Source organism: Ictidomys tridecemlineatus, chromosome 6, assembly GCF_052094955.1.
Source record: "Ictidomys tridecemlineatus isolate mIctTri1 chromosome 6, mIctTri1.hap1, whole genome shotgun sequence".
In the NCBI taxonomy this organism is placed as follows: Eukaryota; Metazoa; Chordata; class Mammalia; order Rodentia; family Sciuridae; genus Ictidomys; species Ictidomys tridecemlineatus.
Window position 1 is genome coordinate 78,620,502 of NC_135482.1, and position 72,089 is coordinate 78,692,590.

The following is a 72,089-nucleotide window of genomic DNA, read 5'->3' on the forward strand; positions in this document are numbered from 1 at the left end:
TACAAAACCTTTAAAGAGGAACTAACACCAATACTTTTCAAGCTATTTCAGGAAATAGAAAAAGAGGGAGAACTTCCAAATTCATTCTACGAGGCCAACATCACCCTGATTCCGAAACCAGAAAAAGACACTTCAAAGAAAGAAAACTACAGACCAATATCTCTAATGAACCTAGATGCAAAAATCCTCAATAAAATTCTGGCGAATCGGATTCAAATACATATCAAAAAAATTATACATCATGATCAAGTAGGATTCATCCCTGGGATGCAAGGCTGGTTCAATATACGGAAATCAATAAATGTTATTCACCACATCAATAGACTTAAAAATAAGAACCATATGATCATCTCGATAGATGCAGAAAAAGCATTCGACAAAGTACAGCATCCCTTTATGTTCAAAACTCTAGAAAAATTAGGGATAACTGGAACATACCTCAACATTGTAAAAGCAATCTACGATAAGCCACAGGCCAGCATCATTCTGAATGGAGAAAAATTGAAGGCATTCCCTCTAAGATCTGGTACAAGACAGGGATGCCCTCTCTCACCACTTCTGTTCAACATAGTCCTCGAAACACTGGCCAGAGCAATTAGACAGACGAAAGAAATTAAAGGCATAAAAATAGGAAAAGAAGAACTTAAATTATCACTATTTGCAGATGATATGATCCTATACCTAGCAGACCCAAAAGGGTCTACAAAGAAGCTATTAGAGCTAATAAATGAATTCAGCAAAGTGGCAGGATATAAGATCAACACGCATAAATCAAAGGCATTCCTGTATATCAGTGACAAATCCTCTGAAACGGAAATGAGGACAACTACTCCATTCACAATATCCCACCCAAAAATAAAATACTTGGGAATCAACCTAACAAAAGAGGTGAAAGATTTATATAATGAAAATTATAGAACCCTAAAGAAAGATATAGAAGAAGACCTTAGAAGATGGAAAAATATACCCTGCTCATGGATAGGTAGAACTAACATCATCAAAATGGCGATATTACCAAAAGTTCTCTATAAGTTCAATGCAATGCCAATCAAAATCCCAATGGAATTTCTTGTAGAAATAGATAAAAGAATCATGAAATTCATATGGAATAATAAAAGACCCAGAATAGCAAAAACAATGCTAAGCAGGAAGTGTGAATCAGGCGGTATAGTGATACCAGACTTCAAACTATACTACAGAGCAATAGTAACAAAAACAGCATGGTACTGGTACCAAAACAGGCAGGTGGACCAATGGTACAGAATAGAGGACACAGAAACCAATCCACAAAACTACAACTATCTTATATTTGATAAAGGGGCTAAAAGCATGCAATGGAGGAAGGATAGCATCTTCAACAAATGGTGCTGGGAAAACTGGAAATCCATTTGCATAAAAATGAATCTGAACCCCTATCTCTCGCCATGCACAAAAGTTAACTCAAAATGGATTAAGGAGCTTGATATTAAATCAGAGACACGGCATCTGATAGAAGAAAAAGTTGGTTATGATCTACATACTGTGGGATCGGGCCCCAAATTCCTCAATAGGACATCCATAGCGCAAGAGTTAACAACTAGAATCAACAAATGGGACTTACTCAAACTAAAAAGTTTTTTCTCAGCAAAAGAAACAATAAGAGAGATAAACAGGGAGCCCACATCCTGGGAACAAATCTTTAATCCACACACTTCAGATAGAGCCCTAATAACCAGAATATACAAAGAACTCAAAAAATTAGACAATAAGATAACAAATAACCCAATCAATAAATGGGCCAAGGACCTGAACAGACAGTTCTCAGAGGAAGACATACAATCAATCAATAAGTACATGAAAAAATGCTCACCATCGCTAGCAGTTAGAGAAATGCAAATCAAAACTACCCTAAGATACCACCTCACTCCAGTAAGATTGGCAGCCATTAGGAAGTCAAACAACAATAAGTGCTGGAGAGGATGCGGGGAAAAGGGCACTCTTGTTCATTGCTGGTGAGACTGCAAATTGGTGCAGCCAATTTGGAAAGCAGTATGGAGATTTCTTGGAAAGCTGGGAATGGAACCACCATTTGACCCAGCTATTCCCCTTCTCGGTCTATTCCCTAAAGACCTAATAAGAGCATGTTACAGAGACACTGCTACAACGATGTTCATAGCAGCACAATTCACTATAGCAAGATTATGGAATCAGCCTAGATGCCCTTCAATAGATGAATGGATAAAAAAAAATGTGGCATTTATACACAATGGAGTATTACTCTGCATTAAGGAACGACAAAATCATAGAATTTGGAGGGAAATGGATGGCATTAGAGCAGATTATGCTAAGTGAAGCTAGTCAATCGTTAAAAAACAAATACCAAATGACCCCTTTGATATAAGGGGAGTAAACAAGGACAGGGTAAGGAGGAAGAGCTTGAGAAGAAGATTTACATTAAACAGGGATGAGAAAAGGGGAGGGGAGGGGAGGGGAGGGGAGGGGGGATAGTAGAGAATAGGACAGACAGCAGAATACATCAGACACTAGAAAGGCAATATGTCAATCAATGGAAGGGTAACTGATGTGAAACAGCAATCTGTATACGGGGTAAAGTTGGGAGTTCATAACCCACTTGAATCAAACTGTGAAAGATGATGTATTAAGAACTGTGTAATGTTTTGAACGACCAACAATAAAATAAATAAATAAATAAATATAAAGCATAGTTCATTTTAAATTTTATATGGCAAATTGATTCTTATAGAATGCTTTTATTGCTTTCTGCCAAATTCTTATCCATAGTCAACCTATGAATGTAGTTCTGATATGAATGTTGATTGATATTTTTACATTGAACAACATTAATGAGTAAGACAAAAGTGAAACAACAAAGATATATATTGGAACTTTACTCCTTTGCTAATGACATTAATGACTTATTGGTTGAAAGGAATAATAATGGTATTTAATACTTGTGTAATATTTCCTAATTTTTGTGCTGTACACATATAATGTTTATAGAGTTAACACCATTAAATTTAATGTACATTACTAAAAATTTTCCTGTTATATTTTGTATAGAAAATTTATAAAATTGTACAACTGTTCAGTTTACAAAAATAATAAAAACAAATCCTTGTTTGTAGTAGCTGCCAATTTAGTATAAATTCTTCTCAAAGAGCAATTTCATGCATGACCCTGGGCTTGATCCCAGCACTGCAAAACAGAAACAAAATAGCAGTTTTGAACTACCAACAGGTTGTGGAGTCATAAAGAGAGGTGCTGTGGCTCACTGTTTATAGAGTATTTTTACCATCCAGACATAGAAGACATAAATAACTTCAAAAACATATGTAATAGTGAAATAATTAGGAAGTAATAAAGTTTTTGTTTTCTTCCCTTGTTTTAAATAATGTTTATTTAACTGTGTATTTAAATAATTTAATTTTTAACAATACTTATATTTATCAACTGGCTTTTAAAATTCTTAGAAATTTTACATTTGGCTCTGTAACCAACTCTGCTGCCTCTGGTTCTATTTGTACCTGATTCCAGATGTATCATTTCCATCATGGTCAGAATGCAATTTTAGGCCTGTCCAGCCATATCACTTTGTGGGTCTGGCTGAATTCAGATCATAATGGGTCATTTTAGTAATTTGGTCACTTGGAGTCACATGAGTCCAACATATTCTTTCTACCAGGGCTCAGTAACCCACCAGGAGTTGCTTCTGAGTCTGTATAATTTACTCCTGCAGATGGTATGGACTTGTCCCCAAATCCTATGGGTCTGCATTGCAATTCTCCCCCAGGACTTGTCAAACACATTATAGTGTCTTTTTCCACCACAACTTAACACAGGGCTGTCTCCCACGCATGCCCCAGGTGGGAGCACCACTTGCACCATAGCCTGCTGCACAGTATTTTCCTGCCATCAGCCTCTCTAAGCTGTCACCCTTTTGGGTATTTAAGCTGAAATAATATTCATGTGTGTGGAATATGCTGCCTCTACAACTAGTAGAGGTCCACCAGGACATGTTCCCTCCTAGAGATGAGAAATGTAGCTTGCAGCAATTTGTGTTTGACTTTGGAGGGAATGACCTGGCTACTTGATGCCTGTATACTTTATTGATACTCCGGGTTCATGAATCTTCCTAGTTATTTTTTTCCACTCAAAGGAAGTCATATGTCTTACCAAGACCCTCATATTTATGGGTTTAATGCAAATGAGGTGGGGGAGATCACTGCTGAGAGCCATTGTGAACTTGTATGAACTAAAGCCAGGTGGAAGCCATTAGGCAGGAAAGCCTGGGATGGAACTCCCAGCAGCAATCCTGCTGGTTTGAGAAAGCTTGGTTCACATGGCTTCCTATCTGGCTCCACCTACATTCAGCACAGCATGGGAGATGGGGTGACCTGCTGGAGCCACATAGCATCTCAGAGATGGATGTGGTTGCCAAGATGCCAATAAACCTGTTTATTGCAAGATCTGTACTGTACCCAGAAGCAAGCATGGAACCAAGATTACCAAGACTCCTCCTGCTGAAACTTTATCCCTGCTTTTGTTGTATTCTAATAAAGAACCAGCGCCATTTTTTAGTTCTAGCTCCGAACAGGATTGGAAGACCTATCAAGTGCTCCCTTTTATTCTAATTTCTGACTCTGTCTCCATTTCTTTCTAATTATTTCAGACTTTCTATTTTTCAGGAGGCTCACCACTCTACCCTGGTGGGGTTCTGGCTATCCTTAAGTGGGATCGAGCCACTTCTGCATTCTCAGGAATTTTTTAAAGATCAGAGAATTCACTATTTTCAGGGGCACCAGCTCTAATATGCCCAACTCATATACCAGTGTCTCATTCTTTCCCAACCAGAGTGGCATAGCAGATCAGCCTATAGTGGGAAATTTGACCTTCCCTGGAGCTCTATTTAGGTCTTGAGCATGACCTTCAATTTTCTATTTCCCTCCCTTCCACCGACTGCAGAAGATGAGAGCTCTTTAAAAGAGGTCAATGACAATGGAGTGAAGTCCCAGCCAAATAGGACATCTGGATTTTTCATGTAGCTTTTGATTGCAAACTAATCAGTCTCAGCCTTTTATTAACTATTCCCAAAACATCAATTAGGTAAGCAAGCCAGAGCCGCCCAGTTCCACTGTCCTTAAAGTTACCATTTCTCTTACCCTTCCCCAAATCCTGAAACATTACATGAGCTAATGTATTCTCTTCAATTGTCTAAACTCCCTTTTTATCACCAGTGAAAAATTTCACAGTTGAATAAACACCTTGTAAAGGGCTAAGGAAAACATTAAAGATCATGATCAAGTAGAATTCATCCCTGGAATGCAAGGCTGGTTCAATATAAGGAAATCAATAAACATTATTCACAACAGCAATAGACTTAAAGATAAAAACCATATGATCATCTCAATAGATGCAGAAAAAGCATTCGACAAAGTACAGTATCCCTTTATGTTCAAAACACTAGAAAAACTAGGGATAACAGGAACTTATCTCAACATTGTAAAAGCTATATATGCTAAACCTCAGGCTAGCATCATTCTAAATGGAGAAAAACTGGAACAAGACAGGGATGCCCTCTATCACAACTTCTATTCAATATAGTTCTTGAAACACTAGCCAGAGCAATTAGATGAAAGAAATTAAAGGCATTAAGATAGGAAAAGAAGAATTTAAATTATCACTATTTGTGGATGATATGATCCTATACCTAGAAGACATAAAAGGGTCTACAAAGAAACTACTAGCACTGCTAATAAATGAATTCAGAAAAGTGGCAGGATATAAAATCAACATGCATAAATCAAAGGCATTCCTGTATATCAGCAACAAATCTTCTGAAATGAAAATGAGGAAAACCACCCCATTCACAATATCCTCAAAAAAAAAATAAAATACTTGGGAATCAACCTAACAAAAGAGGTGAAAGATTTATACAATGAAAACTACAGAACTCTAAAGAGAGAAATAGAAGAAGATCTTAGAAGATGGAAATATATACCCTGTTCATGGATAGGCAGAACTAACATCATCAAAATGGTGATAATACCAAAAGTTCTCTATAGGTTTAATGCAATGCCATTAAAATCCCAATGGCATTTCTTGTAGAAATAGAGAAAGCAATCATTAAATTCATATGGAAAAATAAAAGACCCAGAATAGCAAAAGCAATTCTAAGCAGGAAGTGTGAATCAGGCGGTAGAGTGATACCAGATTTCAAACTATATTACAGAGCAATAGTGACAAAAACAGCATGGTACTGGTACCAAAACAGGTGGGTGGACCAATGGTATAGAATAGAGGACACAGAGACTAATCCTCAAAGTTACAACTATCTTATATTTGATAAAGGGGCTAAAAGCATGCAATGGAGGAAGGATAGCATCTTCAACAAATGGTGTTGGGAAAACTGGAAATCCATATGCAACAAAATGAAACTGAATCCCTTTCTCTTACCATGCACAAAAGTTAACTCAAAATGGATCAAGGAGCTTGATATCAAATCACAGACTCTGTGTCAGATAGAAGAAAAAGTTGGATCTGATCTACATATTGTTGGGTCGGGCTCCAAATTCCTTAATAGGACATCCATAGCACAAGAGTTAAAAACAAGAATCAACAAATGGGACTTACTCAAACTAAAAAGTTTTTGTCTCAGCAAGAGAAACAGTAAGAGAGGTAAATAGGGAGCCTACATCCTGGGAACAAATCTTTACTCGTCACACTTCAGATAGAGCCCTAATATTCTGAGTATACAAAGAACTCAAAAAAATTAACAATAAGAAAACAAATAACCCAATCAACAAATGGGCCAAGGACCTGAACAGACATTTCTCAGAGGAGGACATACAATCAATCAACAAGTACATGAAAAAATGCTCACCATCTCTAGCAGTCAGAGAAATGCAAATCAAAACCACCCTAAGATACCATCTCACTCCAGTAAGATTGGCAGCCATTATGAAGTCAAACAACAGCAAGTGCTGGCGAGGATGTAGGGGAAAGGGTTCACTTGTATATTGCTGGTGGGACTGCAAATTGGAAAGCAGTACGGAGATTCCTGGGAAAGCTGGGAATGGAACCACCATTTGACCCAGCTATTGCCCTTCTCAGACTATTCCCTGAAGACCTTGAAAGAGCCCACTATAGGGATACGGCCACATTGATGTTCATAGCAGCACAATTCACAATAGCTAGACTGTGGAACCAACTTAGATGCCCTTCAATAGATGAATGGATTTTAAAAATGTGGCATTTATACAAAATGGAGTATTACTCAGCACTAAAAAAATGACAAAATCATGGAATTTGCAGGGAAATGGATGGCATTAGAGCAGATTATGCTAAGTGAAGCTATCCAATCCCTAAAAACAAATGCCAAATGTCTTCTTTGATATAAGGAGAGCAACTAAAAACAGAGCAGGGAGGAAGCGCATGAGAAAAAGATTAACATTAAACAGGGACGAGAGGTGGGAGGGAAAGGGAGAGAGAAGGGAAATTGCTTGGAAATTGAAGGAGACCCTCATTGTTATACAAAATTACATATAAGAGGATGTGAGGGAAAAGGGAAAAGAACAAGGGAGAGAAATGAATTACAGTATATGGGGTAGAGAGAGAAGATGGGAGGGGAAGGGAGGGGGGATAGTAGAGGATAGGAAAGACAGCAGAATACAACACTCACTAGTATGGCAGTATATAAAAAAGTGCATGTGTAACCAATGTGATTCTGCAATCTGTATAGGGGTAAAAATGGGAGTTCATAACCCACTTGAATCAAATGTATGAAATGTGATATGTGAAGAGCTTTGTAATGTTTTGAACAACCAATAATAAAAAAAAAAGATCTTCCTCGTTCAAGTGTCTGCCATGAACTTTGCATATCCTTGAGAGAACATGTAAAGAATGCAGACTTCTCTGTGAGTTTGGCTCAGTCACAGAACTTAGAGCCATTCACTTATCTCAAAGCAAGCACTCCCTCCTTTCAAGGATCTGTCCAGTCCTTGGGGGGATGAAATATTGTTGAGGGGATTAAGTGCAGACCTATGTCACACAGATTGATAGAATGGCCCTTTCTTCATTCTAACTTGTATTTAAAGAGCCCCACTGGGAATAAGATTTTGGAGTCTCCCCTGTGGAGAAGACACTCTGGCCAGGACTTCCCCTTGGGAACCCTGAAAAGCTGCCCTAGGATTCCCCAGCTACATGACTTCAAGTGTGGGTGTGTTGATGTATTCTCTTCACTTCTCACCTTTCCCTTTTGCTTTTGCTTTCATATCATTAATAAAATAAATGCTATCTTGCATAAAGCGAGAGTCTTTATTGTCTATGGGATCTGACCTGCCAATTTCAGCAGCTGCAAACATGTAACACTTCAGCATTACACCTTATGCCTGCACCTATGTTTCACCATCAGTGATGGCATATTCTTGCCAGCAGGGCTGGTGGGTGATATGCCCTGTGAGCTGATCTTAGTGTCTGCTTTCTTGGACCACTTCTGGTACCAATTTGTTCTTTCAAGTTGGTATTTCTTGGAAGCAGACTGATGACTATTACTGTGTAGGAAGTTTATATGGGCATAAATTGGGATGATCACCTGTGAAAAGGAAGACAAGAAATTTAGATTGGATAAAGGTGGGGTCTGGGCCATACTGCCACAATTGAAGCTGAAATGGCAGTTAGAGTTTTCTATAATTAGCACAAGAGCATCAAGAAAATATTCATAACCTAATATCCTTTGATCATTGACTGCACTCCATCCCTGGAAGGGGGATGTGACCCTCATGGAGATGCTCCTTCTTTAGTCAAGGTCGTTCTGAAGAACCGATGCCTGAGGATTTCTGATCAGCAGCACTCCCGTGTCTGGGAATAAGTCCTTCAGTTCTGAAGAGGAATCTGGGAAGCTCATTGGAAGCTCAGGGCGATAATGCAACACTGATAATTTACAAGGGGCATGAAAGTGTTAATAGACTTTCAAATGTAGACACTTAGCAACATCTGAGATTTTTAGATAACTACAGTGGTAGTCCTCTGTTTCCATGAGTTCTACATTAGGGGGTTCAACTCATAGCAGATCAAAAATATTTGGGAAAAATTATTTGTATCTGCACTAAACATGTAGACCTTTCTAATCATTATATCTTAAGCAACACAATATAACAACTATTTACATAGCATTTTCATTGTATTAGGTTTGAGATGATTTGAAGTATCCTAGAGGGTGTGCATATTGTTATATGCAAATACTATATATATATATATATATATATATATATATATATATAAAATTTGAGCATTGGCAGATTTTGATATATATGGGGTTTCTGTAATCAATCCCTCCTTACCTTAATCCTGAAGGATGACTAATATTTTACTTATTTGTTTTGGTGCAGGGTATTGAACCCAGGGCTTCAAGCATTCTAAACAAGCTCTCTAGCACTGAGCACAACATCCTCCCTCCAAATTTAATGTTTTAAAAAGAAAATCAGCCTTCAATGAAAATAACAAATTTAGCAGCCAGAGTCAGAGGTTTTATCCACTTAAGTATTTACTGAGCAGCAGCAGTTAAAACACTTGCAAAACCCAGAAACTAATAATCATACCCAAGCGACCCACTTGGATGAGAAGAAAATAGTTGTGTGCATCTCCCTGGTTGCCTCAGAGTTTAAATAAAAAGTAAACTAGGAAGAACCTTTTTCAAAACCAACTTAGTCCCAGACTCAAACTAAAAACGGGAATTGGAACTTTCTATAGGTGAAAGCAGGGAAATGGGGTGAGGAAAAACATCCAGTGAAGCCTCTGAACAGGAAGGGTCGGCATGCAGTCCTTGGCCAGGGACACCCTTTCTCCTGTTTTTTATTAATTTATTATTATTATTATTATTATTATTATTATTATTATTATTATTATTATTATTAAGGTGCATTTGGAAGCACCTGGAAGTTAGGATTGGAGAAATGAGAACCCCGTGGGGGTGGGGATGGCAGAGCAGCTTTGGGACACCAGCTCAGGGACACCAGCTCAGGGCCAGCTGAGGAGCCTTTCAGCTCCACTGCTGCTGTCCATGGTGCTGAAATGGCAGAAAGTTCCAGGAAGAGGCAGCCACTTCTTTGTGGAGGAGGATGGGTGTGGAATTGGAGACTGGGCACCTGCTAAGCCCGCCTGACCTGGTCCTGTAAGGTATTGACCAGATGAAGTTTTCCCCTGCCACATTGTGAGGAGATGGATGTGCACACCAGGCTGGCCCCTGGGGGTCCTTTCCCTTCTCTCCCCAGCGGCCACAGTCTACACCCACGCTCTACCTGCGCGAAAACCCGCGCTACCAGGGACGTGGGCGCCCGCGGGCTGTGCACTGCGGTACATCTGGGGCCCTTGTGTGAATTCCGCTGGTTTTGATTTTGTGTGTGTGTGCGGGGGGGGGGGGGGGAGTGTTGGGTCTGAGCAGGATCCGGCCTGCACAGTGGCACATGTACAGAGGCAGTGTTGGCTGGGGCCAGCTGCCTGTGTCAGGGTTGCTCCCTACAGGGGGAGTTCCCACACATAGATGAATGTGCGGTGAGAACAGCCCCGCCCTGCTGGGGCATCTTCACCAACAACTTCTGGTGCAAGGGCGTGGTGGAGACACCAACTACAAGTCCTCAAGTTCGCTCTGTGTCCTCACCTTAAAATGCTCCCCTGCCTGGAGCTCCCTGATACCCCTGAGTCGGGAGAAGTTGCGGGACTGGCTTTTTTCTGTCTGTCTGTCTGTCTATTTTTCTATCTATCTATCTATCTATCTATCTATCTATCTATCTATCTATCTATCTATCTATCATCTATCTATCTATCACCGTCCTTCCTTACAAGCTTGCCTACTTTCTCTGTTTCCAGGACTACCCTCCTGCATAGTTCTCCACCCCAGGTCTCTTGGGTTTCTGGGGCTGTTTGTCAGGTAATATACATGACATTCTGAAATTTTGTTTACTAAACTTTATTTACTAAAGGATGTAGGTGAGCATTTATGTAGATAATTTGCCTTAAATATGCATAGACCATTCTCATTTCTTAAAAATTCTTACTACTGGACCAGCGAACAATGGTCTCCTTGTTACAGATTGCAAATTTAAATAAACTGTCAACTTATTCAACAAACATTTATAAAGTAAACTTTATGTACAATTTTCCAGCCACAGGGGATAAAGGTCCCCAGTGTCATAGCTAAGGTAAATCATGATTGAGGGAAAGATGAATTTTACAGAGAAAAGTGTAGCTTCCAAATTAATAGTATTTTAGATATTTAAAGAGGACGGGGTCACAAATGGGGAGTGAAAGGGGATACCTTAGAGTCTATCCTGTAGTGTGGGAAGGGGAAAAACAGGAGAGTGGTATTCCTGGGTAATACATGCTTTGGTGAGTCCCTGAAAGAAAGCTTCTTCGGAAGAAGTCTATTTTTGATAAAAATTATTTTCGGTCTTCTTTTGGAGCAATATTCATATTTTACTCACAATTTTGAGTTTTTAGTTATTCCATTCTCACACACACAAAAGAAAAAAGAAAAAAAAGAAAAAGAAATATTGATCATGTTGATTTAAATAATGGCCTCATCCCCCACCCAACCCGGGTAATAAGGCATTTCTATTTTCTAGAACATCAGTTATGTCTAGGATGAAATCTTTTATGCAAGTCTTATGCATTTACTCCTCACATTTGTTGATTTCTAGATCCTTTCTTGTATTTGTATATTTCAAGCAGGCTCAAACACATGCCCACCTGGGAACATTTGTATTTTCTGCTTTGTAGTCCTGAAATTCTCTTCCCCTTTATATTCTCCAGGTTTATCCCCTCACCTCTGCCAGGTCTCTCTATCCAGATGTCCTACCTCATCAGAGAGGCCTTCCTTGGCTACCCTATCTAGAACAGCTACTTCTCCCCAGCTCCAGTGTTACCCTCTAACCCTGATTTGTGTTAGTGATGCTCATTGGTCTGTGCCATTATGTATTTGCTTATGTTCTTCTCTCCCCAAAACAATGTAAGCTCCATGAGCTGCATACCTAGCCCCTAGAATAGTTGTGAGGCAGAAAATTTTTATTATTGAGTGAATGATTATTTTGTGAATATTTAGTTACTTTGATAGAGGTTTGGTCTCTCTCTTTTTTTATATATAGGTCTTATTTCCCAAAATATTAATCTTTTCCTTCCTCACTCTAAGAGAAGAGTGAAAATAGAGTAGGAAGTCCCTGGAAAAGGCCATGGTAGGCAAGGGTGCAGAATTAGGCTGAGAGGGGCTGCTGAGCATGGGCAAGGGAAGAGTGTTACAATGACCTGGATGTTGAGAGGAGGTGAGCAGTGGCAGACATGGTGCTATATAAGCTAGAGGACAGAGTTTCATTTGAATCTAATAAGTGCAAGACTTTATGCAGAAGTGTGGGAAGATCTAATACAAGTTTATAAGCTCATTGTAGCTTTGGTGTGAGAAGTTGATTACAGGGGGATGACAGTCAAAATAGAAAACTGACTAGAATGTGTTTGTTGTGGTCTAGTTGAGAGGAAGTGATAGATTCAGCCAGGTGGTAGTAATGGTAGAAATGATGCAAAGTAGAAAAATTTGGTACATACTTCAGAGAAGGAGTTAAAAGGAACAAGAGAGATATTGATGTGTGGGGAAAGAAAAGTGGGGGATTGAGGATTAGCAAGGCAATCTTTGCTATAGTAGCAACTTTCTAGTAAGCCTCTCACCCACTCATGCATAGCACACATATGCCTCAGTACACTCCCACAGTTATATCATATTTACACTCTGGAGAATTCCAATCAAGATAACATGGGCTCAGTCTATCTACTGAACTTTCATCTAGCGCAATTTTACCACCTTGTATGAAGGAATTTTATGAGAGATTTTGATAATCGCTGTTTTAAAAACTAACCATGAAAATGTATTTGTAGTACTCCTTAGCTCAGTAATATTGCTTTGAAAATGAGCTTAGTTAAGTCTTTTGTTTTCTAAACCATATTTGCTTCCAGTGTAATTGGAGTTTCTTCTCTAAGTGTTCATAAACCTTTGTTCAGTAATCTTAACTCTCTAGTTTTATATTTGGTATCAGGCTTTCTCATCAGCAGTCTTAAAATCTACTTGCCACATTTTAGAAAATAAAGTAAAATTTTGAATTCCAAGTTTCTGGCTCCTGTCTATTCCTTAGGGATTTCTTATAGATTAAGTACAGCAATATCTCAGACAATACATGATGATATTTCACATAGTTATCTCATCACTGCAGCTGCTCCATATATAGTGATTTCTTTTGATGTTCTGAAATATAACTGGTTAAGTACACTTCAAACATCAGTCACTCTTCTCCTAATCTGTTTTAGGAAAAAAAAGGTCTGTGTAGATTATATGTGCACATTTTAAGATAAGATGCATATAGACCACCAAAAGCTATACATACCTTCCTTTTGATATCACTTCATATAACTCATAAAAGCATAATAACAGAATAAAACCATCTCAAGGTGTCCTAAATTTCTTTAATGAATACAATGAGTTCTTTCCCTCTTTTAAATAAAAGTGATAGTGTGCAATCTAAATGTTTGCTCTTAATTTTTCTCTGTATGGAAATGTACATTAAGAATTGAACCTAGAGGACACCTGGCCTTTCTACCTTGAGTATTTCTCTCCTTGTTTCCATCTTTCACATGAAGGCTTTTAACACCAAAAATAAAAATGTGGAAGGACCAGTGTTGATTGTCATGAAGCTGATAGTCAATACTAGTTCTTTGTGGCTTTCAATTGGAAAGAAATGAGCAAGAATGTTGCAAGTAAGAGTCAAAGAATCACTGCTTTCTATGATCATAAAATATAAATATTTATAGGAAATTAGAAAATGTAAAAAAATGAAAATAAAAACTATATGTAATTCCACCACTCACAACATTTGGGGATATTCTAATATATATATATATATATATATATATATATATATATATAATAGAATATATATATATATAATACACATACATATACTTATTAAGCTTATGATCATACTCAAGTACTATTCTATCTTCTTTTTAAACTTAACAATATATCTTCAATATTTTCTTTTACAATTCAACTTAAAACTTATTTTATAACACAGGTAAGATTTTTAAGTTTTTGTTTATGCACCTCATCTTTCAGAAAACAAAATGGGAACTCCCTGTCTGTAATTTATAATCTCCTTTCAAAAAACACATATATTAAAAAAATCTCTCCATATCAATAAATATGGTTTCACATTATCATTTTAATTTTTCCATAATAGTTGTGTTGTGATGTCATCAAAAATTAATTATCCTCATATGTTCAAACAGTTTTCTGTTTCAGTGTTTTGTTTTTATCATTAATATGATAAGGAGCATTTCTGTACCTACATATCTTTGTGCACAATCCTGGTTAGCTACTCTTGTTGGACTTCTGGAGATAGAATTGCTCAAGCATTATTTATTTTTTAAAGCTTTTGATGCATGGTGCCACATCTTCCTCCAACCTGGACAATATTGTAAGGTATACCATATACCTTGTATTATAAGTATAAGGCATAACTTATACTTAGTATACTTATAGTATTTCTTATACAATAGTATACGTTGCCTGTTTTCTCCCATTGTGCTTGTAATTATGAATGAATTTTAAACAAATGGCTTTGATGGTCTGACTGACTCAGAGAACAGTGTTGAGACTGCCACGGGGGATACGTTCTAGGGGTTGCTGAGGCTAACCTCTTTGAGGATTGGAATTTTGCTGTATTCTTTTTCCTGCTTCCCAGCAGCATCCCCCTCCTGCTCCCACCCCTTTCTGGAGTGTGATATTCTCCACAGAATCTGAACTGAACTCCCCAGCCATGTTGTCCATGGTTCTTTCAACATTGCCTCTGAGTGGTGACCTGTGGCAAGTGGTTTATTTCATTTCAGGCTCTTAAGAAAACTGGGTTACTTGGAGGATGTGTAACACACAGTTGGGTTAAGTCACTTCAGAGCACTGGTGTTAGATCTTCATATTTCATTTTTGTAAACTTTGGTGGGCACATAATTACTTTAGTCATTCTGGTGGAAATGGAAATAGAGTGGATCTCTTTTCCATTCCCATTAGGTCAATTTGTCAAGCTATGATCTGGAATGTTCAAAATTTCAGAGGTTATAAATTTTGCACACTTTCGATATTTAGAATAAATATTTTCCGTCTGTGAATTCAGATGTCCACATTTTCAAATGAATTGGTAAAGAGGAAGTGTTTGCATAGATAAGCAAGGCAAGGACATGAGGGTACAGACAGAATTATTGTTTTGGTGAAGTGGTTTGCAGTGTAGACAGTACAGACAACCTCAGTGAGAGTCTTTATGCTTTTCTCTCTACCCCCATCCCTTACTCCATGCCATCTGCATGTACAGTCCTTACTTGAGGATATTATATCCTATTTTTAAAAAATCCAAAGCAACTTAACAAATCTCTCTGTTTTCCATTTCTATCTCAGGGATTTTTTTTTTAAAGAGAGTTGAATAATAGGTTTTTTTAAATTTTTTTTCATTTCCTTTAATTTCTTTGTAAGCTTAGAATTTAGCTACTCAGATCAGTGAGAGTTTATATTACCAAGATTTTAATAAAAATTCCAAATTGTTATAACTTTGCCTATCCTTTTAAGTCTCAGATGTAGCTACTAATATGCCTTTGGATGTTCTGAAGGTCACCTTGTGGAGTGGTAATTAGATGATGCTCACAAATGCATCCTCTAGGAAGTTGATTCTTAGTGGCATCATGGGCAAGAGAACGTATTCATTCCTTGCTTGTTGCAAGGGCTGGTAAGACAAAACAGACATGGTGACTTTTGCCTCATCTCTGGTCCCTATGACTCTGACCCATGGTGCTGCATGACTTCCCTTTGAATATTCAGCAGTTTAGAAAGAGGCTGACAATGAGAACTCAGAGTAGGAGGAGGATTGGCATTGATTTATACATGGAGGAACTGGCTTAGCACCTGCCTCTTAATTGTTTGTATGAAACCAAAGTTTCTCCAAAGAGTATTGTACTGTATTTCCAGTTATTTACCATACTTGGGTTTAGGATTAAAATGCTGTTTACTCAAATATATAGAATAATAAATGTTGGAGTGATTTTTAATTTATTAATTGCATAGTATATCTTTATAAAGATGTTCTCATGGCATTTTTTTGTATTCTCTGACTATTCTGATTTGGGCTAATGTATTTTCTTACAATAGCTGCCATTTTATACTGCCTAGCAGTTCCTTGAACTGATGTACACCTGTGACAAACTGGCTTTAAGAATACACAGTGGAATTTTGTTCAGCCATAAAGAAAAATGAAATTACGGCATTTGCAGGAAAATGGGTGGAACTAGAGACCATCAGGTTAAGTGAAACCAGCCAAACTCAGAAGGTCTAGGGTTGTATGTTTTCTCTCATATGGGGAAGCTAGAGAGGAAAAAGGAAAAGAAACGTGGTGGAAGATCCCATGAAAATCAAAGGGAGATCAGGAGAGGAGAGGGACAAGGAGGTTGGAGGAGGAGAGAATGGAAGTGTCAGGGAGTGATATTTGCCAAACTATATTGTTATATTGTGTACATGTATGAAAATGTAACAACAAATTCCATCATTATATACAATTATAGTGCACTAATAAAAAGTATGGAAAAAATAATGATGTAGAGCCATTTATAGTATGAGCCAGTATGAGCCATCTGGCATATATTAAGAGTGCATAAAGTCATTAGTATGGAAAAAATTGAAAAAAAATGTGTCTATAGTATTATTTCATTCACATAAAATTATGCGTGTATTTACTTATATGTTATATGTTTATATGTGAATATCTGCATTGAGAGACATCTGTAAGGATAATCACCAATGTTATCATGTTACCAGTGGTTATTCTACAGAATTTTGTCATTGTTGTTGCTGTTGATCTTTCTAACTTTCCTAGCTTGAATAAAAATATTCAAAGATATAATAAAGATATAGAGATTTTTGAATCTAAAAAAAATCTTGGATTTAGCCAAGTGTGGTGACACATGACTATGACCCCATCTACTTGGGAGGCTGAGGCAGGAGCATCACAAGTTTGAGGCCAGTCTAGGCAACAGTATGAGACTCCTGTCAGAATTTAAAAAATAACAAAATGATTGGTGATGTAGCTCAGTAGTATGCTTGCCTAGCATGCATGAGTCCTTGGGTTCATTCCCCAGTACGACAACACACACACATGTACACACACACACACACACACACACACACACACACACACCAAAGAATCCTGGACTTGCTTTTGCTATGGTGTTGCCTGTTGCTGTGTACTCTGTTCACATACTGCATCAGTGAGTTTTATTGGAATATGAAGTAATGGATCAAAAATAAGTTAAAAGCTTAATTGATCTTTTCTTTTTTCAAAATGTTCCACTTGAAATAATACATGACGAGCAGGGAAAAAAAATCAAAAACCACCATTAAGTTAGTTTCTTTATCTTTATAAATCATTAATTGGTTCTGCTTGACAGCTTCCCTTTATTAGCATTCAAAATTGTCATTTTTGTATCTCTAGGACCATCTGCATTTCTAATTAACCACAATTATAAGTAAGAATAAGGGCCCAGTTTTTGTTCCAGAATTTCAGGATCTAAGGTGTTTCAAGCAGCAGGCATCTTTGGGTTGCCTGTCATGCTGGGTTATTATTCCTGCTTTAAATTTATTCATTTTAAACTCTCCCTTTGTATTCATGGTATTTTTAATAGAGCACTATGAAAGCTTTGATGGATGACAAAGAAAGTTTGCATGGCATTCTTCAAATTAGAAAGACACATCATCATCAAAGTTTTTGAAATTCAAGTATAGTTATTTTGTGGGCTATGACACAATGTTACAGTGTAGATATTCTGCCTTTGGACCCTCCTTTGTGTACCAGGATGCGTTATGAGGTCCACAGTAGCCAGAGCTAATTTACACTGAGCCATCTGACAACAAACTGAGGATGCACAAAGATTTTTCAAGGGAAGCATGGACTTAGCAGTTGTACAAGAACCTAATTTCAAGTCCTCAATTTCCATCTTCCTAAAATTGCTTGAACATGTACCTGTGATGGTAACACCAACCTAGTTCTTCCTTTGCTTCCATAATTGCCTTTCTCTAAGTTTAAAAATATAAGGCATCTCTCTTCTGAGGGTATTGTGCTGCATGTGTAAAACCTGCTGAGGCACCAAATGTTATGGTATGGATGTGAGGTGTCCTGCAAAAGCTCACGTGTGAGACAATGCAAGAAAGTTTGGAGGAGAAATGACTGGGTTATAACCTTAACCTAATCAGCAAATTAGTCCCTGATGGAATTAACTGGAGGCAGTGGTAACTGGAGGCAGGTGGGGTAAGGTTGGAGGAGGTGATTCACTGGGGGTGTGGCTATGAGGTATATATTTTGTATCTGGAGAGTGGAGTCTCTCTGCTCTCTCTACTTTCTGATCATCATGTGAGCTGCTTCCCTCTGCCACAATCTCAGCCATGATGTTTAGCCTCAACTAGAGCCCCAAGGAAGGGAGCCAGCCTACTATGGACTAAGACTTCTGAAACTGTAAGGCCTCAAATAAAGTCTTCCTCCTGTACAATTGTTCTGGTTGGGTGTTTTAGTCACAGCAACAACAACAACAAAAAAGCAGACTAAAACAGAAAACAACACATTTTGAAATAGTGGTGCCAGCAAACTCTCCTTTCATTTAGACACCAACAGCTCCTCAAGGGCTTTGTGTTTCTCCAGTCACATTCTACTTTAATAAAGGAGTAAGGTAGCATTGCAAACAGATAATGTGACCCATGTCAATTTTGGCATGAACTGAGTTTACAAGAGAACTAGTTGTTACAGGGATTGCTAAAAATATGTTTATGTGAACTTTAGAGGTCGGCTCTTCTTTTTTTTCTCTCTTAATAAGAGAAAAAAGACTTATTTGGTCAATTTACTTGATCTGTAGAGTGACTTTGCCAGTCAAGTTGTGTGGTGGAAATTTGATAGATCGAATGAAATTATTCACAGCTTCAAGATCTTGATAAAAATCTAATCAAAGCACATATGTTAGGAGAGAGTCTTCACTAAATAAGCTCCTGCACAGTTTAAGACTTCTGACCAAAGGATTTGTTTAAACAGCAAACAGCCTTGGAAGCTAGAGATAATATACCCTTAGTATGTAATTTAGAGCTATACCCACCCTCTCTGCATGTGTTATGGGGCAGTCGCTCAGAAAACACTCTAAGTCCAAATTTATTTTATCTAATGTTTCCTCGCCAGGGAAGCTTCTGACAGAGTCCAAGTGGCTCTCTGAAAGAAGTGTGCTGGGCTGTTTCTGATCCAAATATTTAAGGAAGAAAAACACATCCTATGGAATATTGTAAATTTCAAGCAAGCAGAGTGCAGGGGCTGAGAATGCTGTCAGCAGAGCAAACACAGACAGCCACATCATGGGGACTTTACATTTGTGGGCACACAGAGTCCCGGTGGGTGCACAAAGTACAAAGACAATTTTTTTAATAAAAATGGTTCACATAACGGTTTCACACAGGAACCATAAAGACAGAGTCACTATGGCTTACTTACTATTTTATTAATTTATATTTTCTAATCTATTACCTTTAACCTATAACTTGTATTGATTAACTCAGACCATTACAAATACTAGTTAAATAAGTTGCTTTTAAGTAAAAAAGTAACAGATGTAAGCAATAATATTTGGTTAAGTCTTGGTAGAGCCTTTTAATGTACTTTCCAGAAACTGAGAACCCCAAGAACCAAGTAGCAAATCATTTTGCAAATATTGTGGATTTTGATTATCTGCTTTCAACAAAATGGAGAGAGGACCTATTGAGTTGTCATCTGATGCTATAGCAAATATATATTTAAACATAGATTGTTATATAATTTTTGGTATAAACATGAAAGGAGTTCAAATAATTGAGTTGTTGCTGTGAAAAATCCCTCCTTCCACTAGTTCATATGAACAACCTAGAAAGACAGACTAGAATTGGAGTTGATGCTTCCTATTTTCTCCTTCTAGCAACAAGTAATAGTAATCTGAGATACAAGAATAAATACCTTCCTCTACCCTCCACCCCCCAAAATCCCCTCAAACTCCTCCAAACAGTGCTGCGGTCTGAATGTTGTAACCTACAAAATTCATAGATTGAATGTGACTTTCAAGGTGTTAGGCCCTGAGGGTGGAGCCCACATAAATGGCATTGGTGAATGTCATTGTTGTCTTTAAAAAGACGCCTCAGGGAGCTTCTTTGCCTTTTCCATCAGGTGAGGACACAATGAGAAGATGTCACCTGTGTAAAAGTGGAACCCCACCAGACGGAGTCCACTGGTAACTTGCTTGGATTTCTCAGTCTCCAGAATTATAAGAAATAAGTTTCTGTTGTTTATCAGCTGTGTGATTCATTATATTTTGTTGTAGCAACCCAAATGGACAAAGATAAAGCTACATCCATCTTGTTAAGAGGTGTATATTTTACATTTAATCAAAAATTTTAATGTATTTATGTTTTCTTGGTTAATAATAGCTGTAATGACATAAATAATAATAGCTATAGTGACAACTTAATCCAAAATAATTTTTAACAATTACAGAGCCTCATTCCCAAAGGTAAAATTAGATTTTTGTACATATTTTGATACAGAGAAATGAGACACAATAAAGAAAAGAATTATAAGCCCAATAACATATTAACTAAGATGAAATGCTATGGAGAAAAATGGAATAGCTATATTGGTTTCATGGGGAAAAAGAATAGAAATTGAGTTTGTTTACATTGGTATAAATAGTTGTTATTGTTTTAGATAGCATCGGGCACACATCAAGTGTGGCTTCACTGTTTTATCTTATAGTGCCAGCACTTATAATGCATGGGATGGCAATCTTTAAAACTAATTAAACTTACAATGGAAAAATTCAAGTGTCAATTTTAAAAAAGGTAAAATTTAGTACATAATTAAAAATACTCTTTAAGAAATAAATGAGGTAAAAGAGCCAAAGACTACTATTCTGTAGAATGGCCAGTGACATTTTATGAAGGTAATATCTTCCTTTTCCTTCATAGAAAAAAAAACTATAACAAGTGATTTGTTTTTAGTCCAGTTAAAAATCTGTGCTAGTAGTAACGTGGGGACAATGATTAGAAGAAAGAAGAAATGAGCAGGGCTGTTACTCTTCTAGGTCAAAGCTTGCAAAGAAGCAGTGCTTTAAACCTCAGGAAGCCTGGGCAATAAGGAGATAGAATTTAGACTGGAGACTAAGAAAGGGAGAAAGTCCCATTAGCAAAATGTCCTTTCAAAAGGTTTCAACACATTTTGGTAGTAATTGAAAAGAATCCACGGAAACAAGATCAAAGAGCAAAGTAGTCTGAAAGTTGGATTTTTTTTTTTTACAGAGGGGTGTTAGTGAAGGCCATTTGCATTCATAGGAGGATGGGAGAGGTATAGAAGGAGAAGAGGAAATCTGTCTGAGGAATCTAATTATAGTAGGAAATGAAAATCAGAAGACTCATTTAAGTAAATCCCAGTTCAGATTTCTGAGGAGAAAATAGGGAAAATGGTGTATTTTGTGGATGACAAAGAAGAGGAAAACAAATATGTGTGCATGTATGCACATGTGCATGTATACACACACACACACACACACACACACACACACACACACACGTTATCATAGGAAGACAAGGAGTATAGGAAGTCTCTCTTTTTTGTTACGGTTTTGAACCAAAGAAACAAAGACCATAAGTGTTACCAGAAATGATGCCAAATTTGAATAATTTTCTTTTTGACTCAAATTAATATGTTGCTGTGGCATAGACTATTTTATCTTCCATGTTATTTACACACTTAACAAATGCTCACTATCAGCTGTTTGCAAGGCATTCTGCTACATGTCAGGGCATATGTGGAGAGACAGAGCCTGGACCTTGCCCATCAATTACTTGAAATCTTAGAGAAAGGGAAAAAAGAAGGAAGGAAAAAAACAGAGTTTTAGCCTGCTTTTTTTTTCACTGCTGTGACTAAAGGAGCTGTCCAGAACAATTGTAAAGAAAGAAAAGTTTATTTAGTGGCTCATGGTTTCAGAGTTCTTGGTCTATAGAAAACTGGCTCCATTCCTTGGGGCACCAGGTGGGATAGGACAGAAGAGTGTGGCAGAGATGATTAATTAATCAGGTGATTAATTCATTGATTGGGTTAAGTCTCTCACAAACCATTTCTCCTCTAAACCTTCTTGCATTGTTTCACACATGAGCTTTTGGGAGACACTACACATCCAAGCACAACAAGAAGACACATAAATGACTTTAAGAGCAAGCAGAGTTTGCATTATAAAAAAGAAGAAAAAAATTCACAAATTGGTTAGGGAGAGAAAAATTCATTCATTTACTCCTTCTTTTCACAAGTATTCATGTCCATATTACACAGCAGCACTACTTGATGTGCTGGGGCATAGAAGCTACTGTTGTGGAGGGGTTTGCAGACAGTGCTAAAGGAATGCAGAGTTTTTCTTGATGGTGGAAACTTGCAGTTTGATGCAGAAATACTTTTTACCCATTTGCATGCATTTTTCTATCCTTTTGGGTTTGTCTTTTTAAAATTTAAATATTTATTTTTATTTGTAGTTGAACACAATACCTTTATTTTATTTATTTACTTCTATGTGCTGCTGAGGATTGAACCCAGGGCCTTGCATGTGCTGGGCAAGTGCTCTATTGCTGAGCCACAACGCCAGCCCTGGGTTTGTCTTTTTATACTTCCCAGTATCTCACAATGTAGCACTTCATTATAAAACAATCCCCTGCACCTGGCTCAGCATGGCATTCAAGGCTTCCATAGTGTTCCAACTTTCCTTCCAAGTTTGCCTCCCATTATCCTCCCTCCGTTCATTCATTTCATGCTTTGTTACTTAACCTCTCCCTTTCCAGAACCACTCCTCCCATATTGCTGTAGACTCCTATTCCTTTGCTGTTTCCTCTGCCTGCAATGAACCTTTTTCTTTCTGGTCCTTAACTTCTGTTTCCTGAAATGCTCTCCATCTGTCCTGAGGACTTGGTACACAGGAAAGCTCCTCCATGAAACTTTCCCAGAACCTCCAGTCAGAATTACCACCTCCCTCTGTCTTCCCATGATTCTTTGCTTACTTTATGGTTTGGACTATTTTCTAGTGTCATAGTGAAACCCTCTTCTGATTCCCATTCAGATCTAAACTCCTTGCACAGTACCTGTCAAATAAAAGTACTTAAAAGATACTTGTCCATTGTAGTCAAACACTTATTTATTGAATATGGCGATATTTGCTCATTGAATCACAGTGTGTACCTAGTCTAGGTGTACTGTGATTGGTCAATGGGACCAATTTTACCATAAATTTGAGCTGGTACTTCCTGAGATGCCTAAAGAACCTGGGACATAGGATAAGTGTTTCATACATGCTTCATGCTTGAATCTGAATGTATGGATGTGACTAAAGAAGCCAGATCAACAACTTCTCCTTTCTCATTCACATGACATTAATAAATCTGGTGTCAGCATTAGCAGCTCTAACACTCGTTTTCCTTTCTGAACCTCTGTTCTAAGTGAGGCTGCTTTCTGTATTAGCAGGGCATTCAGGGTTGGAGCATCCTGCTGCTGCTTAAGCTTTCCAACAGCACCTAACTAGACTGTGGAGTGAGAGCAGGGCTTTGGGGTGCCTGTAAAGCATGAGTTATGCTTGCCCAGTGTGTGATTGCCTTATTCCAGCTTGCTATCCTCAGCAGCACTTGCAGGTTCAGGTGTTATCTGTGTTCCATTTATTCTCAGGTGCAGCAATGAATGTTCATCTAGGCCCAAGCACCTGGCTCTGCTCCAGGGCCTGAAGATGATGAGCTTGGTCCTCTGTATGACCTTCAGGAGCCCTGGAGACGATGCTGAGCTAAGGGCTCCAGGAGCCAGTGTGCTTTCTGAGCAGACCTGGGCCTTCCTGCTGCTCTGCTCATAATCATTGCCTCACAGACTGTGAATCAAGCTGGGTCTTGACACCATGATGACACCACACTCCCCTCTCCCGCCTCCTTTAAATCATGCCGGCTTTCCTGATTTCCTAATTCCTCTTAGATTCATGGATCAATGGACTGTGTGTGTTCTAGCAACTGCATTATGGTAATGGATTTCACCTCTCGGCTCCCAAAAAAAATATTCTGCTATGTCCAGAGGTTTCCGGTTTCAATCATCTATTGCTGCATTACAAACTATCCTAAAAGTTAATTGTTTAATTTTTAAAAATTATTCTTATGATTGCTGTGTTTTGCAGCTCAGTAATTCAGTGAATGGGAATAATGATTCATTTCTGCTCCATAAGATGCTTCAGATAACTGAGTGCTAAAACAATTGGAGGAGTCAGGTCCTTCTCACATGGAGGTCCAGGCTCTATGAATTAATGTTTCAAGACCTAGGATGTGAAAGTTGCTACTCTGTGAAGATCTGGGTCTGGAAACTGGCATGGCACTACTTCTGTCCTGTTTAATTGGTTGTGAGTCACAGGCCAACCCAGATTCACAGGATTGCATACTGGAAGGAAATGGTTCTCTCGGAGCCTCTTTGGAGATAAACTTTCACACTAGCATAGGTTGGTATAGAATTTATCTGTGTATATGAGAATATGGTATCATATATACATATATATAATTAATTTAAAAATAAATTTATTAGGTAATAATATTTATTAGGTAATAAATAAATTAATGCACTTACTAGGTTACCTAATATTAAGTTTACTTAATAAATAAATGCATTTATTAACTAAACTTATTAGGTAATCTAATAAGGTAAACAAAAACAGCATTTATTTAAAACTTTAATACACTAGTGTAGAGAAACTACACAAGAAAATTTATTGCTTTGTGGCCCCACTTCCTTAGTAGAAAGGGAATGGAGGAGAGGAAGACACTAATATTTTTTGAGCACTTCCAACATACCCTGTGATTTTTATATGCTATCTTTTTTAATACAATGAATATTGAAGTTTCTTACATTTAGATAAAAGTAGCAAGCAGGTGATAACAAAATAGCTATAAATTCTTCCCCTACCATAAAGCAGGGGACTTTATTTCTCTAGACTTTGAATTTGTGCTGGTTTTGTACTCTTCTCTGTATAGTGGAATGCAGTGAAAGTGATGATGGGGAAGCTCTGAGCCTAGGTCACTGGAGTCTGCAAGCATCTCTTCCCCTCTTCGAATCCTGCCGCCATCATATGAATAAGCCCAGATCTCCAGCTAGAGGATGAAAGATGAGAGATCAGATGGAGCAAAGGTGACCTGTCCTGAGTGAGGCTCCAGATGTGTGAGAAACTCTGGCTAAAATCAGTAGCACTGTAGCTGCCACATTCTGAAAATGCATGAGTGAGCCTGGAAGAGCCGCCCAGCTGAGCTCAGTCCAAGTTGCTAACTAAAACTATACTCTACTAAGCACATTCATTTAAGCCTCTAAGATTTAAAGTTTTTTATTATCCAGTAAAACTCACTGGTGCATGAAACTCAGAGAGTTAAAAATTAAATCTTTTGGGCATAGAGCTAACAAGCCCTGAAGTTTATACTGATGAGAATTACTTATAATAGTGGAGGATGCCCCTAAACTTTGTGTCACATGCATTGAGCTAAGCACATCTGTGTAACTGTATACTTCCTTGTACAATTTTACATGAGCTGACATGGACAGGTTTGAATTTTAAAATGACTTAGGTACAATATAGCTTTTAATTTAAAGGTACACTTCTAAAAATTTACCGAGGGTATGGGATATTTTACTGACCTAACATCACATGAGTTTGTAAATGGCAACGACCTCCTTTGGTATATAACACAAAAGTCTGTCTGGTTGTTTACTTATCACCATTTCTTTAAGTGAAAAAACATATACTTAAAAATGTTTGGAATATCTGGAGCACATCTGAAGAATCTAAAGTTCTTACCTCAAACTGTTTAAAACATTTTTGGCCTGAAATATTTCTTTTAATTTTATTTATTCTAATTTGTTATATATGACAGCAAAATGCATTAAATTCATATTACACATATAGAGCACAATTTTTTATGTCTCTGGTTGTACACGAAGTAGAGTCATACCACTCGTGTCTTCATACATGTACTTAGGGTAATGGTATCCATCTCATTCCACCGTCTTTCCTATCCCTATGCTCCCTCCCTCCCTTTTTTCCTGTCTAAAGTTTGTCTATTCCTCCCATGCTCCCCTGCATCTTCATTATGAATTAGCATCCTTATATCAGAGAAAACACTTGGCATTTGTTTTTTTGGGATTGGTTAACTTCACTTAGCATTATATCCTCCAACTCCATCCATTGACCTGCAAATGCCATGATTTTATTCTCTCTTTATGCTGAGTAATATTCCATTGTGTATATATACCACATTTTCTTTATCCATTCATTTATTGAAGGGCATCTACATTGGTTTCACAATTTAGTTACTGTGAATTGTTCTGCTATAAACATTGATGTGGCTGGGTCCCTGTAGTATGCTATTTTAAAGTCCTTTGGACATATACTGAGGAGTGGGATAGCTGGTCAAATTGTGGTTCCAATTCCAGTTTTCCAAGGACTCTCCATACTGCTTTCCATATTGACTGCATCAATTTGCAGTTCCACTAGCAATGTATGAGTGTTTTGGCCTGAAATATTAGCACTGCTTACCAAAACATTATATGTACCTGATTCTATTTATTTTTGGTACTAGGGATTGAACTCAGGGTGTTCAACCACTGAGACACATCCCCAACCCCCTTTTTAAAATATTTTATTTAGAGACAGGGTCTCCCTAAGTTGCTTAGGGCCTCCCTAAGTTGCTGAGGCTGGTTTTGAACTCATGATCCTCCTGCTTCAGCCTTTCAAGCCGCTGAGATTATAGGTGTGTGCCATAGCACCCAGAATGATTCTATTGTTTCTAAGACCAGTTAATCAAGTACCATCTGAGAATTTCAGCTTGCTCCCAGTGTTTAATGCCATTACTTGTCCCAGTTTACTAAATGTCTAAGATTTCAGATAGGGCACAGGGCTGCAAAAGGTGATTTGGGCTCTTTGCCTTCTGTGAGATTTATTGTGTGTTTTATTACTGTGATTCAGGCTTCATGATGGGAACTGGTGATTGGCTCAGAAACATCTTCCTGCTAAATACCATTCTCCACTATAAACTGCTGCTCTCTTTTGTGCAGATAAGCAGGATGGTGACTGGAGCCACAGGTACCTTCGCCATCTTGTGATGGAGGGAATGTGAAAATGTTCATGTTGGGGTTTTTTGGGGCCAGATATTAAAACTGCCCAGTTTTAACCTCTGGCCCCAAAAAACAAGTGGCCCAGCAGATGGATAAGTCATGTTTGAGTCTCAATTCACAGCTCACTTCTGAGCTGCTTAAATATCTGTGACCTCAGGGTCTGGCATTAAGTCAATGATTATTAAATCAAATGGATAGGGTGATACCATCTTTATAGGTTTGGGGGCCACTTGATATTTTGAGAGTAGCTAGATCATTCAGGCTGTTTTGTCTCCTTGTCCCACCAGAGAAACTGCAGCAGATTGAGGCAATTGGCCTTTTTCAAACCCGTGTGCTAAAGTTTTTAACTACAACACCATGGTGGTGGGATGTTCGCATATTTGACACCCATTTCCTGCCCATAAGTTAATTAATAGAGCAAAGCTGGACCATTTGCTCACCTCAGGGAGAGAACAGGTAGTGACTACATCTACTTCAATTGAGTTAGCACTAAGAGCAAAGAACAACCTGATTAAGGCCAATGGATTTGTTTTGCTTAATGTTGTGTTTTGTTCATTTAAAAAATATGTGATGTTAGATAAAGGGTATTTTCTTCCTGCTTCCATGGCAACACATATGCAACATAATATGAGCCAATAACTAAAAAAGAAAAAGTTCTGGTGCCAGATAGCTTTTCATTTTTGAAGGGAAGATAAGATTTATGTTAGTAATCAAAATCCATCTTGCCTTTTAACTGTAGCAAATACACCCTAGAACTACACAACAGATTTTAGGTTTAGCAGTATAAAAAAATTGGATCATACTAGGAAAATACAGGGAATGGAAGAATAGGGAACACAAATATTTATATAATAACAATAATCATGGCATTGGAATTATATATCTTTAAGGTTTCAAAAGTGCTTGTGTATTTATACCATCCGATTTTTCCCTGTAAGATGCACATTTTACACTTGAGGAAACTGAGGTTAGATAATGGCTACAGGCTGGACTCTGGGAAGCCAACTATGAGAGCATTCACTCTACTGGGTATTTTTCATTAAGGAGTGTCCTTGAGGTCAACAACTATGGAAGGGAGGAAAGGGAGGCAGGATTGGCAAAGGGAGAAGATGGTGTGTGACAGCCTAGGCTGACCCCAGCACTCGAGTTAGCATGGCCCTGCAGGATTGTCCTGAACTAGCTGGTCAGGCTTGTACATCTGCATCATTCTGTGATGTCCACTCTGGGAAGGGATGTGATCTTGGGTAAGGCAGTGCTCTGCTGTCCAGGCCACCCCTGAACAGACTGGCACCTAATGCCTACCACTCTTAGCAGCCGGCAAGTTCTTCACTGGCAGGAGATTTGGGTGGTTGGTCCTTTCTTGATTCCAGTTTTTCATATTCATTCTGGGACTATATCTTGCAGGATTCTAGTGGAACTTTTCCTGGGAGAACCTGGAAAAGGAATATTATTAGCAGGATGAAATGATAGCCCAGTTGCTGGAGCTGGTCTTAGGGCCATAATTCCTACTCCTGTCCCTTTTCCAGGACCCATTCATTCTAGAGTCCTCTCACATTCAGCTAGTAACTGTGCTGGTCTTAATGGGTTACCTGATGGAAGAATCTAAACCCTTTATCACAAGGAGTCTGGGTTGCTACACTAGTATCAATTGCCCTTCTCAGGTATGGGTTGCTACACTAGTCCTGTTACAATAAAGATCAGGCAAAAGAGTTCCAAAAGACACCCTTGTAGATGGATAATAATTGAATTCCTCTCTACTATCGTGTAACAGAAACCTCACCTCCTCTTGGCAGTCAGGGAAATTGCTCCTGTTGGACTGGGGACTCTTCTTGCTGCCTGTTCCTTCGGCATGAGGAATCTAAAGTGCCAGGCAGCAGTCAGAGCTTATAACTCAATGGGATTCTTTGTGTATCTTTTGGCAGAGATGATCTCCATTTAGGAATGAGGATCTCTATACCTGCAGAGGTCAGAGTTATGGGAGAAAAACAAAAATTAATCAAGTGGGTCATTGGGAGTAGCAGGAAGTGGTGTCACTCCAGCATCCATCTCCTGATGCTCAGATGCTGAAATTCCTCCTTTTGGCAACATAATATAAAAATCTTCAAATATCCATGTGTATTGCATCCTAGAGTGCAGTGTCCCAGCCTTGAGAAATATTGCTACCCCAAGTATTGCTTTAATCATGCATTTAACAAATCATTCCAGTGCTACCCCAGGCTGACCCTTCTGGTTGCTGTGGTGTGTGGTAAGATCAATGGATCCCCAGGACATGTATCCACTTTCATGCCTCTTTTATTGCTAAGTGTGTCCTCTAGTCTGATACAATGCCATGTATCTTCCTGTGCCAGTAAATCAGACACTCCATATGTTCCATGGGCAGAAGAATACAAAATACTTGTCTCATTTGCTCACAACAAATTCCCTACCCTTCCAGTGTAGGAGTCCAATATAGTCAACTTGTTACAACAAGTTATTTGGCTGGTTGGTTTCCTTGAAGGATGACACCATATTGAAGACATAGGACTTATCTCTGTTGCTGGAAGGTTGGATATTTGGGAGTGGTAGTGGCTAGATACCACGTATATTTTTTATGGGAATGGGAGATAAAAGGGAAATTGCATGGAAATGAAGGGAGACTCTCATTGCTATACAAAATTACATATAAGAGGTTGTGAGAGGAATGGGAAAATAAACAAGGAGAGAAATGGATTACAGTAGATGGGGTAGAGAGAGAAGATGTGAGGGAAGGGGAGGGGCATACTAGGGGATAAGAAAGGTAGCAGAATACAACAATTACTAATAGGGCATTGTGTAAAATTGTGGATGTGTAAGCGACGTGATTCTGCAATCTGCATTTGGGGTAAAATTGGGAGTTCATAACCCACTTCAATCTAATGTATGAAATATGATATGTCAAGAGCTTTGTAATGCTGTGAAAAAACAATAAAAGTAAAAAAAAATATTTATTATGATTTTATGTTTAGAGATTTGGAAATGATCCCCAGGCAGGTCTCTAGATCCTGTGAAACCACTGTAAATGGAACTGTCCCAGGTTTCCATTTATTACCTGGCCCTCATATACCCTCATTCTAAAATACAGATTATGGCAATGCTTCAGGACTCCAAAGTCAACTTTGACCCTGTGTTCAATGGTCCTAAAAATGTTTGAATCTTTCCCCAGTGCATGGTTTCCCAAGTAAATGTCCACAGGTTCTTTGAGGAAAGGATTGGTACAGTCATTTCTGTGTACACTTGACTGTGGTATTAGAGGGTGTTGGAGACTCACCTCCTTCTGCAGACATGCTCTCTTCTTCAGCCAATGGGTTTGGTGTAGGAAAACTTACATTTTGAAAATGGTAGGGACTCTGTTGTTTTATTGGAGACATTTCCCTCAGACTCTTGATAATCCATGCTTGATTTATTTTGATGATACAAACTGAGTAGTGTCCTGTTGATAGCCCATCTATTTGGTCCCTAGAATACTGTCTTCTATTAAGCATCCTGATAACTCTGTGGTGCAGGTTTCCTGGGGTTCATCCTCACTGCTCAATATGATAATTGCTCTCACCTGGATTTTGTCAGTTAAATGCTGCTAAATGGCCTCTATTTGCTTTGAGATGTTGTCTTTCATTTTGCAACTGTGAGCATTGCATGGTAATGGCCTTTCCTGTCAGTTCTGGCTTACAGACAAGATGCACTGGAGACTTACTCACTAGTTTGTCCCTTGTGGCCTTAGTAAGTGGGGTACCCTCCAGATATTCCTGATAACATAATCGTCAGGACTTAGTGTTACGTATCTTTCTCTGTGTGCACTTTCTCTGAGCCTTTTAAGCCATTTTCAGCTGTTGCCAATTCCAACATTCCTACCTTGCTCAGCATGGGTCATGGCCTTTCCTATGCTTCTTGGGGCCTTGCTACCAGAATGTACCAATCATTTCCTTGGATCTTTGCCAAGGGGTTAGATATTGTTTCCAGGAAGAATGCTCTCAAATTGGTAATCTCTTCTGTCCAAATTTATGTCCTAGTCCTCTTGACGAGGTACCCTCAAATGTAATTTTATGTATGCTTCTGCTGATCTAACCTGGCTAGGTATAGTATCAGCTTTGGGGTACAGTTTCTTTTCTGAGGGCCATACATATTATATTGTGGAGAGGAGAAGTCACTGCATTAACTTCAACAAGGATGGATAAGAGATTAGCTCTAGAGAGGGTGGGGTGAACAATTTCTGTAGCCTTCAGCTAGTTCTAGGTACTTCTATCTGAAGATTCAAGATTTTGGCGGAGGGAATCAACCCAGATGTTTCATCCCATGTGACAGTCACTTAAGGGTGGCAGCCCAATTTTTAAAACATTCAGCAGTTAAAATTGGGCTGCTTAAGATTCATCAATGAAAAGTTGCTACACACAACTTTGCTTCTGGCTCTTTATGTCATGTGCCCACATTCATAATCTTCTCCAGAGGTTGACCCATTTTTTTCCCAACCAGGGGCCTGACCTTGGCACAGCAGACCTGGCTTGGAGCTCAGCTACTCTATTACATTATACTCTGGTCCTAAGCTTTCTCTGCTCTCTCTGCAAGGGGTAAAGTTTCTTTGTAAGCTGTCAAGGAGGCTCCTTGGCTCTCACACATCGCTTTTAAATAGCAACTAATCTCTTGGATACTCATCATTCATCCCCCTACTCCTGCTGACACATCCTCTGTAATATCTAGCATAGCGATAACCAGTTAATTCCATTATCCTTGTAACTACTGTCTTCCCTATATCTCTGCATTCCCTTTCACTATTGGGCCATCTCCCCTGGACACTGCTGAAAGATTTAAAATTGGGTTGCCACCCTATTCCAGGGGCTATTTGATTCACTTTGAACTAGAGAGGGTTCTTGTTGCCAGCTGTGCAAGAAGTGATTGTGACCCAACTCCAAACCCCATCCCAGGACTTTTATCCTAGTACTACTCATGGTCCTACGTGTTGTAGATTGAGTCCCAAGAACAGAATCTGAAATAAATTTTTCCTGCATGATGGTTGCCCTAGAAATCAACACCTTCAGACACTCTCATCAATCAGCAATTGATTGTTGGCTGCTCTAGAAAGGGACACGACCTTGTGTGAGCAGCACTCTGCAACAAAGAGGCAATTGGCACTCCCCACAGCAGGCACAACAGGCTCCTAGAGAAGGGGGATCTGGAAGTGCATCCGAGTGACCACCACAATGACTTGTTAGTGCCTATCCTAAAGAGCTCTGTGGTCCTTTTCTGAGATTTCAGAGGACACAGCTTCTCTTCCTAAATTGCAAGCTCCTATGTGTAGTTAGCAAATGTAGGCTGTGCCTGTGGGTATCACTGACAACTGGCTGGTACAGGATCCAAGAAGAGAGGTTGAGAAAAACAGGGTGGGGGGGTGCCATTGACTGGAGCAGTGATCTAGGTCCACATGAGGTGAGTGAGGATGTCTACCCCAGGAGCTCCCAGACTGGCTGGTACTGGCTCCCAAGAGGTAGATGCTGCTCTGAGATCTGTTTCTATGATGACTTGGCATGAAGATTAGATGTAATCAAGACTTTCCAAGATCCATTTGGTATAGTCTGCATGATTTGCTTTACTGCAAATTGCTCATTGGCAACTGGTCACAGAGGGAGTTATCATGTTTGTCATGTCATAGTCACATTGAGATAAGCTTAAGTTTCATCAATGAAAAGTTACTACACACAACTTTGCTTGTGGCTCTTTATGTCATGTGCACACACCCATAATCTTCTCCAGAGGTTGACACATACTGTCTTTAGTGTTTTCTTAGAGCCCTCAAGCCTTCCCAGTGGGGAGTCCATAAGCAGATACTTGAATTTAGACTAATGCATCCAAAGGGGTGATTTCCATCAAGGGATGCTGCATAACTCAGGGTTTTCTATGTCTTCCAGTGATGCTTCTGGGGAAAACCGCCCAGTTTGGGGACTTGGCCATTGCAATTCCACAGTCAGTTTAAACCACATAGGCTAATTGTTATATTATTTTCATACATTTTATTCAAATTAAAGCACAACTTTAGTAGCCCATTTAATAACGTATAAAGCACAGACAGTGTCATGTGTGGAGTACTGATAAGAATGTCATGACTAAGCAAATTAGAAGCTGAAGCACAGGCTGAGAATTTTTTCCCCTATTAAATCTATAAATAGTAACCATTTGACATGCAGACTCTAAGTCAGTAATTATCAGACAAAAATCACTTTTGTTCTTTTTTCTTTACATGGCTGATTTATTCTCATACTTTGTCAAATGAAGACTTTTACCTGAAAAATATTCCTCTTCTTTTTCTTTTTAACTTTCCTACTTCTTTATTCTCCTTTACAGGATGATGATGACAGTTCCACTGGATGGTAACAAGCTGGGATATGTCATTAAATTTTAATCACCTTCCTGCCTGTGAAGTTGATAATTCAGATAACTTAATAGAGCTGCTCAGTTCGCTCTCTGTAAATCCCTCATAAGAAAAGCTGTATGTAAAAGGCAAAGAACTCAGTTATCACTGTAACCCAAGCTCAACTGGAGCAAGGATTCTATGCCAAATGCCCCAGTGCTCAATTGCCATGAGCCCTAGTACCCACCTAAGGCTCATATTAGATTTTCTTTCCTGTTAACCAATGGAACAATTGTAATGTAATATAGAAATTGGCAGGCCAGTCTTACTTATCAGAGACCTAGTGACCCATCTCCCTGGCTATATTCTTTCCACTCAAATGCATCTTCTCAACTGTATCTCAAAAGCTCTCTCCTAGGCTAGGGGAGGAGAGTATGGAGAATGTGGGAACTCTGTACCTTCTGCTCAATTTCACTGTGAACCCAAAGTTGCTTTTTAAAAAATGCTACTAACAAAACAAACAAACAAAATCTACCTACTGTCTTCTTTCCACTTTGTTTATTGAGAACAAATGAAAGACAGCAAACACTCCCCTGTGGTTCTATCCTGAGTCTTTGAAACCATGAATTGTTAGTGTCTCCTATTGTGCTGTGACTGTTTGGCAACCATCATTTACATTCTTTCTCTTTTTTACCTCATGTCTATGTACCCAGGATTCTTTTTCCAAAGTGATAATTCTTCCTTTTGTTCCACCTTTGACCACCATCATAAAAAACTTCCAATTCTTAGAAGCCTCATAACTCACTTTCCAGTTCTGTGCTTTTAAAGAAACTTTAGCCCTCATGCTCAGCATCTCCACATAAGCGGGGACACTCATTCACTCATTATTCCCTTATCAATCCATTTAAAATAAATTTATTTTGTGCATGGCACCCTTCCAGAATTAAGGATAGAAACTTGTAGCAAACGAGATATGATTCTTGTCTTTGAAGAGCTCATAATCTAGTGGGGAGGCAGATACCACATAAGTGATTATATGAATATTTGATTTATAGTTGTGAAGACTGCTATAAAAGAACAATGAGACCATGTAACAGAGAGATCTGGCTAATATGGATAATATTTCTTGAGTTCTGGCTGTGCATTAGGAGTACGTCATGATATTTTCAGGTATTAAGTCATTTAAGGCTCATTCAACCCTGTTTCCTTGCATTATAGAGGAGAAATCAGAGATGCAGAGAGTAACCTCCTCAGAGTCACCTGTGCACAATAGCCATTCATGCTCTCATCAGTAGTATGTGGGAACTTCCAGGCTACATCCTCACCAGCACTTTGTGACATCATATCTTTACTTTTTGACAATCTGATAGGCACAAAATTGCATCCCAATGTGATTTAAAAGAGAAAATGCAAGTGTAGTAAACTCTAGTTCAGCTACCAACAATATTTACATGGCCTTGATAATGAAATATGAAAACTGACATCACTGAGCATTGTAGAGAATGGGGGGGATGCAGGGGAAAGGCATTGTGTGTTTGTATGTATGTACATGAGCACATCCCCATCTGAGTTTCACTGATGTTGGTAACAATGCAGGGCAGCCAATCTGAGTTTTCCATGGAAACAAATCAATGTGATAATGTTGAAAATTGAAAAAGTAGGCACTACTAGTATGTTTGTGTTACTGTAGAACATGAAGGAAAATACCAGGAAAAAAGAAGGAATTAAAAAAAAAAGTGTGACTAAAAGCCTGACTTTTAGTCCCATGACTGCCAGTGAGCTTTTGGGGTACACTTCACATCCAAACCATAACAAGCACAGATATGGGAGGAAACCCTGATGAACCTTCTCATAAATATGAACACAGGAAAATACTTTTAAAGCATGTGATTTTCCCCAAACCTATGGTTGTGTTATTATGTTCTTTGACCCAGTTATGAAGATTGACAGATTACCAGAACAGGTGAAACTGCTTCTAATGGTCAAGTAAGAATTCAATAATATGAGGATTTTATCTATAGCAATAAAATTGTATTATCCTAAGTTGTGTCTTCAGTTCTAGAAGACCCCCTATTCAGGGTCTTTGCTCCTAGTTATTCCTTCCTTTGTAGTGCCTATCTATTTATTCTTTCAGCCATTCATTTGATAAATGTTTATTGGGCATCTACCCCTTGCCAAACATGTTCCAGGCATCAGGAATGATCTTGTGAATAAGGAAAGACAAGGTCTCTCCTCCTGTGTAATTTCCCTTCCAGTAAAAGGAGGATGGATAATAAATAATCAACAATGGTGAGCCATGTGAGGGCCATGAAGAGTGTGAACAAGATGTGATAGAGAGGGACAGGCCAACTGGGTAGATCACTTGTAGGCTCCCTATCAGGTGAGCTCTGGGCTGAACCAGAATGAGGACAGCAGTCTGATCTGTGAGGGTCTTTCAGAGGCTCCAGATTTGAGGGTGATGAGCAAGTGGGGAGGGGAAGAGGTGAGGACTGGGGTTGAGCAGGTTCAGATAAGCCAGGACTGTATTGGTCATGGAGGTGAGGATGGGTTGGTTCTGAGTGGAATGGGAAGCCTTTAGCTTTTTATTTTAAAAGCATGGAATGATATAATCCAATTTTCTTTAAAGATCATTATGACTTTTGTGTGACAGATTGGCTGTGGGGGCTGAAGTGAAGCAGGGAAGTGCTACATTGTCAACTGAGAAGTTGATGGATCTTGAGCAATGGAGGGATGTGGGCACTTGAAGGACGTTTGAATAAAGAGCTGACAGTAACTGCTGGGATGAGGGAGGAGAGGGAGAACCAAGGGAGTCTGGGTTTCTGGCTTCAATAACTGTGGACTGGGCAGAGCTTTTGACTGACATAGAAAGGTCAGAGAGGGATTTTTCTGGGGTCAAGATATCACGAGATCTCATTAAGACAGGAAATCCCTGAGGGAGAGAGAAAAGGGACTCATATATTATTTAGAAGGATAGTGGAGAAATGAGTTGTGTGATAGTTGGTGACTCTGAACATACTGATTTCAGTAGAATGATGCTTCTGAAGTCAGACTTCAAGAGACTCCATGAAGGCAGGGACAACGTTGGTTTTTCTCACAATTGTATTCCCAGTTTCCAGCACAGGCAAACTGTAGGTGTACAAGAATTTGGGAAACGAATTCACTAATGAGTGGGTAGTAAAGCAGCATTAGAGTTGAGTGCAAAGCACTTTCAATAAGTTTGGCAGTGAAGAGATAGGAAGAAGAGGATGTTAGCCAGAGTGATGGCAAGTTTTTATACTACTTTAAATTTCACTGGTAAGGGATTCCTGAAGATGATTAGTGTTTTAGTCATATTTTTCACTGCTGTGACCAAAATACATAACAAGAACAACATAGAGAAGGAAAAGTTTATTTTTGAAGCTCACAGTTTAGAGGTATCAGTCTGGAGATGGCCAGCTCCATTCCTGGGGCCTACCACCTCATCATAGAAGTAGGGTGTGTTGGAGGAAAGCAGATAAGGATATTACCAGGATGCAGATAGAGAGAGCTCCACTTAACAAGGACAAAGTACACACCCCAAAGGTACATTCCTAAGGACCTGCCTCCTCCAACTATACCCTGCCTGCCTACAGTTACCACCAAGTTAATCCCTATCAAGAGATTAATTACAACCTCTTGTAACCCAATAATTTCATCTCTAAACTTTCTTGCATTTTCTCACACATGAGCTTTTGGGGACACCCACATCTAGACCATAATAGTTAGTCACAGAGAGAAAACACGAGGGAGAATTGATAGAAGGTGATGGACCAGAAAGGTTGATAAAAAGAAGGAGATTTTAGAACCAGAATTTGAGGAAAAAGAGGAGAAAAAGAGGGATGGATTGAGAAGTAAAATGTGGTGGAGAATGAGAAAAGGGGAGGGGAGTAAATACATGTCAGTCTCCTAAGTGCCAGGGGTGTGCTAGGCACTAAGGTATATCTTCACACATCATCATCACCATGTACCTTTGAATACACAGTCCATAGACCCTGGACTGTGGGTACACACCACTCTAGATTAGGGTGGTGTGTACCCATACCACCATTTGGTAATAGTAATAACTCAGGGAGAAGAATGATTGTTGAAGTTTCATCAACAATCATTCTTCTCCCTGAGTTATTACTTGTGAAATGAGAAATGCTTTGCATTATCTGCCTTCCTGCCTCTCCTCATATGTTAAATCCATGCACACAATGTTTTATTTAACATTAGAAATCTTGAGAAGGGCTGGGGATGTGGTTCAAGCGGTAGTGCGCTCGACTGGCATGCGTGCGGCCAGGGTTCAGTTCTCAGCACCACATACCAACAAAGATGTTGTTGTGTCTGCCTCTCTCTTTAAAAAAGAAAGAAAGAAAGAAAGAAAGAAAGAAAGAAAGAAAGAAAGAAAGAAAGAAAGAAAGAAAGAAAGAAAGAAAGAAAGAAAGAAAGACAAAAAGAAAGAAAGAAATCTTGAGGATTTCAGAGAATCCAAGATGGCAGCCAGCCAGAGGAAGGCAGCATCTGTGTTGCTCTGTGACCTAGAATTCAAGTTTTGAGAATCTGGCCTCTCTGGGAGCAGTATTCCTGCCCTACCTGCCACTTCCCATCGCATGCACAGAAAGCCATCCAGGGATCCAGGCCTCAGCATCAGTGTAGGTCTCCTAATTACTCACCCACGCAGGGTTACTGGGTACCCAGTGAGACCATCGGCAGAGGCAGCAGCACTTGTGAAGAACTTTAAGCCACCCACCTGAGCAGAAATCATGAATGCCCTTTCCACAGAGGCAGCTTCTCATGAGTAGGAAATCTGGCCTACACTTCTGTGTGGACCCCATTCTGCCAACATGGGGCTCCTCTGGTCGCTGCCATCTTGAGACTCTGCAGCAGCAGGTTTAGTCCCCTATTGCAGTAACATGCCTGCATCTGGGAACTTCACAAGGTTCTGAAGTCAGCTGACACTGCAAGCCACAGAGCTCGCTGCTGAATTCATCATTCAGCACATCTACCAGCTCCCCACACCTGACCTGACACCCCACTGCTGAAAGTAGGAGCCTCCATCTTGGGTCACCTTCATCACCATCTTCCAGGTACCCAATTTCTAACTCCCCCCTTCTCCCTAGCAGCTGCTAACCCAGCACAGTGACACCCTGGTTACCTTCACCATCCTGAGGGCAGAGAGACCAGTTAACAACAGACAACCCCACCTATTGGATGATAAGGGAAGCAGGAAACATACTGCTCTCCAACCAAAACAAGCCCTGTATCTTGTTTTTTTTTTTTAATTTTTCTTCTCTCTCTTCCCCCCTTTCTCCCACCCTCACATCCCCAAAATTTGTGAAACCAAGTACTTTACATGAATTAGGATTTTGAGGACTGGGACATCTGAATAGTATATTACATTGTGTTGTACATTCTTTTTATTCTTTTTTACTTTTAAATTTTTTTTCCTTTTTTTCCCAACAATTTCTGCTACTTTAACATTTTTATTTTTTTATATATATGTGTGTTTGTTTTATCTACTCTACAATCTTCCCACTGATTTGTCTACCCAAATTTACTTCCTCTCCTTTCTCCTGCTACTAATCTTCCTCTTTAGATTTCTCTTTCACACTTCCTAAGGTATAACAACTCTATATCTTTACCCCCTTCCTCTTCAGCATATCATTCTACTCCTCATCTCTGGTTCTTTGTCTACCATCAGAAACTGTAAACCCTTTTACAAACCTTCTGAGTATATTGTAGATAATAATTGAATTCACTATTTCTCTACATTATGACAAAACTGTAAATGTCTATTAGCAAATATTTACTTTTAGGGTATATATTGTTTATATTGGGCTCTGATAACATTGTTCTTCACCTCAAAGAAGAGGAATTGGATTCCTACAGGGGCACTATAAGCCTATAGGGTAAAAATGGTAACACCTAAGATTCACAGTGTTAGAAGGAAAGAACAAACAATATGCTGCCTCCAAGACACTCATCTCATAAGAAAAGACATACACAGACTGAAGGTAAATTGTTTGGAAAAAGGATACCATTCACATGGACTGTGGAAGCAAGAAGGGATTTCCATTCTCATATCAAATAAAGTAGACTTCAAGCCAAAGTTAATCAAAAGGGATAAAGACGGATATTTCATACTGCTTAAGGGAACCATTCATTAACAAGACATAACAATAATAAATTTATATGCCCCAAACATTGGAGCATTTACATTCATCAAACATACTGTTCTCAGGTTCAAGAGTCAAGTAGACCACAACCTAATAATTCTAGGTGACTTTAACAAACTTCTTTCACCACTGGATAGATCTTTCAAACAAAAACTGAATAAATAAACTATGGATCTCAATAATACAATCAAAAACTTAGACTTAACTTACATATGTAGAATATTTCATCCTTCAATGAACAAATACATATCTTCTTAGCAATACATGAATCCTTTTCTAAAATAGAACATATATTATGCCACAAAGCTACTCTTAGTGAAATATAAAAAAGTAGAGATACTACCCTGCATTCTATCAGGTCATATTGGAATGATATTACAAATCAGTGACAAAATAAAAAATGAAAACTACTCCAACACCTGTAGACTAAATAATATGCTACTGAATGTAAAAGACATCAAGGAGGAGATTAGAAGAGTCTTAGAGGTGAATGATAACACTAATATTGAAGTCTCTGGGACACTATGAAGGCAGTACTAAGAGGAAAGTTCAGAAAGTTCATTGCATGGAGTTCATTCCTTAAAAGAAGAAAAAGTCAACAAATAAATGATCTAACATTACATCTCAAAGCACTAGGAAAAGAAGAACAAATCAACACCAAAAGCAGTAAAATACAAGAAATAATTAAAATCAGAGCTGAAATCAATGAAATTGAAACAAAAGAAACAATTGAAAAAAAATGAAAAAACAAAAGAACCATCTTTGAAAATAAATAAATAAAATTGATAGACCCTTAGCCATGCTAACAAAGAAAAGGAGAGACAAAACTTAAATTACAAACTATGTGATGAAAAAGGAAATATCACAATAGACACTACAGAAATACAGAAGGTAATTACAAAATTATTTTGAAAACTTGTACTCCAAAAAAATAGAGAATATCAAAGGAACTGATAAATTTTTAGAGTCATATGATTTGCCCATATTGAATCAGGATGATATACACAATTTAAACAGATCAATTTCAAGTGATGATATAAAATACACCATCAGCAGCCTACCAACCAACAAAAGCCCAGGACCAGATGGATACACAGCCAAGTTTTACACGACCTTTAAAGAAGAACTTAATACCAAATACTGTCCAATTTATTTCAGGAAATAGAAAAAGAGTGAACACTTCCAAACTCATTCTATGTGGCTAATGTCACCCTGATTCCAAAACCAGGCAAAGACACAATAAAGAAAGAAAACTTCAGACCTATATCTCTAATGAATATGGATGCAAAAAAATTTCAATAAAATTCTGGCAAATATAATACAAAAACATATCAAAAAGATAGTACACCTCTATCAAGTGGGGTTCATCCCAGGGATACAAAGTTGGTTCAACATATGGAAATCAATAAATGTGATTCATCACATCAGTAGACTTAAAGATAAGAACCATATGATCCTCTCAATAGACACAGAAAAAGCATTTGACAAAATACAGCACCCCTTCCTGTTCAAAACACTAGAAAAACTAGGGATAACAAGAACATATCTCAACATTATAAAAACTCTCTATGCTAAACCCTAGGCCAACATCCTTCTAAATGGAGAAAAATTGAAAGCATTCCCTCTAAAAACTGGAAAAAGACAAGGATACCCTCTTTCGTCATTTCTATTTAATATAGTTCTTGAAACATGGGCCAGAGAAATTAGATGAAAGAAATTAAAGGGATATTAATAGGAAAAGAAGAACTCAAATCATTACTATTTGCTGATGATATCATTCTATACCTAGAAGACCCCCCAAAATTCTACCCAAAAACTTGTAGAACTAGTAAATGAATTCAGCAAAGTAGCAGGATACAAAAATCAACATCCATAAATCAAAAGCATTTTTGTATATCAGTGACAAATCTTATGAAAAGGAAGCTAGGGAAACTACCCCATTTATAATAGTCTTAAAAAAATACTTGGGAGGTGAAAGACCCTCTACAATGAAAAATACAGAACCCTAAATAAAGAAATCAAAGAAGACTTTAGAAGATGGAAAGATCTCCCTTGTTCTTGGATTCAATAGGCAGAATTAATATTGTCAAAATGACCATACTACCAAAAGCCCTAAACATATTTAATGCAATTTCAACCAAAATCCCAATGACATTTCTCCTAGAAAAAGCAGTCATGAAATTCATCTGGAAAAATTAGAGGCCCATAATGGCTAAAGCAATCCTTATCAAGAAGAGTGAAGCAGGTGGCATCACTATACCAGACTTTAAATTATACTACAGAGCAATAGTAACAAAAACAACATGGTAATGGCACCAAAATAGACTGGTAGATGAATAGTACAGAATGGAGGACATAAAGGCTAACCTATACAATTATAGTTATCTTATAATAGACAAAGGTGCCAAAACATACACTGGAGAAAAGATACTCTCTTCAACAAATGGTGCTAAGAGAACTGGAAATCCATATGCTACAAAATGAAATTAAACCACTATTTCTCACCATGCACAAAAATCAATTCAAAGTGAATCAAGGACCTAGGAATTAAACCAGAGACCCTGTATCTAATAGAAGAAAAAGTAGGCCCCAAATCTCCATCATATTGGATTAAGCCCCAACTTCCTTAATAAGACTCCTATAACACAAGAATTAAAATCAAGAATTAATAAATGGGATGGATTCAAACTAAAAAGCTTCTTCTCAGCAAAAGAAACAATCAGTGAGGTGAATAGAGAGCCTACATCTTGAGAGCAAATTTTTACCACTTGCACAACAGATAGAACACTAATCTCTAGAGTATATAAAGAACTCAGAAAGCTGAACAGAAAAAAAAAACCCACAACCCACAAATAACCCAAACAATAAATGGGTCAAATAACTGAATAGACACTTTTCAGAAGATTATATACAATCAATCAACAAATATATAAAAAATGTCCAGCATCTCTAGCAATTAGAGAAATGCAAATCAAAACATCTCTAAGATTTCATCTCACTCCAGTCAGAATGGCAGCTATTATAAAGACAAACAACAATACTTGTTGGTGAGGATGTGGGGGAAAAGGCACACTCATACATTACTGGTGGGACTGAAAATTGGTGCAGCCAATATGGAAAGCAGTATGGAGCTTCTTTGGAAAACTTGGAATGGAACCACCATTTGACACAGCTATCCCACTCCTCAGACTATAATCAAAGGACTTAAAAACAGCATACTACAGGGACATAGCCACAACAATGTTTATATCAGCATAATTAACAATAGCTAAACTGAAACCAACCTAGATGCCCGTCAGTAGACAAATGGATAAAGAAAATGTGATATATATATACACAATGGAATATTACTTAGCAATAAAAGAGAGTAAAATCATGACATTTGAAGGTAAATGGATGGAGTTGGAGAATATAATGCTAAGTAAAGTTTGCCAATCCCCAACAACCAAATGTCTAATATCTTCTCTGATATAAGGAGGCTGATTCATAGTGGGCTTGGGAGGGGAAGCATGGGAAGATTAAATGAACTCTAGATAGGGCAAAGGGGAGGGAGGGGGATGGGGGACAAGGGGTGTAAAAAAGATGGTGGAATGAGATGGACATCATTACCCTAAGAACATGTATAAACACGTGAATGGTGTGAAAATACTTTGTATACAACTAGAGATAAGAAACAATGTGCTCTATATGTGTCATATGAATTATAATGCATTATGCTGTCATATATAACAAATTAGAATAAAAAAATTTAAAAAAAGAAATCTTGAGGATTTCCATATGAGGACTTCTCTTCATTTTCTCTATTCTTGATAATTATGAGTGTCTTCATATTTTGATGATTGTCATCACAATATGCAACAGGAAAGTCTTCAGCTCCGTGAATCCATTGATATTGATTTTCTTCTCTGCAGTGGCCTGTGCTACAGATCCTTTGATAGTTTCTCACCTAACAACATTTATTGAGTGCCTGTCACATGTCAGGTTTCATTTCAGGTGTTGGAGGGAGTCAATAGTCAACAAAACCAAATCCTGCTCTCTTGGACTTTCTGGTTGAAGATTTTGACATCTTAAATTAAAACAGGCTCTTTGCATGCCTGGTGTGGATGAAACATTTGTTACACTTACACTGTGTTAGTCTTAAAAGTGTTTAATTATCTTGCACAACATCATGTAAATCAAGTTGCCGAGACCGGGTTGGGTTTAGAGAACAGTTTCATGTTTGGCACTAAAGTAAATTTGTAAGGCATGTAAAGTCATGGGATGTGAAGAAGCATACAGATATTTGACAAGCATTATTAGAGTGAGTAAGTAACTTTTATGTGTCATTCTATTTTATTTTACTTGGTACTGGGGATTGAACACAAGGTGCTTCATCCCTGAGCTACAACCCTGGTCCTTTTAATTTTTTTGATACAGGGTCTCACTAAGTTGCTGAAGGTCTCACTAAATAGCTGAAGCTGGCTTTCAACTTGTGATCCTCCTGCCTCAGCCTCCTTTGTTGCTGAGATTATAGATCTGTACTACCACACCTGATTTATATGTCATTTTAATATTTTATTTTCACAGACCTTGAGCTTCATTATTTCTCCCAAAGTAGAAGACATTTAAGTTATCCCTATGTTAACCTACTAAGGGGAAATGTTAAGGTTTTACTACAAATAAAACTTTGAGAGGCCAAGATATTTCAGATAATTATTAATAGCATCATGCAGGTATGAGAGAAACTTGGTAAGCCAATGCTGTGAAATTTGTGACAGAAAAAATTATTTGTCACTGACTCATGTGTTGTTAACAAATGGTAGCATTTTCTTTTGAAGGAAATTGTTGTTCACCCATTATTTCTCCTTCCCCTATTTAAAAATACCTTTCCTTGTTGACGGAATTCATTTGAGTAGTTCTGGACTTCACTCAAATGCTACCTGTCAACATGAAGTAACGGAATGAACAAAGTGTGAAGTTAAATAATGAATCTCCACATAAAATACAACCTCCAGTTAAAGTGGTGTTTGTGGGTTCATGCTGGCTTACCAGATGAGTCTTCCATTCTAAAGTCTTTTGTAAGAGTTTAGGCCTAATTCATAAGTAAAGATGCTTAACTCAAAGCACAAGCAATGTCATGAAGATGGATATACTTTCAGATCTGTGGGGAAGTTTGGGATTCTCCCAATTCTCTGTGTGTCACTTCAAGTTCCTTACCTCCTTCCATTTATTTGAGTGTGAGATTTTGTTGTTGTTGTTTAAAGTTGCCTTGCAACTTAGGTTACTCTGAAAATTTTAACTTCCTTAGGAGGTAGAAATATTCCTGTCCTCAGTTGTAGACTTAAGCTGGCTGCATCAAGACCATTGTCACTTACCTTGGTGGAGCAGGAAGGGGACAACAGGGATCATAAAAAGATAGTAACTATGATTAACACAAACCAACTACATCCATAAAACCATTGCAGCTTTATTTCCTATTCATATATTTGAACTCTGTTATTATATGAATACACACTAAGGTTTGTTATGTTTTCTGTATGCATTAATCACTCTATCATTATGGAAAGCCTCTTATCTGTGGTTTCACCATTTATAATTTCAATTACCAATGATCAACTACTATCTGAAAATATTAATATTGTCTTGACTCTTTCAAGAAAGACCACATTCATATAATTTTAAATAATATATTGTTATAAATGTTCTATTTTATTATTAGTTATCTTTACTAATCTCTTACTATGCCTAATTTCCAAATAAAACTTTATCATAGATACCTATGTATAAGAAAAACCAGAGTCTCTGTAGGGTCCAGCAGGCTTCTGTCTGTGGCTTCTGACATCCACTGGAGATATTGACTGTATCCCTGGTGGCCAAGCAGGAAGATGGCTGCTGTAGATCTCTTAAACTTATTCCTCCTAAGTGAAACTTTATATACTTTGTCCAACATTTCCCTGATGCTCTTGCCTCCTGCTTCTAGCCACTGATAACCACCATTCTACTCTCTGCTTCTATGAGTTAGACTTTTTCAGAGTGAATTCATGTAGTATTTGTCTTTCTGTGCATAGCTTATTTCACTCAGCATAATGTCCTCCAAATTTATCTATGTTGTCACAAATGACAGGATTTCCTGAATGGTACTCCATTAAGTATATTTGCCACATTTTCTTGATATTTTCATCTACTGAGAAACAGGTAAGTTGATTCCATATTTTGGCTGTTGTGAAACACTTGCATGGTTGGAATGTAATTTAGTATGGTCATTATGACACCCAATATAGAAGTTCCTCAAAATATTGCAAATAAAACTACCATATGATCTAACAATCCCACTGCTGGGTGCATACCCAAAGGAAATGAAACCAGTGTGCTAAAAGATATCTACAATCTTTATTTACTGCAGTATCATGGTACTATTAAAGCATTTGTCATACCAAATTGTAATTCTTTAATTGTCAGGGTCACCTTCTGGGTAGTTATCTACCTGAGGACATGTGACAGAGCTTTTTGGTGTCTCTTAAACTATCACAGTGCCCCTTTCATGTTGGTGATTATGAGTGAATGGCCAAGTGAAACAACAAGGTCAACCCAGACTTCAGAAAAAGGGACTGTCTTTTTCTTTAGAAATGCACACAAATGCATTCGTGGCACCACCTCATAAATACATTGCAAACAACTCTTACTGGTTGGAAAGTTGTCGCGACCCCTCGCCAGCAAGGGAAACATGACACAGGATTCTTCTTTCAGCAGTTTATTCAGGACCCTTGAAGCATGATGAGGAAACAGGAAAGAGAGAGCGGTCGGTCTGCCCTAGCTTAAGTACCCAGCCCCGCCAATGAACTAGCACCACGTGGAAAAGTCTAATAGGTACAGTGCAGCGGAAGCAGGCCAGAGCCCAGCCCCACAGTCTTACAAGGAGTTGTTTACCTCTAACAACTCTAACTGCTAAAGAAGCAGAAGCAGGAAACCAGCACCATTTTCAGGGTGCGGTCGCCAGCTCCCAACAGTTCCCCCTTTTCTAATTACAAGCAACAGGTAAAAGTAGAGGTCCTATCTCCATTGTGCAAAAGTGGCGGTAAATAATGGCACACTCCTGAGGGGTGCCTCCCCAGGCGAGTCACCATTCCGACCGATGCCTTTTTCATGGAGGTGGGGCGTCGACATCAAACCCACATGCAATAGGACATGCTTTTTTTGGGACTCAAACCTAGAGCTCCCAAGTGCAGTGACTTGCCTCGCACCCTGTGCTGTGTCAATCACTTGAGCATGGTGAGCCATGCTTGAGGGGATTGTCCTGCTTCCAAAGCAGCAAAAGCTTGTATGAGCATAAGATTCCGCACCCGCTGCTGCCTGCGCATACGAACCAGACACCACAGGCACAATACAATGGCAAGTACCAGGACCACAGCCAGTGCACCCATGCCTGCCCATTAGCACTTGATTCAAAATGTCCACTTGGTCTTGTAGTAGATCTACCCTCTGGTTTAGAAGCACAATGCCACGATGTAGATGTTGATTCATCATAGTCTGAGTCTCCATGGCTGTTGCAACAGTACCCGCAAGCTTGTTCACAGCATCTGCAGTAAGCACCACAACAGAATCCTCCAAAGAGGCATTCCAGCATTGTACAAGTCTACACGTCTGGTTAGAACAATTGAGTAAAGGAGTTGAATAATTGAACGTCAATAACATGAATGGGGGCCATACACACACAGGTGTTGGTGCAAACCTAAATAGGTCCCTGCAATTGACTTTCACTTGCTCTTCGAAACTGCCAACAGAAGTATTGTAAGTGTAGTTACATTTTTGAACACTACCTCCATCAATAAATCCGAGGGCATTAAGTTGTGAGCAGGCGCCCAAACGATTGCATAATACCCAGGAGTCAAAAGGATTCCAGAAAGCAGCTTGAGTAGGATTATTATAAGTGAAATTGAACCCTAGAAAAGTAGCATTCTTGTAGGTGGTTGTTAAAGAAAAGGTAAAGGTTTTGTTAGAATTAATAAACTGAGGGGTCAATGAGCCCTGATATCCAGTCCAAGCTGGTGAACTAGTTTTTATGGCTTTACAATGGGGCAACAATGCCGGTTGTTGAGTGCTGAGGGCCATTACCAAGTAGAAATGACACATTGAAATTTCCTTGCCAAGCGTACCCCATGCTGCTTAGAGGACATTCGATGGGACATTGCATGCATGCTTTGATAAGGTGACCTTGCTCAAGGATCAAGGCGGATCTGGGTTTAGAGCTGATCAGGTTTGAGGAAGTAACCGGCTCCTTGAGTTTAAGGCGTTGCCAGTTTAAGAAAATGGGTTTTAGGGAAGTTAGAATTTGAAGATTATTGCTGGGATTAGGGTGTTCCTGCTGCTTGTTCCCGTTGAGATTAAAGTGGGATTTGGAGATAGACTCGTTGAGTAGGTGAATTGTGCAGGCAGAGGCAGAACGCGATTGCCCCTGGACCTGTGTGGAGGCGGTATGAGAGCGGGAATAAAGAATTGCTGTTTGAACCTACGAAGCTGTGTGGTGGCTTGTGATTCTGGTGCCAAGCCGAGACCTTGGCAGTTGAGGAATAGAAGTATTGGCTCTCAATACCTTAGCAGGAAAAACACCATTGATTACAGTAACATTACCATTTGAGACCTGGGAACCATCACTATCAAACCAGCCCAAAGATTGATTGGTTAACATAATACAAGGTACGGAATCAGAGTAATTAACATGTACAGAGAAACACAATGTGTCAAATAATGAAACAGTAAAAAAGTTATCAATAGCTGCTACAGTATCCATAGGCAAGGTCGGCCAATCCATGGTAGCAGAGCCATTAGTAGTGAAGAAAGATGGAAGTACACCAGCCTGAGAAGTAACGGGCAATGGATATGGCCATGTCTTTACCACCGCCCAGAGGAGTCGTTCTGCAGTCCAGACGACCTCATGTCCGATCACCATCAGGAGAAGCATCAAGCACCTCATCTTGTTCATCTCCATTCTTCCTTCCTGATGGAGCTTGAGGAACTTTCCGCACGAGGCGCTCTGGCACCCACAGCAGTTCTGTTCGGTCCTGTGGGAAAACACAGACAGAACCTTGTGCCCATGCCAGCACGGGATCAGGCCCATACCATTGTCCAGAAAGTACATCTTTCCACTTAACGTGCCCAAAGTTAGGGGCAGGGGCCGAACAGTGCCTAGTCGCAGCAGAGCGCCCTTGGATGTCCAGGTTCAAAAAATTAATAGTGAATAGAGCCAAGGAGAGGCACTCTTTTGGGGTGTGGCCTAAGCCAATTCCCCCTTTTTGTTTTACTAACATCTCTTTTATAGTCTTATGAGCGCGCTCTACAATGCCCTGACCTTGTGGATTGTAGGGTAAACCATGGACAAGCTGGATACCCATCCGGTTGCAAAAGGAAGAAAATTGTCGTCCAGTATACGCTGGACCATTGTTCGTCTTAATGGTCTGTGGTAATCCCCAGGCTGCCCAGGTTTCCAAGCAATGCGTGATAACTTTTCCAGCCTTTTCACCAGACAAAGCAGAAGCATGGATAATGCCAGAACAAGTATCTACAGACACATGGACATATTTAAATTTGCCAAAGTCGGGAACATGAGTGACATCCATTTGCCATATAGTTAAAGGCTGCAAACCACGAGGATTTACGCCCACAGAAGGGGGATGATGTAAAATGATACAATTAGGACAATCCAATACAATCTGCCGAGCATCAGCATGGGAGATAGTAAAGCGCTTCTGAAGTGCTCGTGCATTAATATGAAATTTACTATGAAAGTTTCTAGCTTGATCTAAGGAGGAAATAGGGAACATCCAAGAAGGACGAGTAGCAAGATCAGCTTGGGCATTGCCAGCAGAAAGAGCACCTGGTAAACCTGTGTGGGCTCGAATATGCAAGGGGTAAAAACAGGCGGAGCGATTCCAAATCAATGTTTGAAGATGGAGAAAAAGGGAAGACATTACTCCTGATGTGTGTATGGGACCCACTGCTTCCAACACCTTTAAAGCTTGAACTACATAAACAGAATCTGAGATTAAATTAAAAGGAAACGGACATTGTTCAAATACTTTTATGACAATTTGCAGCTCCACCCATTGTGGATTGCCAGGAGCAAACTGATGTTGGATAGGAGGTTGATCATTTACCACATAGGCTCCAATACCAGTTTTAGATCCATCTGTAAAGATATTTGCAGCTCCTGGGATAGGCGTAGAAGAAGTGATTTTAGGGAAAATGATAGGATGTTCTTTAACAAATGTAATAAGAGGGTGTGAAGGATAGTGATTATCTATTTCTCCTAGAAAAGAGCATCGTAATATAACCCAATTATCCAGGTTAGCACACAAAACTTGAATTTGTTGACACGTATAAGGGACAATCACAGACGTAGGAGGAAAACTAAAAAATTGTATACTTTGTTGTATCCCTAACATAGCTAAAGAAGCAACTGCATCAGGATAATACTCAAGGGATTTTCCAGGGGATATACGTGGATGTATCTACAACAAAGGACCATCTTGCCACAAAACTCCAGTAGGTTGCCGTACAGTGGCGAGCATACATAATTGAAGAGGCTTATCCTCTTGAAGCCTGCAAAGGCTAGAATGCTGTATAGCCTCTTCCACTTTAAGCAACGCTGACCTGGCTTCCTCAGTAAGATGTCGAGGGAAAGTAAGATCTGAATCACTTTTAAGAATTTCATACAAGGGTTTTAATTCAACATTGGGAATATGCAAGTAGCCCCTAATCCAATTTATGTCACCCAATAATTTTTGAAAATCATTTAACATATGTAAATTATCAGTCCTAAGAGTTACCTTTTGGGGTGTAATAGTTTCACAAGAGATATCAGCACCAAGATAATCAATAGAGTCTCCTGTCTGTACTTTATCAGGTGAAATAAGCAAACCCTCTAATTGTAGTAAATGTACTAAATCAGTGTAAGCCGCCTCCAACATAGGGAGTAACAGCTGCCTTACATTCTTTAGTACATTGCTCAAAAACAAGTTGCTTAATTAAAGGCATGGCTCTATCGGGATCACCAAAGATTTTTCCTGCAGCATCCACCATCCTAGCAACGAAGTCTGAGAAAGGTTCTGTAGGGCCCTGTATAATTTTAGTCAGATTGCCAGACACTTCTCCTCTACTTGGGAGTGACTTCCATGCACTGATACAAATGTTATTAATCTGTTCATATACTTCAGGAGGATATTCCGTTTGTTGATTGGCAAACCTGCCCTGCCCAAAAAGCATATCTTTATCCCAGGCGGGGCGTCCCGCTGCATGATTTTGGGCAGCCTGCTCTACCGCGCCCTCTAGCATAAATGCTCTCCAGTCCAAATATTTGCCTGGAGAGACACAAGCACGCACCAGACTAGCCCAATCCGAGGGGGTCATGCAAAATCTGGTAAGCCCCTCTACCTGAGTAAGAGTGAAGGCAGCATCTACACCATAAGTGCGAACGGATTCTGCTAAGGTTTTAATTATTTTCAAATCTAAAGGCTCATGGTATCTTCCCCTATTAGCATCCTGAAAAACCGGGTACGCTAGTCCCATGTCTGTATTAACTGTTCTCCAAACTTGTGTATGAAAAGTTCTCCCGGAGCTTTGGACTCTCCCCACATATGGGGGCGGTGCAACAGGCACTGCATCTTCTTCCAAATTCTCAACCTCCTCTTCAAGATTAGATTTATCAAAATTAGATTTATCCCCCTTCTCACAGTAGGCTTTCATGCTTTGTGTCTCCCTTTTTTTCTTTTTCATTTTTATCTTACGTAGTTGCTGTAACAATATATCAAGTCCTCAGAACTCTCTGAGTTGCTTATGTCCTCGGGTGTTTTTAGTTCGGTCAAGTCTGGATAGAGCCTTCTCCTATTTTTATTTTCAGGCTCTTTTGCCTTTTCACTACTCTTACTCTTAATACTCTCTGCGACTTTGCTATGTGACCCCTCAGATTTTTCCTCATGTAGTTGTTCAAGAATGGCCTGACCCTCACTCACAGCTTCCTGGCATTTACCGTCTGCTATACATCCTCTAACCAACTTCCAAAGTGGTATAACGCCACCCTCTAAAGTACCCTGCTCATAAGCGAAATCCAGATCTCTCCCTAATTTATCCCAGCTAGGAATCGTAAGACTCCCCGAAAAAGCAAACCAAGGAGCCGCTATATCAGCTTCTCTTAAAAACATCTGCAAAGTGCTCTGCTTTACCTTAAGTCCTTTTGAACATAGCAGCCCATCCAGGGCCAACAAAATTGGGCTTGAAGAGGTAGCGCCCATAATGTTTTCAAAGCTATAAAGAAAGTGAAAGTACAAAAGCCTGGCTCTCTCTTTATCTACAGAGGAGCGTCCCATTCTATTAGTTCCCCGCTCTCTCTTTATCTACAGAGGAGCGCCCCGCTATTTGCTTGCGGATTCCCACTTACCTGGGAAACTTAGCAGTGCACCACCCTGGCTGCTGAAAGTTCTGAATCCTGGGTTCGAGGAATATTCCTCCCCGTATGGGCCACCAATTGTCGCGACCCCTCGCCAGCAAGGGAAACACGACACAGGATTCTTCTTTCAGCAGTTTATTCAGGACCCTTGAAGCATGATGAGGAAACAGGAAAGAGAGAGCGGTTGGTCTGCCCTAGCTTAAGTACCCAGCCCCGCCAATGAACTAGCACCACATGGAAAAGTCTAATAGGTACAGTGCAGCGGAAGCAGGCCAGAGCCCAGCCCCACAGCCTTACAAGGAGTTGTTTGCCTCTAACAACTCTAACTGCTAAAGAAGCAGAAGCAGGAAACCAGCACCATTTTCAGGGTGCGGTCTCCAGCTCCCAACAGAAAGTATTTATTTTGGGGGGAGAATCCATTCTGCAATGAAAATAATATGGTCAGGAAAGGATAAAGGAAGATTTATTGTTTGTGCACTACATGCCAAAGAGTATCTTAAACATGCTAACATGTAAAATAATTTGAGGAAACATTTATTTTCTCGTAGTATTGGATCAGGTATTTTAGTCTTTGTTATGTATGTAGTACTTTAATTACATTGAAATTTTTTGACAAATATTCTTTTTATCTCTGTTTCATAGAGAAGAGAAGTGAAATATAAGAAGTCTAGTAAGTGGCCTGCGATCACATAGCTTCTAAATTGCAGAGCTAGCTATATTGTGACATATAGTCTTGTCACAAGTTCACAAGTGTCTGCTCTTAACTGTATGATACAGTAGCTCTCCTAAGACCTCACATAATTGTTATAAATGCCCTGTGAGTTATTATATCCTTTTTATTTAATGGTAATAAAAGACCAAAGACTTAAATTGTGCTTTGGACTTTCCAGGAAGTATTTAAAACACCTAACAGAGTTTGAATCATTTCATCTTCAGATAATCCTAAGAAGTATGTACCATGGTTACTTTACAGTTTAAGGAAGCTGAAACACATGGAAGTTAAATAACTGTCTCAAGGTTACATAGCAAGGAGGTGGCAAAGGAAGACTTAGCTGTCTAGGTCCAGAGGCTATGACCTGAAGTACCACTCTGTGCCTCTCATAGCTGAAGATAAATAACCAGACTAAGATCATCCTGCTGGGAAGAATGGTCTTGGGATTTGGATTTGTGCCTTGGTCCTTTGTCTGCAGATATCATATCATCTCCCCTGTTCACTCTACTAACCAATAGATCTCCACCTTACCCATGTTTTGTTCTCTTCTACATAGTTGGTGATGAGAACAGATTTCTCAGAGTAATGCTAAAGAAACAGGTGGTGGGAAAAGTGATTTTTTTGCAGGCTTTGTTTGCCTGGAAAATACTTTGTCCTCATTTTTGAAAGGTACTTTAATTTGGTACAGAGTTGTCTATTGATTTTTTTCCAAATCTTTAATGATGTCATTCCATTGTCTTCTGCTTGCATAATTTCTGATAAGAAATCTATTCACATTCCTATCTATGTGCTTCTATAGGAAATGTGTCTCTTTTCCTCTGGTCACCTTTAAGATTTTCCTCATATGTGTCTCAGTATGCATTTTGAGTACTTATATTGTTGCCCTTGGAACTATTTGGATATGTAATTTGCTGTCATTCATTCATTCATATTTATTTATTTATTTATTATTCTAATTTGTTATATATGATAGCAGAATGCACTACAATGCATATTGCATAATTTTTCATATCTCTGGTTGTATATATAGTATATTCACACCATTAGTATCTTCATACATGTACTTAGGGTAATTTTGAAGCTAATCTCTTCAAACGTTCTTTCTTCCCTGTTCTCTATATTTGTCCTCCTGGTACTCCAAAAACATGTATGTTAGACCATTTTATAGTGTTCCATAGTTCTTGGATGATCTGATTATTCTTCCCAATTTTTTTTAGTCATTAAGTTTGGGTCATTTCTATATTCAAGTTCACTGATTCTTTTTTCTACTGTGGTCCAATCTGCTGATAAGGCTATGGAAGTAATTCTCCATCAGCTATATTATATACTATTCTAGAACTCTTGTTTGATTTTCTTTAGAGTTTTTATTTCTGTGTTGAAATTTCCTATTTGAAAATTCATGTTGTCCACCCTTTACACCAAAATCCTTTTAACATAATTACTGTAGTTATTTGTCTGACTTCTAATAGCCATGCCATTTTTGGGTCTGGTTCTGTTGGCCAATTTATTATTTGAGGTTATATTCCTCCTCCTCCTTCTCCTCATCCTCCTCCTCCTCCTTCTTGTATAAGTTCTCACTGAATACTGGATCTTTCATGTGAAAGATCAGTAAAGATGGAATCAAGTGCCATTTACACTTGGGCTGTGGCTTAGATGTGGGTCCTTTGTGATTGAGGCCTTGGCCCACAGGGTGGCACTCTTGGAGGTGGTGGAAGCTATGGGAGATGAGGCTTAGTGGGAGATCCTTAGTTCACTGGGGGTGTACCTCTGAAAGACAGATGTGCATGTGGATAGGTCTTATGAGAGGTTGTCATAAAAGGATGAGTTTGGCCCCACCCACTCTCTCAGCCCCTAGATTGATTTATAATCACTTGATTGTTCCCAACACAGGCTCCTGTACTCCTGTATTGCCTTCTGACATTGTCATTAGCCATGTGATGATACAACAAAGGGGCAGTCCTTACCAAGCTTGCCCCATTCTATTTGGACTTTGAATCTCAGAAACTATGAGCCAAATAAACCTGTTTTTACTTTTTAAGTAGCCTGAGTTAGGTGTTTTACTGTAGTAATGCAAAGCTGACTAATACACATATGAAATGGGCACATGGCTGCTTTTGTTGGGTCCTTTGTGGTTATTGGTAGTTGAATGGGGTTTGTTGCTGTTGTTGCTAGTGTTAACCATTTGTGGACCTCAGGCTCCTCCCGTGATGAGCTGCTGCTGCTACTTTGGATTCCTGGAGGCCTCTTCAGCATTCCAGTCCTCTTTTCAGCAGTCAATGGGCCTGTATGCCTGAGCTGCATAGACGTTTTCTCATAGTTTCATTCCTTCTGAGCAATAGATTGCTGTTGTTGGCTTGCTGTGTGGTAAAGGCTTATGGTGAGAGGGTGTTTTGGTTCTCTCTAGCCTTGGCCTTAGGAAGAAGGCCTTGTTCACCTGCTTTTTGAGGTAGACTTTCTTAGTGCTGCAGATTTATGCCCTTAATCTACTTCATTCTCCCCACAAACATAACCACAGTCTGCCCTGAATGAATGAGAGGGTCTTTGAAGGGAGTTCCTGAGTGGGGAGATGTTTATACTGATTAGGACTCTGGGCTCAAGCAAGTCTCCACCTCCCTCAGCTGCAGATGGCTTTGGCTGCTGGCTCCTCCTCCACTGCAGCACACTTTTGTCTGAGAGCAGGGGAAAGAGGATTTCCTACCCTGTCCCCTGGTTGACCAGGTTTTGCTTTCAATGAGATTGGATTTCACACCATTATCCCGCTGAGGGGGGTTATTGTAGGTACCATCTCTGCCCCATCTTGTAAGCATCTGACAGAGGCCCCTGGACAAAAAGCTTGTGAATGAGCAGAGACTCTCCTTAAATCTGGGGCTCCCAGAGATTCCAAGTTGACCAGTTAGTCCAGTCTGCGTTTAAGAATTAGTAAAGATTTCACCTCTTTTTTTCTTTCTTAGTTTTATGGTGGTGATCTCTTCTTCATCTGCTTTGCTAAAGGTGAAAGAGTTGGTGTGCTCCATTTCCTTAGAGGATTTGATCACCCTTTACATTTCAGTAAACCTGGTTCCTTTATACTAACTTATTATTTAAAAATAGCACCTCTATTATTATATATCCTTTCATTTTAATTCAATAATTCAGATAACTTAGCCTTTTCCAATTTTTATTCAATTCAATAAAAAAGTTGTTTAAAAATATTTCCTTATTTTTAAAATATAATGAATGGTCATAGGTTTTATTAACACTTAGTATCTCAGAGGAAGAGACATTCTTAGTGTTTGCTAAGGCACTGAAGAGGTAGTTGGGTGGTTCCTGATGTCTAAGAGAATATCCTAAAGTAGGTAAGGAAATATGCAATGAGAATCATGTTCAGATGAACTCATTTTTATCATAGGAGAAGCAGAAATAATGGGGACTATTAAGGAGTTCATGAAAGAAGCCATATTAGAATGCTATTTCTGGTTCCCTTAATTATGTGCCACTTTCTGTTAGGGATTGTCATTAGGGAAGAGAGTTTTGTCGTGAAGAACACTTTGGTCTGATTGATAAAACCATGCTGGAGTCTCAAGTTCCTAAACTACAAAATAAATATATTGTAAATATATATGTATGTACACATATGTATGTATGTGTGTGTGTGTGTGTGTGTAAGTTGCTTTACATAAGGATGTTGTTAGTCCTTCAAATTGAGTTCCCAGTGTATGTAATAAAACACAAATTATGGTGATATGTTCATCTGAGAGCTTATTGGAAGCTGTGTTGGTACTTGAACTCAACACTAAAATTGTTCACTTCAATAAAATGCTTTTTGGCTTCACCAGAAGTTAGCACTAAAGGCTTCTTCCAAATAAATCACATGTTATGGAGGCAATGTTTCTTTAAATTAAGGGTAGCATGTGGTAGAGGTTCTAGCAATCAGTATCCTTGGTTCGTTTTGCCTAATGCTGATTTGGTACGGGCAGTTTTTTATCACTCATATGAAGTTTGGTCTATGAAAGATAAACACTTTTTTTTCTTAGTTAAAGTTAATCAAAGTCAGGTCTCTACTTTCTAATCTATACTGGAAGCACATATGGAGAGAGATACTATTGTAATGTAAGCATTTCTGGTTGACATGCAATTCAGTAACTGTCAGAAAAGCTTCTAGGTAGAATTTCCTAGACTTCAAGCTTTTCCAAGCACTGAACAGTGGCCATATGGAATTCTCAATCTCTGGTTCAGAGCTGTAATTTCAAGATCACTAAACATCTTTCCATTGTTTTTCTAAATACAAGTTAGAGCTTTCTGCATTATCTCTGCTCTGCTTCTTGCACTGTGTCCCTCTTCCTCCCTCCTTCCTTTCCTCTTTTTAATGTAGCCTGCTGAAAGGTTACGATTATAATAAGATCAATCTCAGTTCATCTTTATATTGTAAAAACTTGGGAGATATATTGATAGTTCTTTCATGAGAATATAATTCTGGACCAAGTAGCAAATCTTTGTAGTCCCAAAGAATTTAGAAAGCCAATTTTTTTTTCAGCAAAGGAAAACGGGATGGCAGATATTAAAACAGTTTTAAAATATTGTGATTCATGATTATCAACCCAGTAACTATTATAGCTACCCTGGACTGGGTACTTTTAAAATTCAGAAACTATGTAAATCATTTTACATATATTTTAAATGTCTTCTTCCTTTTTTAAAGATATATATTTTTAGTTGTTGATAGACCTTTATTATTTATTTATTTATATGCAGCGCTGAGATTTGAACCCAGTGCCTCACACATGCCAGGCAAGTGCATTACTGCTGAGCCACAGCCTTAGCCCCCAAATGTTTCTTCTTATAAAATCCTAGGAAGCAGGCAGTATACATTCATGCCCAAGTACCTGACTTCTTTCTCTGCACCACTATTTACCCAGTATATGATCTTGGATGAATTTATTAAGCTCTGTGCCTCCATTTCCTCATGTATACCATGATGAAACTACTCATACCTCTACTCTAGGGTTGTTGTGAGGACTATAATGAAATAATACATGAAAAGGTAAAACAACCTGGCACACAGAGGCAGCTAAAAAGTGGTAGTGTTAGAATTTCCCCATGTGTTTTTCACACTGTTTTAGTTTCACATTTCCCTGACCAAAATAACCACAAGGACAACTTAGAGGGGGAAAAGTTTATCGTGGTTTACAGTTTCAGAAGTTTGGTCCACGCTCTGGGCCCAAGGTGAAGCAGCACATCCTGGTGGTAGGTGGAGGGAAGCTACTCTGCTCATGGTAGCCTAGAAGGAGGGGGGCAAGGAGCTGCAGGAAAGATGCACCCTCCCTGGGCAAAACCCAGTGACCCATCTGCCTATAGGTACTACCCATTCAGTCCATTCAAACTAGGATGGATTGATTATGTCACAGCTCTCAGATCTAATCATTTCACCTCTACAAACTTTCTGCACTAACAGAGGAGATTTTGGGGTCACTTCATATCCAAACTATAATATATGCAAAACCAATGCTGAAGAATTATTGAAAATAACTTTCTTTTGTACAATATTTCCTCTTTTTCCTTTTGAATTAAAGAGGAAAATGATATAGTCTTGGTTTGACATGTTTATGATATAAATTATTTGCTCACTTTTTATAAGCTTATAGCATATGAAACGAAACAAAAACAAAGTATAAAGAACTATATTATGAAAGGAAAGTATGGTGGGTTAATGTTGTAAAGGCCATTGGTGCTTAGAATGTACTAGGGCACCCGGGTGTGTGTTAACATACTAAATCCTCACAGAAGAGTGTATTGACTTAACAGATTAAACTTGATTGAAAAGGCCTGCTTGTGTTTCTTTATATTTTTCTTAACAGCTTTAAAAAAATACCCATTTTTGTTATTTTCAGTGTCTCAGGTTATGTTAGTCAGCTTTCTGTTATTTCAACAAATAAATACCTGAGACAATCAACTGTAGAGAGAAAAGTTTATTTTGGTTTATATTTCTAGCAATCTAGTCATAGACCTCATAGTCATTGTCTTGTCCATGATCATTTGGCTCCATCGCTTTGGGCCTGTGGTAGCATCATGGCAAGATGTGTGGTGGGGCAAAACCATCTGTTTCATGGCCAAGAAGTGAAGAAAAAAGACAGAGGAAGAGAGCAGAATTCCATAATCTCATTGAAGGGCACATCACTAAAGCCCTCCCACTAGGCCCCACCTCTTGAAATTTCTGTTACTCCCAATAGCACTAAGCAGAGAACCAAGCCTTTACCACATGGGCCTCTGGGAGACATTCAAGATCCAGACCATAGCACTGCTGAACAAAGCAGCACTAGTTACATAAACAAACCATTGTTAGAAGCAAGAGATAAAAACATGATTTACTAATTTTTAGACACATAAATTTGATATTCATACAAGAAGATTTTTACAGGTTTTCACAAATATCAGTACTGTTTATATTCAGCAAGTTAGAGCCATCTATATACATAAGCTAGAAAATGCACATTGATTTTTACATCATTCTTAGCAGTCTCTATGGGGAGACTTACACAAAAGGTTTGCTCTTAAAGATTTAAACTTCAAGAGTATTGAGTGAAGTATTCAAAGAAAACATGACAGAGACAATTAATTATAACTTGAAAAAGAAGCAAAACAAAGCCAAACAACCATCCAGAGTTGGATGGGTGGTAGCATAAAGATTCTATTGAGGCAAAGGCCCTAGCATCCCTCTAAACCTAATGAATAATCAACGTATTTTTGCTATTGACTGATAGAGCTTTATGTGACTGCTTGTTAGCATTTATTGTATATTTTCTTCTAATATTTGGCATTTGAATGATTGTTATTTGTGACAGAATATGAAAAGAATTATGATCTGTGCCACAAATATGCACAATATATATTTTTGGTTAAGATGATTTTTAAATTTGGTACCTAATTTTGTTATGCAAAATTTTATCCCCAGTACAGTTGTTTCTCTCAAATAATTCTTTATTAAAGTTTTAAAGTGATACACAACTTTAAATTATGATCAAACAGTATAGAAATGCTGACATTGAGAATCTCTCTAGTCTTTCTTAATGTATAGACACAGGTGTTATGGTAGAAAACCCAGAGAAGAGAATGTCTTAATATCTGAACCCTTGTCATTGAACCCTCATTGGTTACATTTTTTAAAATTTCAGTATTTAGAACCACTCATTGGTTTGGCTCTTTTGAGAGCTAATGTCATAGATATTTCCCTGGTTGTGTTGAGTCAAGGGTTTAAGACAGTGTGTTAGGTAGGAGAGGGAAGATGGCCTGAGAGGAAACCTGGACTCTATTCTGATTCTGATTTGCAATGTGATCTTGGGCCAGTTTCTTTACTTATCTGTGTGTACATTTTTTTCATGTTTATAAAGGTGGCAATTATAGAAGGTTGACTTTTTAAGCAATTTTCAAATTTCCTTTTATTACTAAACATTTATATAAACACATCACTGCCATTTTTCTTCTTTTAAAAATTGCTCTTCTTCCAATGGCAGATGAAAGGTTGAAATTATGTTGGGTATTGGGAGCTGAGAAGGAATCTTTTGACCTAAAACCATAAAAGTCAGTCATTGTTTCATTTAATCAATAGATATATGCATATACATCTCTGTGTGTGTGTATGTGTGTGTGTATTTCATCACTTTCTGCATATTAGTGGCTTAAGGATCTTTTGCTTGTTAGAAGCCAAAGTGTTTTCAAAACCATTTAAGCAAACATGGGGACTTTATGAGGAAGATACATGAGAATCTCATAGGAACCACAGCTGGGTGTGTGGTTTATGGACACAGGACACAGTAAGATCAAACTGATTTTTGTTTCACCTCTTCAGGGATTGTGGATTCCTTTTGGCTTTTTGTTCAGGTCATTTTCCTTTCCCTTTTGCTGTACTGATTGGCTTTTCTTAATTTGGTTAGTGCAGATTTGCCTACAGCTCAGCTTTGCCTGATCTCTGAGTCTTTAAAAGAGATGAAGTTGGATTTCTGTGTCCTGATCCCAGATTCTCATAAGAACCAGAGCGATAGAGACAGATGACAGCTTATACCTCTAGAAGGAAAGTTGTGTAAATAAAAAGGGCAGTGAGAAAATGTGCACATAGTGTTGTGAGACCCCAGGGGGGCTTGGGAAGTTTAACTGGAGCTGAGTCCTCATAGAGTGATGAAGGACAGTGGGAAAGGCCCTAGGAAGGAAGTACAGCATAAACAGCATGAGGAGTGTACAAGGCAAAGTGTGTGAGTGTGACAACAGGCAGCTCGGGACAGCAGGAGGGAGATCAGAGTCCAGTCATGGAGGAAGTTGGGGGTGATGCCAAGAGGACTGTCCTTGGCAACAACTGCAGTGCCAAAGTTATCATTGACTTAGTTTCCTTTGTAGAAAAAAGTGGTGATAGAGTCCATGGAACATATTATTTAAAAGTGAAGATTAAAAATATTTAAGCCACTTGATATTTTTTAGTGATCACTTGATATTAATGGTAATTTTAAAAGATTAATTAATTTATTTATTTTAATTAGGTATATATGACAGTAGAATGCATTTTGATTCGTTGTACACAATTGCAGCATAACTTTTCATTTCTCTGATTTTACATGATGCTGTGTGGCACCATATGAGTAGTCATACATGTACCTAGGGTAATAATGTCCATCTCATTCCACCATCTTTCCTGCCCCCATCCTCCTTTCCCTCCTTCCCCTTTCCCCAACAAAGTTACTCCATTTTTCCCATGTCTCCCCCATTATGGATCAGTATCCATTTATCAGAGAGAACATTCAACTTTTGGTTTTTTGGGATTGGCTTACTTTGCTTAGCTTTCGTCTTCTCAAACTCCATCCATTTACCTGCAAATGCCATGATTTTATTCTCTTTTAATGCTGAATAATATTCCATTGTGTATACATACCACAGTTTCTTTATGTATTCATCTATTGAAGGGCATATAAGTTGGTTCCACAGTTTACCTATTGTGAATTGAGATGCTATAAACATTGATGTGGCTGTGTTACTGTAGTATGTTGATTTTAAGTCCTTTGGGTATAGACTGAGGAGTGGGATAGCTGGTTCAAATGGTGGTTCCATTCCACATTTTCTAAAGAATCTCCATGGTGCTTTCCAGAGTGGTGGGACTGCAAGTTGGTGCAACCAATCTGGAAAGTAGTATGCAGGTATTAATGGTAATTTTTAAATGCATAATGGAGAGATAGTTCTGAGATTTTACAATAATTGAATCCTATATATTTGTGAAAATTGAATATTATCTCAAATAAAATTTCTTATATATTTACTTGTATCTTTAAAGAATTTTAATATTTAAAAAATAGTTAGGAACCTTCAGGGTGGGATTGCTTTTCTATCTCACAGGATGGAAAAACTATATTATGACCCATACCTATTTATTTAAGCATGTAAAAATTTAATTTTCTTCCAAATAACATAGAAATTAATGGAAACATTCTTATTTACCCAATATGCTAAGTGTAATTTGATTTCTAGCTGCCATTAATGGGATCATTTCTAAACACCAACAGTTGGATATAGTTGGTTAAAATGAGTGTTGTCTCCTGGCCAGTAAGATTTAAGATCTTGGTTAGAAGAGAAGAAATATAGCCCCTCAAAATTGGTAAATTGGAAACAAATGAATGCATTGGCAGTGGTGTCTTCTTATTATTACAAATGCATCAATATTCAAAAATTCGTAATTACCAATTTTGATAATTTTATTATAATACTGAAATAGCAGCTGGTTTATGTTGATAAAGGTACATCTAAATTTCTTTGAAGAATGGGGGAAGAGAATAGAGAATGATTTCATTGATAGTTTTGTTCACAAGAATTAACATAAAGAGCATTTATTAAACACACTCCCATCCAGATTATTCCAGTGTACCTGGTTGATATGTAAAGCTCAATTAATTGCATGGTATGACTTGAAATTTAACTTGTGCTTCTTGAAGCCAGGCAGCTGGTAAGCTTTGTGTTAAAGCAGATGATTGTTTTCTTCTTGGCAAATAAAATGAACAGATACAAAATAAATATATTGTTCTGACTTGATCATTAGGACGTTCACAAAGGAGAGACAATGAGATGCATGTGTGGGGAGGCCCATTACATGCCCCTAAGCAGCAGGGTTGATGATTGCTAGAAGCAGCTATTATAATTGTTTCAGTTGTAGAAAGCAAAACAAATCAAAAGAAAAATGCTAGTTACCAACTACTGAAATAAAATAAAATAAATTACTGAAGTAAAATAAATTTAGATAAAATTGAGCTTCATAAAAAAATTGATAATGGCAGTCCAATATAAATATCATAGAGAAAGTGTCATTGTCCAAAAGATTATTTCTTTAGCTATTGTGATGAGGCAATTTAAAATATTTTGTTTGTTTTGGTTTGTTGAATTTGTAGAACTCCAAAAATAATTTGTGATCTTCTAGTGTATGAGTGCAGGTCACCCATCTGCTTACTGATGCAGCCACAAGAAGGAATTTGGAAATGGTGAGGGAAGTTGAAAAAGCAATGTTATCCTGGGTGGATACGAGGGGTTGTCTGAGAAACACAGGCAAACTCAGATCAGGCCACTCTACTTCAGGACAGCATGTGAGCTTCAGGCCTGTCAGAGGGGCTGACCTAGCTAGATGTTGGAGAAGATTCACTTCATCCCTGTGGGGATCACACTTCCTGTCTCCTGAAGAATATAGGAAACACCTGGAAGAATAAGACAGAATGTCATCCTGCATCAGCAAAGAGTGAATCATGGTTCAAACAGATAGCTTTTGGCTGCTCAGTGAGGCAGCAGATGTTTCAACATATATTTTAAGACATGTCATATACTTAAGAGAGTAGTTGATAGTTGCACTATAAAAAAGGTGTGAACGCTTGAGTCCTATTCTCAGAAGTAAGCTATATTTATTTTCCTCAGTGAAGTGCTGAATGCAGGTCTTCAAAGAAATGTAAGTGAGCAGTCTCAGGTACGTTAATGTTCAGTGGAAATTGCTATAAAAAGGCTAGGCCTTGTGTTGTCGATGCAGAGAAATGGGAAGCACCTGAGATAAGCAATGGAGGGAGCAGAGCAAAACAGAAACAGGTGAAGAAAAGTGGAAGGTGTTGAGGATAGAAAAATGACTGTTGGCACAGAATCTGATGGAAAGATTGATGGGGTGAAGGCTCAAATAGAAAAATAGCATCTACACAGTTCAGGCTCACACGGAGGCACACAGCCAAGCAGATCACAAATTTTGTCAGATCATGGCTAGGAGGAGGCAGAATGTGTGCAGAAGGTGGAAATTTTAACTGCAAATGTGCTTCTCTATAAAGAAAAGGGACATGAAGGGGGTGAACAGCTGGGACCTTATCTGACCAGTGTGGCCTCTCTCTACCAGTAGCAATGACTGGTAACTTTGGGCCAGAGGAGTGAAACATAGAATAATAAGTAAACAACTCCCTGGGGAACACAGGATTTCCTTTTGATTATGGCTTTATGTCAACAAAATGCACTGAGGTCAGAGGTGCCCTGGGCCTGGGGACTGACTCTGGCCCACACTGTTACCCTCTGGGATTCTGAGAAGGTGGGGATGGAGAGGGTGATGAAGAGTCTTGGAGTCAGACTGCTGGGTCAGATGCAGCTCTGCCACCCTCCTGTGGGTGACTCTGTAAGTTCCTTAACCTGTCTTGGTTTTCTCATGTATAAAATGGGAATGATAACAACATCTGTCTCATAGGATTGCTATGACAATTAAAGTAGCTATGTGACATTATATTTTGCTAAGTTTTTTTTATGTTATAATTAAACTAAATCCCCATGCCTGCCAAGAAGTGGGACTCTTTAAGTATAATGTGCCCAGATCCCTTTCTGGTTAGATACTTTTGCTTTTGGTTATTTCATTTAAGCCTCACAGCAGCCTATACAAGTTGTATTTATTATTTATACTTTTTTCTATGTAAGAAAATTGAATTCGAAGGAAATAACTTGTCCTAAGTATCACGTGTATTTACCATTTGAATCCAGGATTGTCTTGACAGAAGTCTGTATTTACATGCTGTGAAGATCAACATACATGAGAGTGGACACTGGGACTTGATTGGGAAACTACAGTTAAGTACAGAGGCGAGAGTCTTGGTTCTGGAGGCCAATGTGGGGTGGGATGCTGTGGCTGTGTAAGAAACCATTTCAAATCTGTGCTGTTACACTAACTTCAAATGACACTGAGAAGACCAAGCAGAGAGGATGTGGGATAAAGGACCTCCTCCCTCTAGATAGGGTGATGGAGTTTTTCCAGGTGAGTGATTCATTATGTAACTCTACACTGAGACCCTTCAATCAGACCCAGACCCCTCTGTGTGACTGGTCATAAAAACTCCTACATTTTGATTCCTTGATATGTACTAGGCACTGTGAGAGGAATTTTCCCATTTTATGCTAATAGGAATCTTTGAGGAAGTTACCATTCTCATTTCTGTGTTACAGATGAGGAGACTGAGGCCTGCAGATGGCAGAACCAGAATTATAAAGGGAATCTGGCTGGCCTCAGAGCCTATGACCTTGGCAACAACTGTACTGTCTTTCTTGGGCATCCACAGACTGACTGATTTCCTCTCCTACTGTCCCTCTGCAGTAGCTTCCTCTTACCAAATATCTCTCCTTACTGCCGTGTAAGGTGCCTGTGCTTTCATCCACCTCCAAACCTTCTCCTCCACAATTTCTTTTGGCACAAAGCAACATGTTTTTGTACTTTTTCTTGGACCACTTGCCCAGTTTATTGCAACTTAACTGAGAATCTATGGCATGTCCTGCTCACTTACTCAGCAATCCTGTTTGCTAGTTTGTGCTCTTGTATTACCAAAGCTTGAAATTCATGTCTTCTTTTTTTTGAACAAGATATAATGTTTAATAATGTGGCTCAGACATATTAGAACAACAAAAAAAGGGCAAAGCAAATTTTGTTCACTATGTAGAGAAAAATAACAAGTTGTTATCATTGACTATATTGATGACCATATTTCATCAAATCAAAGACATTGTCAATTGTAAGACAAACCATTGGTTTAAGAACAACTAAAAAAAGAAAAACACTCTCAATTGAAAAACCACTATTCTAAGTACTACTAAAAAAAGGAAAAATCATTTGTGCCAAATGCATTGTAATATAATGCTTTCTAACTTCATTAAATATGAAGCATCTCAATTTTATTTCTCTTAAAATGTAAAAAAAAAAACAGAAGGAACTATAGTAGGTCTGTCTTTTTCTCTTAAATTTTAGTTCATAAAATATGTTGAGAAACTTTTTTCCTCATTCTTTTTTTTATCATATGATTTATTTTTTTTAGTCATACATGACAGCAGAATGTATTTTGACATATAATGCATACATGGAATGTACATACATCAATCATAAAGTCTATTCTATTCTGAAGCCCTTCCTATCCCCCCTACTTCTCCCCTCCTCTCCCATCCTTTCTCTCTATCCAATCTAATGTGACACACTTTTTTTCTTTTTCTCATCACAACATCATATATGTATTCTGTATAACAATGAGGTTCTCCTTCCGTCTTCCATGCAACTCCCCTTCTCCCTCTTTTTCCCTCCCACCTCTCTTCCCTATTTAGTGTTGTCTTCTTCTCATGCTCTTCCTCTCTATCCCATTTTGAGTCACCCCCTTATATCAGAGAAGGTATTCGGCATTTTTTTTTAGGGATTGGCTAACTTCACTTAGCACAATCTGCTCTAATGCCATCCATTTGCCTGCAAATGCCATGATCTTGTTATTTTTTCGTGCTGAGTAATATTCCATTGTGGTATAAATGCCACATTTTTTAATCCATTCATCTATTGAAGGGCATCAAGGTTGGTTCCACAGTCTAGCTATTGTGAATTGTGCTGCTATAAACATTGATGTGGCTGTGTCCTTGTAGTATGCTCTTTTTAGGCATTTTGGGTATAGTCTGAGAAGGGCAATAGCTGGGTCAAATGGTTATTCCATTCCCAGCTTTCCAAGGAATCTCCATACTGCTTTCCAAATTGGCTGCACCAATTTGCAGTCCCACCAGCAATGTATTAGTGTACCTTTTTCCCCACATCCTCGCCAGCACTTATTGTTGTTTGACTTCATAATGGCTGCCATTCTTATTTGAGTGAGATGGTATCTTAGAGTAGTTTTAATTTGCATTTCTCTGATTGCTAGAGATGGTGAGCATTTTTTTGTATATTTCTTGATTGATTGTATATCCTCTTCTGAGAAGTATCTGTTCAAGTCCTTGGCCCATTTGTTGATTGGGTTATTTGCTTTTTTGTTGTTTAACATTTTGAGTTCTTTGTATACTCTAGAGATTAGAGCTCTATCTGATGTTTGAGGTGTAAAAATTTGTTCCCAGGATGTAGGCTCCCTATTCACCTCATATATTATTTCTCTTGCTGAGAAAAAACTTTTTAGTTTGAATTCATCCCATTTGTTGATTCTTGGTTTTAACTCTTGTGCTATAGGTGTCTTATTAAGAAATTTGGGGCCTTCCCCCATGTGATGAAGATTAGGGCCAACTTTTATCTTCTGTTAGACTCAGAGTCTCTGGTCTGATTCCTAGCTCCTTGATCCATTTTGAGTTGACTTTTGTGCATGGTGAGAGAAAGGAATTCAGTTTTATTTTGTTGCATATGGATTTCCAGTTCTCCCAGCACCATTTGTTGAAGATGCTATCCTTTCTCCATTGCATGTTTTTATCACCTTTGTCTAATATAAGGTAGTTGTAATTTTGTGGATTGGTCTTTGTGTCCTCTATTGTGTACCATCATGTCTTCTTTCTGAACTTTCAGTAATCCTTACTTTGCACATTGTCCAGCTTAGTAAGTATCAATTAATTGATTAATTTTAGAAAAAGAATAAAATCATCAAGATAGATAATTATCAGAAAACATGAAAGAAAACAAAATTGTAGAATTATACTAGAGGTCACAGAATTCTGGATATTGGAATAAAAAAGCTTTTATCACTCTCATCATTTCAATGAAAAGAAAGTAAATGGATGCAGAATGTAGAGTCAATGAAAAAGATATAATGAAAAGACAAAAAAAAAATGGGTAGAGCATAACAGAGTCATATTGGCATTAGACATAGGCCCCAAATCCTTGAATGTACAACAAAATGTGGCAGTTAGAGTGACAGGAAAAATATGTACTTATTAAATATCATTTCATTTCTTTTATATGTCTAATAACTCTCATCTTAAATAAAATTTAAAATATCATTATATTATTTGATTTTCTGGCTTTATTCAACTAAATAAAGGTTAATTGAGAAGTAAAATTGCTGATATTAGATTTACAAAGTGTTATTGTCTTCTTCTAATGATTGGTTACACAGGAGTAAGCACTTTGTAATAGTCATGTAGGTTTAAAGATTTACTTAGTTTTTAAAAAACTTTCTTTACAAACTTAAATTTTTTCCTTGATAATTTACCATCATGTGTTAGTGAGCTAGCTTTCCATTACTATAACAAATATCTGAGGTACACAACTGAAAAAGAGAAAAGGTTTATTTCGGCATGTAGTTTCAAATGTTTTAGTTCATGGTTCATTGACCCGGTTGTTTTGGGAATGTGGTAAGGCCTATGGTAAGGCAGTATATCCTGGAGGAAGCTTGTGGTGGAACAAAGTTGTTTGTCTCATGTCAAGGAATCAAAAAGAAAGGAAAAGGAAGAGATCAGGTCTTACAATCCACTTTGAGGACGTGCACCCAGTGACCAAGGCCCCACCTCTTAAGGTTTGTACCACCTTCCAATACTTGGCTGGAAACCAAGATTTGGCGCCTTTTGGGAGTTCCCAGATCTAAACTGTAAGAGTGTGTCTATGAGAAATTATATATATATCCTTTGCTAGACATTTAGGCTTCTATTCCCCATTTTTGTACTTGTTGAATTAAATCTCTTACTAGGACATATAGTTTACTGATAGAATGTCAAAAAATATATTATCATTATTAGTTTTAATTCACTTTTTTAGGAATATATAGAATTCTGTTCCTATTTCATATACAAATAAAGATGAACATTTCCAAGAAAATCTAAGATCTCTAAATGAAACATGACTTTTCCTCTTTTTAAAAAATCTTTTTCACCTTTTGCTTTCAAATGTCTTTTGAGAAAAGAATATAATATTTTGTAGCATTATTGTATTATCTTGCATAAAAGGGGGATTTAAAAGATATTCTCAAAGAGACTTTTCCCATTTTTTGAACCAATTAAGTGGAATTTCTCAATGCGCTACCCACCTTATTTAAACTCCAAATAGCTCTGTACAAAGTTGGTTATTAAGATGTGAGAGCATATGAATTATTATTACCCTGTTTACCAGCTCTTTTAAATGTCTACAATTTATTTTAATATGGAACATCTGGAGAAAAATCAGGTGAAACCACTCTTGGCAGGGAGAAACGATTAAATCATCTTCGTGCTAATACCATCCCCAGCTGCAGATGCCAACACTGTCACCCTCCAGTGATCTTTCTCAGAGATGGATCTAAATGTAGAATCTCTGCTTGTTTGCAGCTAACCTGACTGTTTTAAAGTATAAGGAAGAAAAGGCACAGTAGCATCTCCTTGTCTCAAGTATGGGCATTTTTTTTTTAATTGAAGTCAGATGTGGAAGGATAATTTTGCAAGGCACTTGAGTGGTTTACGTTCCTAATAATGTATTTAGCATAATCCTCTGCTGCTTAGGTGAAGAAATGTGGCTGTTTTCTACAAAACATATTTTGAAAAAGCCATATCAAAACTTTGCATGTGGGATAAGTCTTGTATTATCTTGCATAAAAGGCAAGCCCCTAAAAGCCCATTTCTATATCCACTTAAAAAATCTGAATCAGATAAAATATTTTTAATGCCTTTGAATTTATTAGATTGGAATAAGTGGATTTAAAGAGAAGTGTAGTTTCTGTTTCAATAGTGCCCCTTCCTGGGCTCCCTACCACCTAGCCACTTATTCTAGGAATATTCCCCACTGGGTGACTTTGTCCCCACACTACTCTTGTTCCTTTCAGGAGAATCTGCCAGTCTCTTTTCCATCTGCCTGGAAAACACTCTTAATACAGAAAAAAGGAGAAAAATTAATATGAGAGTAAATGTAACCATACATTTAAATGAGTGCCAGGCTCTGGGCTAGGTGTAGAATACATGGCTGCAAGGTCAAGGTCTTTTTCTTCAGCAACCAAAATCATGCCTGCCACAGAAGTCACATAACTAGATGGAAACCCAATATATGAGCCACATCCATTACAGGAAAAAGAAGGCACACTTAAATTTGAGTAATTAGAGGTTTGTTCATCAAGCCATATATATGCTCCTCTTGGTGGTTGGTTTAGTACTCCAGGCTAGTGAGAAAAGAGTTGCTGTATTCAACCAGAGGCCTGAAGAGTAGTGGGAAGAGAATAGTACCTAGACCCACAAGGGAAAAATCTTGTGTAAATGTCCCTTGGAGAGGTACAAGGAACAACACATCTATCTTATTGCAACCTTCAAGGAGGGCACCACAGGAATAATACCCCAACCTTCCTTTCCTTCCTTCCTCCCCTCTCCCAGCAGAGCTCCCCATTGAAATCCAGCTGCAACCAGAGAACATGGGAGAAGGCTGTTGACCCCCAGGACAAGCTTCTGGGCAGAAAAAACAATGAATCAGAGTGAAGAAAAGACTCTGATGGGAAACAGATGACACCTAGCAAATCCAGATAAAATGCCCTGCCAGCAAGAGCGTCCCATCTTCTAGGAGACAGAGTAGTAAACAGATGTGGTCAGCCTGGCTTGACAAGTGCTCCATATACTCTCATCATGTGACTGGAGGTCTAAACACAGGTACCTAACTTGGAGGGAGAGGAGTTGGAGGAATTTACAGGAAGTACCACTTAATTTTGAATGATGAAGAGTTTTCTTGATGAGAAAACGAGTCCATTACAGTAAGGAACTTACCTGGTATGCATGGGTAGGCTTTGGCCTTCTACTGCACCAAAATAACCTTATAGTACTTCAACTACAGACAGTATTGATGGGTCTGGGGTCTGTGATGGCTCAAGTCAAAAGCAACAGTATTCTGTAATTACATCTAATATAGATGAAGGCACAGAAATTGTTAAAAACACAAAATGGCCAAATATTCTTCTATTCTAGATAATATGACTGTCTGCTTCATCTAGCATTACAAATTACAGATTTTGCCTTATTCCATTTTTCCACCGTATTGATAAGAAGCTCAATCATAGAATAACACCCACTTCCTGATGGTATGCATTCCTGAGCCAAACTTTTCCCACCCACATGCACCCAGTACTACTCCCAATCTTGTAATAAGTCCTTCTTAACATTTAAACTTAGATGACCCAGGGGTCCCCATGGTGTGTGTTCTTCTTGTCTGGGATGAGTAGCAAGAGACTCAGCTGATTCAACTACAGATGATCTCCTTCTGGCTTCTGCATGTACAATATTGACACTGGCTACAACTGAGAAAGGACATTTTTGGTTACTGGTGCAGCATGTAAAAATGCATTGGATGAAGGAAAAGTGATACACTGGCAATATGACAAATAGTTCACAGTGGTTGGACCTATTTAAGTCTATTATAGGCTCTAAAGATACCTCCATGCATGTAATTAAAATAATTTTCCCTTGCTTGTTTAATTAGGTGAGGAAAACAAATAACATATAAAAATTGGAAGAGAATTTTACATTTTGAAATAATCCAGAACTTACCTGTAGTTAAAATAGCTTCTTTCTAGATTTACTGATTGCAAAATTATGGTAGATTTATGGAGCTGTATTTTTCTAATTTTTTTGGGGTGTGGGGGGGATGAGATAGAAATGTGGCTTGATTTGTGGGTGTCCTAAATATGTTTAATTTACCTACTGGGTGATCCAAAACCCTGTGGGCATATGGCGAAATACCAGACGAGTAGGAAGCAGGACCAGATAATAAGTGGCCTTTTATATAGAGCCAAGAAGTTTCTGTTGTTCTTTGCAGATGCAAAGAAATCACCAAATCAAGCGTTAAAAGCCTTGCATAATTTAACCCTTTTAAAGCACACACACACGTTTAAAGTTAATAACTTACTTTTCTGTGTTATAATAAATAATGAAAATAAGTAAACTTAATTTTCTCTTCAGATCATCATAAATACAAATA